The sequence below is a fragment of the Ranitomeya imitator genome, chromosome 3 (genome assembly GCF_032444005.1).
Source record: "Ranitomeya imitator isolate aRanImi1 chromosome 3, aRanImi1.pri, whole genome shotgun sequence".
Classification (NCBI taxonomy): Eukaryota; Metazoa; Chordata; class Amphibia; order Anura; family Dendrobatidae; genus Ranitomeya; species Ranitomeya imitator.
This window is the reverse complement of record NC_091284.1, coordinates 465,279,991-465,352,079: the sequence shown is the minus strand read 5'-3', so window position 1 is coordinate 465,352,079 and position 72,089 is coordinate 465,279,991. Positions and strand designations below refer to the sequence as shown.

The 72,089-nt window shown below is 43.6% G+C and overlaps 1 protein-coding gene across 1 annotated transcript; it reads left to right on the top strand.

The window, feature by feature from the left end:
• The first annotated feature begins 33,604 nt into the window (after positions 1-33,604).
• NCF1 (neutrophil cytosolic factor 1) lies at positions 33,605-66,700 on the top strand. Its single transcript, XM_069757441.1, has 11 exons — positions 33,605-33,754; positions 35,299-35,379; positions 38,652-38,727; positions 47,736-47,901; positions 48,466-48,524; positions 52,163-52,285; positions 53,531-53,638; positions 56,554-56,671; positions 64,315-64,416; positions 65,114-65,250; positions 65,574-66,700. The coding sequence occupies exons 1-11, from the start codon at positions 33,683-33,685 to the stop codon at positions 65,690-65,692; spliced, it is 1,161 nt and encodes a 386-aa protein (XP_069613542.1). The 5' UTR covers positions 33,605-33,682; the 3' UTR covers positions 65,693-66,700.
• The last annotated feature ends 5,389 nt before the right edge of the window (positions 66,701-72,089 follow it).

Below are 72,089 nucleotides of genomic sequence, written 5' to 3'. Positions count from 1 at the left end.
ACCTACCAACCAAGTCTCTGGTACCAAAAATGCCAGGATGACCAGCCAACACGGAACAGTGAACATCAGAAATCACTCTACTAGTCCATCTGTCAGGAACAAACAGCTTCCCCACAGGACAGCGGTCAGGTCTGTCAGCCTCAAATTCTTGAAGAACCCGTCGTAAATCAGGGGAAATGGCAGAAAGGACCACCCCTTCTTTCAGAATACCGACCGGTTCTAAGACCTCAGGAGAATCAGGCAAAAAACTCCTAGAGAGGGCATCAGCCTTAATGTTCTTAGAACCCGGAAGGTACGAGACCACAAAATCAAAATGGGAAAAAAACAAGGACCATCGAGCCTGTCTAGGATTCAGCCGTTTGGCAGACTCGAGGTAAATCAAATTCTTATGATCGGTCAAGACCACAATACGGTGCTTAGCTCCCTCAAGCCAATGTCACCACTCCTCAAACGCCCACTTCATTGCCAATAACTCCCGATTGCCGACATCATAATTGCGTTCAGCAGGTGAAAACTTACGGGAAAAAAAGGCACACGGCTTCATTAAGTAACCAACAGGATCCCTCTGAGATAAAACGGCCCCTGCCCCAATCTCAGAAGCGTCAACCTCAACCTGAAACGGAAGAGAAACATCCGGTTGGCGCAACACCGGAGCAGAAGTAAATCAACGTTTAGGCTCCTGAAAGGCAGAGACAGCCGCAGAGGACCAATTCGCCACATCAGTGCCTTTCTTCGTCAAATCGATCAAGGGTTTAACCACGCTGGAAAAATTAGCAATGAAACGGCGATAAAAATTTGCGAAACCCAAAAATTTCTGAAGGCTCTTCACGGATGTGGGCTGAATCCAATCATGAATGGCCTGAACCTTAACCGGATCCATCTCTATAGACGAGGGAGAAAAAATAAAGCCCAAAAAAGAGACCTTCTGCACCCCAAAGAGACACTAAGACCCTTTCACAAACAGGGCATGGTCACGAAGGATCTGAAATACCATCCTGACCTGTTCCACATGAGACTCCCAATCATCGGAAAAAATCAAAATATCGTCCAAATATACAATCAAGAACTTATCAATATGTCCGGAAAATATCATGCATGAAGGACTGAAAAACAGATGGAGCATTAGTGAGCCCGAATGGCATCACAAGGTATTCAAAATGGCCTTCGGGCGTGTTAAACGCAGTTTTCCATTCATCACCCTGCTTAATACGAACAAGATTATATGCCCCCCAAAGGTCAATCTTAGTAAACCAACTAGCTACCTTAATCCTAGCAAACAAATCGGAAAGCAAAGGTAAAGGGTATTGAAACTTGACCGTGATTTTATTCAAGAGGCGATAATCAATACAGGGTCTCAAGGAACCATCTTTTTTAGCAACAAAAAAGAACCCCGCTCCCAACGGTGAAGAAGATGGCCGAATATGCCCTTTCTCCAAAGACTCCTTAATATAGCTCCGCATGGCGGTATGTTCAGGCACAGACAGGTTGAAAAGTCTACCCTTAGGAAACTTACAGCCTGGAATCAAGTCAATAGCACAATCGCAGTCCCTGTGCGGTGGAAGGAAACTGGACTTGGGCTCATCAAATACATCCTGAAAATCAGACAAAAACTCTGGAATTTCAGAAGAGGAAGAAGAGGAGATTGACATCAAAGGAACATCATTATGAACCCCCTGATAACCCCAACTAGTTACAGACATGGACTTCCAATCCAACACAGGATTATGTACCTGCAACCACGGAAAACCCAGCACGATAGCATCATGCAAATTATGCAACACCAGAAATCGACAATCTTCCTGATGGGCTGGCGCCATGCGCATGGTCACCTGTGTCCAAAACTGGGGCTTATTTTTAGCCAAGGGTGTAGCATCAATGCCCCTTAAAGGAATAGGGTTCTGCAAAGGCTGCAAGGGAAAACCACAACACCTGGCAAACCCAAAGTCCATTAAGTTCAAGGCGGCGCCTGAATCCACAAACGCCATGACAGAAAATGATGACAGTGAGCAGATCAAAGACACAGATAACAGAAATTTAGGTTGTACAGTACTGATGGTAAATGAACTAGCGATCTTCTTAGTCCGCTTAGGGCAGACTGAAATGACATGAGAAGCGTCGCCACAATAATAACACAACCTATTCTGACGTCTGAATCCTTGTTGTTCCGTTCTAGACAGAATCCTATCACACTTCATTGGCTCAGGAACCTGCTCTGTGGACAACGCCACAGTGCACACAGTTCTGCGCTCCCGCAAGCGCCGGTCAATCTGAATGGCCAGAGACATAGAATCACTCAGACCGGAAGGCGTGGGAAAGCCCACCATAACATCTTTAACGGATTCAGAAAGACCCCTTCTGAAAATTGCCGCCAAAGCATCATTATTCCATTTAGTCAACACAGACCATTTGCTGAATTTCTGACAATACAATTCTGCCGCCTCTTGACCCTGAGACAGGGCCAACAAGGTTTTCTCAGCTTGATCCACAGCATTAGGTTCATCATATAATAATCCCAAAGCCTGAAAAAAGGAGTCTACATTAAGCAAAGCCGGATTCCCAGATTCCAGGGAAAACGCCCAATCCTGCGGGTTGCCACGCAGCAGGGAGATTATGATTTTAACCTGCTGAATGGAATCACCAGAGGATCGAGGTCTCAAAGCAAAAAACAGTTTACAGTTGTTTTTGAAACTCAAAAATTTGGACCTGTCACCAAAAAACAAATCAGGAGTAGGAATCTTCGGTTCTAAAACAGGTGTCTGAACGATATAATCAGAAATACCCTGTACCTTAACAGTAAGCTGGTCTACATGAGTAGCTATTTCCTGAACAGTCATGCTAGCACAAGGCTCCTCAGCCAACCAGAGATTAAGAGGGAAGAGAATATAAAGCAGACTGAAGAAAAAAAAATGGCTCAACACCTTTCTTCCCTTCTTCTGAGATGCATTTAACTCATTATTGGCCAGTTGTACTGTTATGATCCGGTGACCTTGGAGCAGCATGAGAACCTACACTGGAGTAAGTGGTAACTATACTGACCGCAAATCCTGATCTTAACACCGCAACTAGAAGTAGCCGTGGGATGTACTTAACAAAACCTAGACACCTCGTCACAGCTGGAGGACTAAATACCCCTAAAGATGGAAATAGGAAAACTATCTTGCCTCAGACCAGAACCCCAAAGTATAGGCAGCCCCCCACAAATATTGGCTGTGAGTAGGAGAGGAAAAGACGCACACAGGCAGAAAACAGGATTTAGCACAAGAGGCCACACTAGCTAAAATAGGAAAGGGTAGGACAGAGTTCTGTGCGGTCAGTATTAAAACCCTTCAAAAATATCCACAGCAAATTATACAAAAATCCCACCATCCAACTAAAGACCTGGGGCGTATATCTGCAACTCCAGAGAAAAATACACTCAGAGCAAGAATGCAATCAAAAAACAAGCACACAGCTTGTGTGCCATGGAAAAAGAAACAGACACTTATCTTTGCTGAATTGGCAGCTAAGCAGGAGATGCCAGACAGGGATCCAACACTTCACAAGAAACATTGACAACTGGCAAGGACTAATGAGTCCAGAAAACCTAAATACCCCAGTCAGAATTGCAATTAGCAGATACACCTGTCCAGGACTGCAGCCCAGGCACAACTGCATTACCACTTGCAACCACCTGAGGGAGACCAGAAGCAGAATTCACAACAGGGAGCAGTACTACTGTCCCTTTAGCTGACACCAGTGATCGGAGGTGAGTTTATACCTCCGATCACAGCTGAACGCTTCCCGCTGTCTTCTGACAGCATGGGAACCGCAGCTCTCTGACCAGCGGGGATGATTTCCCCGCCAATCAGAAGTGGTGTTTTTACCGTGCTGTCATGCATATGATAGCGTGTCAAATACTGTAATGTCGGACCCTCCATTCAAATGAATGGGGTTCGGGTCCGCTCTGCTGGATGACAGGCCACATGGATGCATCATGCAGCCTGCCATCTAGATGTAGCAGAGTCGAGTGTGACGTCACATCCTTGATTTTTCTGCAATCTGTGTATTTGCAGCGCTTTTTCACCATCCATTCAAATCAATGGGTGGAAAAAGCTGAAAAAACGCTGAAAGAAGTGACATGCTCTATGTTCAAAAAATGTAGCAAAGCACAAAATACTGATGAAACAAAAAACAATGTGTATGTATGAGATTTCTGAAATCGCAAAGGCACTGCTAGTACTGTAAAAAGCAGCTGAAAATTAGCATAAAAAAAGAGCAAAAAAAAATGCAGCTAAAACGCCCCGTGTGAACTTACCTTTATTGTTTCAAAAACCCCAAATAAATCAGCAGTTAGTGCCAATAAAAGCTGCAATCAACCATGCAGTAGAGTTTCCATGTAAAGGCATGTTAGAGTTCACAGTATATGGACTTGGGATGATTGCACAGACTATTCACAGCTTCATAACAGGGCCAAATTTTCGTCCAGGTGCATTTGTTACTTTTTTCATGTTGTTAACAAAGCCGTATTAAGGGCTTCTGTTTTTGCAGGACGGGTAGTAGTTTTGAATGACACGATTCTTTTTTATTATATAGTGTACTTAAAGACTAAAAAAAGTCAAAGCAAAGTTAAAAGGGTTGTCCAATCTTAAGATATAAGTAGTGATGAGCGATACCTTCCCATATCGGGAAATATCGGATTGAATCGTACCAATACCCCAAAAATATCGGGTATCGCCAATTCCGATACCGGAAACCAATGCAAGTCAATGGGACACTAATATCGGAATGAAAATAAACTCTTTCTTTCCTTGCACATCCAGTTTGGGAGGGGGGAAGAGTACGGGCAGTGCGTGGGCGGAGACTGTGCGTGTCTGTGTGTGCGGACGGGGTCTGTACGGGCCTCTCTGGGGTCTGTGCGGGCCTGCCGGGGGTCTGTACGGGCCTCTTGGGGGTCTGTGCGGGCCTGTCAGGGCCTGTACAGGCCTCTTGGGGGTCTGTGTGGGCCTGCTGGGTCCTGTACGGGCCTCTCGGGGGTCTGTGTGGGTCTGCCGGGTGTCTGTACGGGCCTGCTGGGGGTCTGTGCGGGCTGCCGGGGTCTGTGCGGGCCTCTCGGGGGTTGTGTGTGGATGCAGGCATCGTCCGATGGGACTACATGTCCCATCGGGCTATGCCTGCTACAATCACAGTGATGGACACATTAGCCAATGATGGGACAGTTGTAGTCCCATCATCCGGCTAATGTGTTAAATGTAAAAACAAACAAACCACACATACATACTACATACAACTTACTACATACATACAACATACATACAACATACTACATACATACAACACACATACATACTACATACATACATACTACATACATACATACTACATACATACATACAACATATTACATACATACTACATACATACTACATACATGCTACATACATGCTACATACATACAACATACACACGACATACATACATATAACATACATACATACATACTACATACATACATACATTCAACATACATACAACATACTACATACATACAACCTATATACAACATACTACATACTACATACATACTACATACATGCACACTACATACATACTACATACAATACATTCATACATTACAAACATATAGACATACAGTACATATAACATAGAGTACATACTCACCATCACTTGTCACTTTGTTCCCCGAAGCCAGTGTCATCTGTAAAAAATATTAAAATAACAAACAAACAATATACTCCCTGATCCGCAGAAATCCACGAGTGTCCCACGACGATCTCCCGTGGAGAACAGCAGCATCAGCTGCTGTGACCGCTCTCTAGGGGCTCCAGGAATACAAAGACGGAAGGGAGGTATCCTTCCGCATTGTATTCCTCTGCCACTGTAAAAAATAGTCCCTAGTCTCACTTTTGGCATTGCTGTGTGAGAAATTTCTCACGCAGCTTTTGCCATAAAGTGAGACCAGTGAACTATAGTAACCTCTCAGTGATGCACTGCAGGAGCCATTGTCTCCTATCAGTGTGTCACTGAGGGTCCTATAGAGCAGTGACATCACCCGATGTCACTGTTCTATAGGGGAGATCGTCGTGGGACACTCGTTATTAATTGGACTACAGCAGACAGGTAGTATACGGTTTGTTATTTTACGTTTTTTGCAGGCGCTGAAGTATCATAAGCATGGTTAAATTAAGAACATTAAAATACTTTTTCTAGGCTGTGTCTTTATTTTTTTTAAACTCTTTCACTACTGTAGGATTAATAAAGGATAGGCGTCTTATTGACGCCTCTTCATTATTAACCCAGCTTAATGTCACCTTACAATAGCAAGGTGACATTAACCTCTTATTACCCCATATCCCACCACTACACGGGAGTGGGAAGAGAGGGGCTAAGTGCCGGAATTGGCGCATCTTACAGATGCGCCATTTCTGGGGCGGCTGGGGGCTGGTATTTGTAGCCGGGGGGGCCAATATCCATGGCCCCTCTCTAGGCTATTGTAAGGTGACATTAAGCTGGGTTAATAATGGGGAGGCATCAATAAGACGCCTATCCATTATTAATCCTACAGAGTGAGAGAGTTAAAAACAAAATAAAGACACAGCCAGAAAAAAGTATTTTATTATTCTTAATTTCACCATACTTACCATACTTCAGCGCCTGCAAAAAACATAAAATAATAAACCGTATACTACCTGTCTGCCGTAGTCCAATTAATAACGAGTGTCCCACGACGATCTCCCCTATAGAACAGTGACATCGGGTGATATTACTGCTCTATAGGACCCTCAGTGACACACTGATAAGAGACAATGGCTCCTGCAGTGCATCACTGAGAGGTTACTATAGTTCACTGGTCTCACTTTATGGCAAAAGCTGCGTGGGAAATTTCTCACACAGCAATGCCAAAAGTGAGACTAGGGACTATTTTTTTTACAGTGGCGGAGGAATACAGTGCGGAAGAATACCTTCCTCCCATTATTGTATTCCTGGAGCCCCTAGAGAGCGGTCGCATCAGCTGATGCTGCTGTTCTCCACGGGAGATCGTCGTGGGACACTCATGGATTTCTGCGGATCAGGGAGTATATTGTTTGTTTGTTATTTTAATATTTTTTACAGATGACACTGGCTTCAGGGAACAAAGTGACAAGTGATGATGAGTATGTACTCTGTGTTATATGTACTGTATGTCTATATGTATGTATTGTATGTAATGTATGAATGTATTGTATGTAGTATGTATTTAGTATATATGTATGTAGTATGTATGTAGTATGTTGTATGTATGTAGTATGTATGTAGTATGTTGTATGTATGTAGTATGTATGTTGTATGTATGTAGTATGTATGTATGTAGTATGTATTGTAGCATGGCTAAAGGGTGTGTAGTCGACGGGAGGTATGTGCCACATAAGTGCCTTGTTGCTGTAATGTAGCCCGGAATATTGCGTTGTTTTATATAACCATATATTTGTGTTTCAGGACCTGTGGTGATGTCAGACCACATGGCTAATCATGTGATAGATTACTGGGTGTGGTTAGTCCTATATAAGACAGGCTAATCCTTTACACAGCAGATATGTGTGGAGGTGAAACCCTCCTGAGTGTGTTCGGCTTCAGGACTGAGCCGGATGAACTGGACCCTTGTTTTCCTTTGCCTGAACTAAAGGCTATTTTGCTTTCTGTTGTTTTGCCACATGGTTTATGAAGCAATAAACCCAGTGAACTTTAAAGGAACACGTCTCCTGAGTGTCAGCCGTCGCAGCTGAGTGAGTGAAATCGCTACAATTGGTGGAGAATGCGGGCAGCGTTCCCAGCGGAGACGTGAGTTTATTTTTGAATGTCCTGGGTCAAGGCTCTTGCAAGCCAGCAAGCATTGCCGGAGAAAATGGAGGACCTGCTGAAACACTTGGTCCAGCAGGAGCAAAGGCAGCAAGAGACCAACAGGCTGTTGATGCAGCAGATACAACAGAGCCAGCAGCAGATACAACAGAACCAGCAGGAGCAACGGCAGCAGATGCAGCAAAGCCAGCAGGAGCAACGGCAGCAGTTACAACAGAGCCAGCAGGAGCATCAGCAGCAGATGCAGCTTCTGGCAACCGCCATCCAGGGCAAGGCGAGCGCCCCAACCCCAGGTTTGGCTGATGACACCCACGTCCGGAAGACGGTAAGACGCGCATTGCAGAAAATGACTCCCGGGGATGATGTTGAGGCCTTCCTGACGGTGTTTGAGAGGGTCGCTGAGAGGGAAAAACTTCCGCCAGAGCAGTGGGCAGAGGTACTTGCGCCATACCTGACGGGAGAACCCCAGAAGGCGTACTATGATTTGACCTTGCAGGATGCCAAAGAGTATCACAAATTGAAAGCCGAGATTCTCGCACGTCTGGGGGTGACACTGACTGTCAGGGCACAGCGAGTTCACTCCTGGGGCTATCACCGGGACAAACCACCTCGTTCCCAAATGTTTGATCTGTTGCACCTGGTCCAGAAATGGCTGCAGCCAGAGACCTCTGTGCCTGCACAGATGGTAGAACGGGTGATGATGGATCGGTTTGTCCATTCCCTCCCGAGGCCTATACAGTCTTGGGTTGCCCAGGGTGATCCCCAGAATGCCGACGAGCTGATCGGACTGGTTGAGAGATACCAAGGGTTGGATGGCTCCTTCGGGAGGCAGCCCATGCCGTACTGGGGGTCCCAGAGGGCAGCTGAGTCCCAAAAAGGGGTGGTGCGTCCAAGGTCACAAAGGGCGGGGGAGGTGGTGCCCAAGGTCCCCACGGGTGATGTTATTTGTTGGAGGTGCCACAAGCCAGGACATATAGCTGCCCGTTGTTCCCAAGCCACTGAGCAGATGGACTGCAGCATGGGACGCCGTTGTTCATACTATGCGTATCCAGTCTGTAGTGTGAACTCTCCATCCAACGAGGGACCTCAAGCGTGTCCCGTAAAGGTGAACGGTCAAGCAGTAACGGCACTGTTAGACTCGGGGAGCCTAGTGACCCTGGTGAGGGCCACTTTTCCTCTTCACCTGCTCCCAGGAAAGAAGGTCGGAGTGCGATGCATACATGGTGATGCAAAGGACTACCCTATGGCCAGGGTGGACATTGAAACGGCATGTGGCACTGAATCCCACATGGTCGGCGTAGTTCAGGACTTGTTGCACCCTATAATTATTGGCCGGGATTTCTGTTTGTTTTGGGATTTGTGGGGAAAGGGTTCTGAGCTCCCTGGCAGGGAACCAGTGAACCCTGGAACGGTATCGCCACACCCAGAGGCAGACAGCTTTCCTTTTTGTGTTCTGGTTGGGGATGAGGAGGAAGTATCCCCTACATCTGACATTCTGGAGTTAGAGGTTACCGGTGAAAATTTTGGGACTGCCCAACATAGGGACCCCACTCTGAGGGAAGCCTTTAATAATGTCACAGTTATTGACGGGGTGGTACAGGAGCCGGGGGCAGACAAAAGATTTCCCCATTTTCTGTTGAGGGGGGAATTGTTGTACCGGGTCACGAAAATAAGGGAGGAGTTGGTAGAGCAGTTGATAGTGCCGGGTCCGTATAGACGGAAAGTGTTGGACATGGCCCATTCACACATCTTGGGTGGACACCTAGGGGTGGAAAAAACGCAGGAAAGGGTTGTGCAGAGGTTCTATTGGCCTGGGTGTCACCGGGAAATAGTGAACTATTGCAGGTCCTGCCCTATATGTCAGCTAACTGCTCCTACTCCTCATTTCCGGAACCCCCTTGTGCCACTCCCCATTATTGAGGTACCGTTCGAGAGAATTGCCATGGACTTGGTCGGTCCCTTAGTTAAATCAGCTCGGGGCCATCAGTATATATTAGTCATCCTGGACTATGCCACACGCTATCCTGAGGCAATTCCCTTGAGGAATTCTTCCTCAAAGAGCATAGCCCGCGAGTTGGTCCATGTCTTTTCCCGGACAGGTCTGCCAAAGGAGATCCTGACTGACCAGGGTACACCTTTCATGAGCAAGGTGATGAGGGAGTTATGCAAAGCCCTGAAGATCTCCCAGTTGAGGACCTCGGTGTACCATCCCCAGTCAGATGGTCTTGTTGAGAGGTTTAACAAGACTCTAAAGAGCATGCTGAGAAAAGCTATAGAGAAAGACGGTAGAGACTGGGATTGTCTCTTACCCTATCTGATGTTTTCCATTCGTGAAGTTCCACAGGCCTCCACAGGGTTCTCACCGTTTGAGCTTCTATATGGCCGACATCCACGAGGACTCCTGGATATAGCCAAGGAAACCTGGGAAGCCGAAGTCACGCCCCACAGAAGCGTCATTGAGCATGTGGCCCTGATGCAGCAGAGGATTGCAAAGGTGATGCCTATCGTGAAAGAACACCTTCTCCAAGCACAAGAAGCTCAAGCCAGGGTCTACAACCGGTCTGCAAGAGTGAGGCAGTTCAATCCGGGAGACCGAGTTCTGGTGTTAGTTCCAACGGTGGAAAGCAAGTTCTTGGCCAAATGGCAAGGGCCATATGAGGTTGTCGAGAAACTTGGTGAGGTAAATTATAAAATTCACCAACCAGGAAGACGGAAACCATTCCAAGTTTACCATGTCAACCTCATCAAGCCATGGCAAGATAGAGAGCCGACAGTAACTCCGTCATTATTAAGCAACCCAGAAGGTGAGGTTGGAGCGGTTACTATAGCAGAGACGCTATCGAAAACCCAGAAACAGCAGTGCCGGGAGTTACTCCAGAAAAACAGGGACCTGTTTTCAGAATTGCCAGGATACACGAAGGTCATAGAGCACGAGGTCCTAACAGAGCCCCATGTGCGGGTGAATGTGAAACCTTATCGTATTCCTGAGGCTCGTCGAGAAGTTATCTCCAAGGAAGTGGAGCGTATGTTGAGGCTTGGAGTCATTGAGGAATCCAAGAGCGGTTGGTCAAGCCCAATTGTCCTGGTCCCAAAACCTGATGGAGAGTGGAGGTTTTGCAACGACTATCGGAAGTTGAATGAGGTCTCCAAGTTTGACGCTTATCCCATGCCCCGTGTTGATGAGCTCATCGAAAGGCTTGGGCACGCCAGATATATATCCACCTTGGATCTGACAAAGGGGTATTGGCAGATCCCCATGGCGCAGGAAGCCAAGGAGAAGACAGCCTTTTCGACACCTGATGGATGCTTCCAGTATGCCCGGATGCCGTTTGACCTACAGGGAGCTCCGGCGACCTTCCAGAGGGCTATGGATAGAGTCCTTGCACCCCATAAGGCCTACGCTGCTGCGTACCTAGATGATATCGTCATCTTTAGCCCGGACTGGGAGAGTCATCTGGAGAAAGTCCAAGCGGTGTTGGATGCTATAAGAGAGGCCGGGTTTACTATAAACCCGAAGAAGTGTGCCTTGGGTAAAGAAGAAGCTAAGTACCTTGGATACATAGTGGGTCACGGAGAAATAAAACCCCAAATCAGTAAAGTGGAGGCAATTCAAACGTGGCCAAAACCAGTTTCCAAAAAGCAAGTTAAAGCCTTCCTGGGAATCGTGGGATATTTCAGGAGGTTCATCCCAAACTTCGCCACGATGGCTGCGCCTCTGACTGACCTGCTAAAAGGGACAAAACCAGTAATGGTTAAGTGGTCCGAAGAAACAGAGTCAGCCTTCCAAGAAATGAAAAACGCTTTGTGTAAGCAACCCGTTCTGATGGCCCCAAACTTCAAGAAAGAGTTTATTCTTCAGACAGATGCCTCAGATGTTGGGGTGGGAGCAGTCCTTTCCCAAGAACTACATGGGGAGGAGCATCCTGTTCTCTATCTGAGTAGGAAGCTGTCCTCATCTGAAAAGAACTACTCAGTCGTTGAGAAGGAGTGCTTGGCCATAAAATGGGCAGTGGACACATTACGGTACTATCTGCTGGGACGTAAATTTAGACTGATATCCGACCATGCCCCACTTAGGTGGATGAGGGAAACGAAGGGTAGAAATGCTAGGGTCACCCGTTGGTTCTTATCCCTGCAGGACTTCAGTTTCCATGTGGAACATCGGGCCGGAAAGCTGCACGGTAATGCGGATGCCCTATCAAGAATCCCTTGTTTAGTGGGAGAAAGTGCCAAGCCCCACGGCTTTAGGCAGAGGGGGGAGGTATGTAGCATGGCTAAAGGGTGTGTAGTCGACGGGAGGTATGTGCCACATAAGTGCCTTGTTGCTGTAATGTAGCCCGGAATATTGCGTTGTTTTATATAACCATATATTTGTGTTTCAGGACCTGTGGTGATGTCAGACCACATGGCTAATCATGTGATAGATTACTGGGTGTGGTTAGTCCTATATAAGACAGGCTAATCCTTTACACAGCAGATATGTGTGGAGGTGAAACCCTCCTGAGTGTGTTCGGCTTCAGGACTGAGCCGGATGAACTGGACCCTTGTTTTCCTTTGCCTGAACTAAAGGCTATTTTGCTTTCTGTTGTTTTGCCACATGGTTTATGAAGCAATAAACCCAGTGAACTTTAAAGGAACACGTCTCCTGAGTGTCAGCCGTCGCAGCTGAGTGAGTGAAATCGCTACAGTATGTAGTATGTCTGCAGTATGTATGTAGTATGTATGTAGTATGTATGTAGTATGTTGTACGTAGTATGTTGTATGCATGTTGTATGTATGTAGTATGTATGTATGTTGTACTGTATGTATGTTGTATGTATGTTGCATGTATGTAGTATGTACGTTGTATGTATGTAGTATGTATGTAGTATGTATGTTTGTGTTTTTTTTTAACATCCCGGATGATGGGACTACTACTGTCCCAGCATTGGCTAATGTGTCAATCACTGTCATTGCAGCAGGCATAGCCCGATGGGACTTGCAGTCCCATCGGACGATGCCTGCATCCACACACAACCCCCGAGAGGCCCGCACAGACCCCGGCAGCCCGCACAGACCCCCAACAGGCCTGAACAGACACCCGGCAGGTCCGCACAGACCCCCGGCAGCCCGCACAGATCCCCGGCAGGCCCGTACAAACCCCCGGCAGGCCCGCCAGGCACCCCACGGTCACGCACAGACCCCGCCCGCACACACAGACACGCAGTCTCCGCCCACGCACCACCCACACTCCATAGCGCATAATGACATCATTTCAGCAGCCAATCACAGCCATGCCATTAGTTAACATGGCTAACATGCCCAACAGGATGTGCCCACACTTCTTAGGATCCTCACCTGACTCATTGCATTATGGGAACTTCCGATTCTGGTATTTGATATTGCAAAAGTATCGGAACTTACTATCGGAACTCCGATACAGCGAATATCGTTCGATACCCGATATTTGCAGTATTGGAATGTTCAACACTAGTTACAAGACTGCCGTCACTCTATGCGCTTGGAGGATTCTGCAGTGCTGGGAAGAATCTGGCAGGGAGTATGCATATCGCATATTTGCAATCACATGACCGCCCTCTCCAGGAACCGGAGAATCTTCACATAGAATGACTGCAGACTTGCAGCTTAAGGCCGGCGTCACACTTAGCGTAGGGAAATATGGTCCGTTTTTTACAGCCGTAATATGCAGAAAAGCTCCTGAACATTGATCTGTATTCAATGCGAGGATGAGATTTTTTTCTCCAAAAATTATCCGTGTGTCATTCGTATGGCGAGATTTGCTTGCCGGCTTGCAAAGTGGACATAGAATGGATCCATGGGCTCAAATATTCCTGAAAACATATATATATGTCAGTGAGACACACATATATATATTTTTATATTTAACCCCTTCACGCCACAGCCTTTTTCATTTTTGCGTTTTCGTTTTTCGCTCCCCTCCTTCCCAGAGCCATAACTTTTTTAATTTTCCATCAATATGATCATGTGAGGGCTTATTTTTTGCGGGACGAGTTGTACTTTTGAACGACCCCATTGGTTTTGCCATGTCTTGTACTAAAAAACGGGAAAAAAAATTCCAAGTGTGGTGAAATTGCAAAAAAAGTGCAATCCCACACTTGTTTTTGTTTGGCTTTTTTACTAGGTTCACTAAATGCTAAAACTGACCTGTGATTATGATTCTCTAGGTAATTATGAGTTCATAGACACCTAGCATGTCTAGGTTTTTTTTTTATCTAAGTGGTGAAAAAAAATCAAAACTGAAAAAAAAAATTGCGCCATTTTCCGATACCAGTAGCGTCTCCATTTTTCGTGATCTGGGGTCAGGTGAGGGATTATTTTTTGCGTACCAAGCTGACGTTTTTAATGATACCACTTTTGTGCAGATATGTTCTTTTGATCACCCATTATTGCATTTTAATGCAATGTGGCGGTGACCAGAAAAACGTAATTCTGGCGTTTCAAATTTTTTTCTCGCTACGCTGTTTAACGATCAGGTTAATGCTTTTTTTTATTGATAGATTGGGCGATTCTGAGCGCGGCAATACCAAATATGTGTAGGTTTGATTTTTTTTATTGTTTTATTTTGGATGGGGCAAAAGGGGGGTGATTTAACCTTTTATATTTTTTTTATTTTTTCATATTTTTTTTAAACATTTTGTTTTACTTTTGCCATGCTTCAATAGCCTCCATGGGAGGCTAGAAGCTGGCACAACTCGATCGGCTCAGCTACATAGCAGCGATCGTCAGATCGCTGCTATGTAGCTGAATTGAAGGCTTGCTATGGGCGCAGACCACAGGGTGGCGCTCACAGCAGGCCGGCAACAGTAAACATAGAGGTCTCAAGGACCTCTATGGTTACTATCCTGATGCATCGCTGCTGGCATAACCTCATATGAACTCTAGCGTGAGAAAATATTCAGAAAGATTCCCACGCTAGAGTTCATATGAGTTTATGCCAGCAGGGGGCGCAGCTCCACAAGTCTAGGTAGCTACGTTCCAATGCTTTCCATTCAGTCTCCAGTTTTTACAGGCAGGGGTAACAGCTGCATTAGCAGGCTCCTGCTTCTAAAATTATTTAACCCCTTCAGATGGATTCACAGCGTGGGACTTGACTGTAATGCTGGAGAGGTATGGGATATTGTTGTTTTTTTATTTTAACTTTGTTTCAGGTGACAAGGGTCTTCAATTGGATTGAGCGTATAATAAAGATATTACAACACCATGTGTATTAATTTCATTAAAAAACTTTTTTGAAAACGTGTGTGTGTTTTTTAACCCTTTATTAATATTGGATTAATAATGGATAGGTGGCTTATTGACACCTCTCCATTATTAACCAGGCTTAATATCACCTTACAATAGCAAGGTGACATTATCCCTTTATTACCCCATATCCCACCACTACAGGGGAGTGGGAAGAGAGTGGCTAAGTGCCAGAATAGGCGCATCTTAGGCCAGCCTCACACTAGCGAGTTTTACGAACGAATGAGAGGTGCAGAAAATACGGATTGCATACGGTACAATGATTCTCTATGGCCCTGCTCCTATCTGCCGTATTTTACTGATCCGTATTATACGGTCTTCTACGGCCATAGAAAATCGCAGCATGCTTCGTTTGCCACCGTATTGCGCAAAAAATATGCCAATGAAAGCCTATGGGGGCGAGAAAAATACGGATTACACACAGACCAACAGTGTGACTTGCGAGAAATACACAGCGGTGTTCTATAGAAAAGCCGGCAATTCAGTGCAGTGTACAGTAAAATCACACTGACAGGTTAGAACAGCATAGCTAAGATAAATGTCTACACATAGTATAGGGGTATATATATATATATATATATATGTCAGTGAGACACATATATGTATATATTAATATTTCATACAGCGCTGGATAGCTTAAAAGCCGGTAATTCAATTGCCGGCTTTTCCTATCTCCTTCTCAAACCCGACATGATATTAGACATGGTTTACATACAGTAAACCATCTCATATCCCTTTTTTTTTTGCATATTCCACACTACTAATGTTAGTAGTGTGTATGTGCAAAATTTGGGCGCTCTAGCTATTAAATTAAAGGGTTAAATCGCGGAAAATATTGGCGTGGGCTCCCGCGCAATTTTCTCCGCCAGAGTGGTAAAGCCAGTGACTGAGGGCAGATATTAATAGCCTAGAGAGGGTCCATTGTTATTGCCCCCAGGGCTAAAAACATCTACCCCCTGCCACCCCAGAAAAGGCACATCTGTAAGATGCGCCTATTCTGGCACTCAGCCACTCTCTTCCCATTCCCGTGTAGCAGTGGGATATGGGGTAATGAAGGGTTAATGTCACCTTTCTATTGTAAGGCGACATTAAGCCAGATTAATAATGGGAGAGGCGTCAATTATGACATCTATCCATTATTAATCCAATAGTATGAAATGGTTAAAAACACACACACACATTATTACAAAGTATTTTAATGAAATAAATACACAGGTTGATGTAATATTTTATTATACTGGTAATCCACCTGAATACGCTTGTCACCTGGAACAAATGCAAACAAAACAAACAACAATATTCCATACCTTCCGACGATCAGTCTCGTCCCACGCTGCAAATCCATCTGAAAGGGTTAACTAATTTTACAAGCAGAAGCCTGCTAATGCAGCCGCCCCTGCCTGTAAAAACCAGGCGAATTAATGGAATGTAGGTGAATGACCTGTAGTTACCTCGAGTTGCGGTGATGCGCCCTCAGCTAGATGTCCTCATATGACCTCGAGCCTGGGAACTTTTCAGAATATTTTCCCAGGCTTGAGTTCATATGAGGACATCCAGCAGAAGGCGCATTGCTGCAACTCGAGGTAACTAAAGGTCATTCACCTACATTCCATTCATTCGCCTGGTTTTTAGAGGCAGGGGCGGCTGCATTAGCCGGCTTCTGCTTATAAAATTAGTTAACCCATTCAGATGGATTTTGTTATGACCTGGTGGTTAGGACAACAATGGACCTGGTGGTTAAGAGCACACAAAATGACCTGATAGTTTCTAATAACATGGGACGAGCTCAGAGACGTGGGAACTCTGCTGACCGCAATCCCTAATCCTATCACACCACACTAGAAATAGCCGTGGAGCGCTCCTGACCAGACCTAGGCGCCTCAGCACAGCCTAAGAAACTAGCTGGCCCTGAAGATAGAAAAATAAGCCTACCTTGCCTCAGAGAAAATTCCCCAAAGGAAAAGGCAGCCCCCCACATATAATGACTGTGAGTAAAGATGAAAATACAAACACAGAGATGAAATAGATTTAGCAAAGTGAGGCCCGACTTACTGAATAGACCGAGGATAGGAAAGATAGCTTTGCAGTCAGCACAAAAACCTACAAAAAACCATGCAGAGGGCGCAAAAAGACCCTCCGCACCGGCTAACGGTACGGAGGTGCTCCCTCTGCGTCCCAGAGCTTCCAGCAAGCAAGAACAAACCAAAATAGCAGGCTGGACAGAAAAAATAGCAAACAAATGAAACACAAGCAGAACTTAGCTTATGCAGGGAAGTCAGGCCACAATAACGATCCAGGAGAGAGCAAGACCAATACTGGAACATTGACTGGAGGCCAGGAGCAAAGCACTAGGTGGAGTTAAATAGAGCAGCACCTAACGACTTAACCTCGTCACCTGTGGACGGAAACTCAGAAGCCGCAGCCCCACTCACATCCACCAGAGGAAGCCCAAGGACAGAACCAGCCGAAGTACCATTCATGACCACAGGAGGGAGCTTGCCAACAGAATTCACAACAGTACCCCCCCCCCTTGAGGAGGGGTCACCGAACCCTCACCAGAGCCCCCAGGCCGACCAGGACGAGCCAAATGAAAGGCACGAACCAGATCGGCAGCATGAACATCGGAGGCAAAAACCCAGGAATTATCTTCCTGACCATACCCTTTCCACTTAACCAGGTACTGGAGTTTCCGTCTCGAAATACGAGAATCCAAAATCTTCTCCACCACATACTCCAACTCCCCCTCAACAAAAACCGGGGCAGGAGGATCAACGGATGGAACCACAGGCGCCACGTATCTCCGCAATAATGACCTGGAAGGGTCAAACGAAACGACACAGGATTAAGAACCTCAGAAATCCTATACGGACCAATGAAACGAGGCTTAAACTTAGGAGAGGAAACCTTCATAGGAATATAACGAGATGACAACCAAACCAAATCCCCAACACGAAGTCGGGGACCCACACAGCGCCGGCGGTTAGCGAAACGTTGAGCCTTTTCCTGGGACAATGTCAAATTGTCCACCACATGAGTCCAAATCTGCTGCAACCTATCCACCACAGTATCCACACCAGGACAGTCCGAAGACTCAACCTGCCCTGAAGAGAAACGAGGATGGAAACCAGAATTGCAGAAAAACGGCGAAACCAAAGTAGCCGAGCTGGCCCGATTATTAAGGGAGAACTCAGCCAAAGGCAAAAAGGACACCCAATCATCCTGATCAGCAGAAACAAAGCATCTCAGATATGTTTCCAAAGTCTGATTGGTTCGTTCAGTCTGGCCATTAGTCTGAGGATGGAAAGCCGAGGAAAAAGACAAATCAATGCCCATCCAAGCACAAAAGGCTCGCCAAAACCTCGAAACAAACTGGGAACCTCTGTCAGAAACGATGTTCTCCGGAATGCCATGTAAACGAACCACATGCTGGAAAAACAATGGCACCAAATCAGAGGAGGAAGGCAATTTAGCCAAGGGTACCAAATGGACCATTTTAGAGAAGCAATCACAAACCACCCAAATGACCAACATCTTTTGAGAGACAGGGAGATCCGAAATAAAATCCATAGAGATATGTGTCCAGGGCCTCTTCGGAACAAGGGCAAAAGCAACCCACTGGCACGAGAACAGCAGGGCTTAGCCCGAGCACAAGTCCCACAGGACTGCACAAAAGAACGCACATCCCGCGACAGAGATGGCCACCAAAAGGATCTAGCCACCAAATCTCTGGTACCAAAGATTCCAGGATGACCAGCCAACACCGAACAATGAACCTCAGAGATAACTCTACTCGTCCATTTATCAGGGACAAACAGTTTCTCCGCTGGGCAACGGTCAGGTCTATTAGCCTGAAATTTTTGCAGCACCCGCCGCAAATCAGGGGAGATGGCAGACAAAATTACCCCCTCTTTGAGAATACCCGCCGGCTCAGGCAAACCCGGAGAGTCGGGCACAAAACTCCTAGAGAGGGCATCAGCCTTCACATTCTTAGAGCCAGGAAGGTGCGAAACCACAAAGTCAAAACGGGAGAAAAACAGCGACCAACGAGCCTGTCTAGGATTCAACCATTTGGCAGACTCGAGATAAGTCAAATTTTTGTGATCAGTCAAGACCACCACGCGATGCTTAGCTCCTTCAAGCCAATGACGCCACTCCTCGAATGCCCACTTCATGGCCAGCAACTCTCGATTGCCAACATCATAATTACGTTCAGCAGGCGAAAACTTCCTGGAAAAGAAGGCACATGGTTTCATCACCGAGCCATCAGAACTTCTTTGCGACAAAACAGCCCCTGCTCCAATCTCGGAAGCATCCACCTCGACCTGAAACGGGAGCGAAACATCTGGCTGGCACAACACAGGGGCAGAAGAAAAACGACGCTTCAACTCCTGAAAAGCTTCCACAGCAGCAGAACACCAAATGACCACATCAGCACCCTTCTTGGTTAAATCGGTCAACGGTTTAGCAATACTGGAAAAATTATTAATGAAGCAACGATAAAAATTAGCAAAGCCCAGGAACTTTTGCAGACTCTTCAGAGATGTCGGCTGAGTCCAATCATAAATGGCCTGGACTTTAACAGGGTCCATCTCGATAGTAGAAGGGGAAAAAATGAAACCCAAAAATGAAACCTTCTGAACTCCAAAGAGACACTTTGACCCCTTCACAAACAAAGAATTCGCACGCAGGACCTGGAACACCATTCTGACCTGCTTCACGTGAGACTCCCAATCATCCGAGAAGACCAAAATATCATCCAAGTATACAATCAGGAATTTATCCAGGTACTCTCGGAAGATGTCATGCATAAAGGACTGAAATACTGCTTGCTTCCAGCTAGCAAGAACAAACCAAAATAGCAGGCTGGACAGAAAAAATAGCAAACAAATGAAACACAAGCAGAACTTAGCTTATGCAGGGAAGTCAGGCCACAATAACGATCCAGGAGAGAGCAAGACCAATACTGGAACATTGACTGGAGGCCAGGAGCAAAGCACTAGGTGGAGTTAAATAGAGCAGCACCTAACGACTTAACCTCGTCACCTGTGGACGGAAACTCAGAAGCCGCAGCCCCACTCACATCCACCAGAGGAAGCCCAAGGACAGAACCAGCCGAAGCACCATTCATGACCACAGGAGGGAGCTTGCCAACAGAATTCACAACACTTCCAGGCTGATCTACAGTCCAAATGTCACAATGCCAAGTTAATTCCAAATGTGTAAACCTGCTAAATCTGTAGGGGGTTGAATACTACTTGTAGGCACTGTATATATATATATATATATATATATATATATATATGTGTCTCACTGACATATATATATATATATAGACAGTATATATGTTTTTACGATTATTTGAGCCCACGGATCCATTGTATGTCCGCATGTCGGTTTTGCAAGCCTGCAAGAAAATCTCACAGTGCGGATGCCATATGGATTACATACGGAGGATGCCATGCGCAAAATACACTGACACACCCTGCCTATGGATGACATACGGATCACTATTTTGGGGACTTTTCTGCGTATTACGGCCGTAAATAACGGACCGTATTTTTATACGCTGAGTGTGAGGCCGGCCTTACAGATGTGCCTCTTGTGGGGTGGCTGGGGGCAGATGTTTTTAGCCAGGGGGGGCCAATAACCATGGACCCTCTCCAGGCTATTAATTTCTGCCCTCAGTCACTGGCTTTACTACTCTGGCGGAGAAAATTGCGCAGGAGCCCACGCCAGTTTTTTCCATGATTGAACCCTCTATTTTAACAGCTAGAGGCACAAAATTTTAAACACAGACACTTCTAACATTAGTAGTGAAGAATATGTTAAAAAAGAAGGGATATGAAATGGTTTACTGTATGTAAACCATGTCTCATATCCTGTCAGGTTTTGGAAGGAGATGGCAAAAGCCGGCAATTGAATTACCGGCTTTTATGCTATCTAGCGCTGTATTAAATATAAATATATATATATATATATATGTGTCTCAATGACATATATATATATCTATACCTATACTATGTGTAGACATTAATTTTATCTGTTCTATTCTAACCTGTCAGTGTGATTTTACTGTACACTGCGCTGAATTGCCGACTTTTCTATAGAACACCGCTGTGTATTTCTCGCAAGTCACACTGTTGGTCCGTGCGTAATCCATATTTTTCTCGCCCCCATAGACTTTCATTGGCAGATTTTTTTGCGCAATACGCTGACAAACGCAGCATACTGTGATTTTCTACGCCCGTAAAATAAAGCTGAGAAATATACGGCAGATAGGAGCTGCCCCATAGAGAAACATTGGTCCGTGTGCAATGTGTAGTTTTTGCGCCTCGCTCTCATACGTCCATAAGACTCTCTGGTGTGACGCCGGCCTAAGACTGGACAACCTCTTTAAGTAATTGAAAAAAAAGAAAATAAATTAATTAGGTTTTGTTTTCTGTAGTTTATTCAGTAAAACTAATGTGGTAACTTGATTTCCAAGATCAGTATGATTGCAGCAAAACCATATTTGAAAGCTTTATGAAAAATTTGGAACTTTGTAAACAAGATTTGATTTGCGTTGCGATTTTCTAAACCTAACTTTTTTTGTCCGTCAAAGGTATCGTTTACAAGGCATGTGGAGGTTTTTATTGGGACCATTTTTGGGGTATATTTGACTTTTTGCTCTCTTTTATTTAACTTTTGAGGGTAGATGGGATGACCAAAAAATGCAATTTATTTAATTTTTATTTGTTTTCACATTATTTACTTTATGGCTAAATAATTTTATATTTTGAAAAGATTTTTTTTGTGTTGTTCCAATACACACAAAAGAATTAAACATGTATAACAAAACATAAGTAATTGCAATAATTTTCTAGGATAAATACGGTACTTTATTTTTTGGAACAATTTCAAGGGTGCCAACTAGAGATAAGCAAGCATACTCGGATAAGTTGTTATCAGAGCATGCTCGAGTGCTTATCGAGCATTTCAGCGTGCTCGAGTTCTATGCTTGAGTCGCCGAGGCTGTTCTACAGCTACAACACTTCCAGGGATTGCCTAACAAACAGGCAATCCCTGCATGTGTTGCATCTATCAAAACAACCACAGCGACTCAAGCATATTTTTCGAGCATGCCGAAAATACTTGATTAGGACATGAGCGTGCTCAGATAACAGCTTATCCGAGGATGTGCGCTCATCACTAGGGTTGAGCGACCTTCACTTTTATAGGATCGGGTCGGGTTTCACGAAACCCGACTTTTGGAAAAGTCGGGTCGAGTGAAATCGGCCGATCCTATAAAAAAGTCGGGGTCGGGGTCGGCCGAAACTCGAAACCCAATGCAGTGCATTGGATTTCCATGGTTCCCAGGGTCTGAAGGAGCGGAAACTCTCCTTCAGGCCCTGGGATCCATATTTAAGTGTAAAATATAGAATTAAAATAAAAAATATCCTTATACTTACCCTCTGACGCGCCCTGGTACTAACCGGGAACCTTCCTTCCTTAGAATCAGCCTTCCAGGACCTTCGGTGACGTCGCGGGTGACGTCGCGGCTTGTGATTGGCCGCGCGGCCGCCCATGTGACCGCTCGCGCGGCCAATCACAAGCCGCGACGTCACCCGCGACGTCACCGAAGGTCCTGGAAGGGCTGATTCTTAGGAAGGAAGGCTGTCGGAAGGAAGCAGGTCGCTTCCGAGGGTGAGTATATTCCTATTAGGTATATACTCACCCTCGGAAGCGCCCTGCTTCCTTCCGACAGCCTTCCTTCCTAAGAATCAGCCCTTCCAGGACCTTCGGTGACGTCGCGGGTGACGTCGCGGCTTGTGATTGGCCGCGCGAGCGGTCACATGGGCGGCCGCGCGGCCAATCACAAGCCGCGACGTCACCGCGACGTCACGGCAAGGTCCTAGAAGCGCGGATTCGAAGGAGGAAGGCTGCCGGTTAGTACCAGGGCGCGTCAGAGGGTAAGTATTGCAATATTTTAAAATTTAAATTCTATATTTTACACTTTAATCTGAATTCCGATACCAATTCCCGATATCTTAAACATATCGGGAATCGGGATCGGAATTCCGATTCCAGATTCAAAAGATCGCCGACTTCATGGCCGACCCCTCACTGGGGTCGGGTCGGGTTTCATGAAACCCGACCTTGCCAAAAGTCGGCGACTTTTGAACAATTTCGACCCGTTTCGCTCAACCCTACTCATCACTAGTGCCAACATTTTCAGCCCTGACTGTATATAACTCCTTCAGACAACTGATGCACAGGCTGCAGGACATTAAATTCAGATGTATGTAATGAGATTCCCATCTCAGAAATTTTAACAACAAATCACGTATAGCAAGAGGTAATTTAGAAGCTATACGTGAAGTCATTTTTGTGTCTACCTGCTGCCTTCCACTCCAAGCTTTATAAGTGATTATGTAATTAGAATTAGGATATGTCAGTTGAGCAAAGTAAATGAGGAAAGAGCCATGAGCCAATAATGGACTGAATAATACCTATACTTCTCGTTTCTAAAACATGTAAAGAGGAAGTGTTAGCAAACAGCAGGAAAAAAAATATGTACTTTGAGTCTTACATTCAGGGTGTATGTTGCCTAATTGGGAAATGCACTCATGGTGTATTTTATTAAGATGATCCATACATAGTAACCTTGGAAAACACCAGATATCTGCAAAAGGTTCCTCTATTATTTTCTCATTATCTGTTAATGAAGAAAAAGGCACAAAGCCTATGTGAACTAGATGCCAACTCACCCTCTTATCTCCAATAAATATAGAAATTAGAGTCGATAGATAATCCAAACTAATAATAACTAATATCGTTTTATTAATTATGATAGGCTAACTGTATATCATTCATTTAAAGCCCAGAGCTAAAGCTTCCTTAGGTCAGTAAACCCCAAATCCAACTAAAGGCCCCATCGGTCAAGTCATCAGACCTCAATACTTATGATATTCATAGTGAAAAAGCTATTGTAGGACACAAGCGACCAGTTGATAAATGGTAAGTATGGTCAAAACACTGTGTAAAGAAGACAGACATACCAGACATACAGAGATACCAAAATTGTTCAAATCCAAATATTTTTTAATATATCCACAATTACATCTGAAATATAGGCGCATGGCTATGCTAAATGGCATACATATTGTGAAGACAATGATCACTAATATATGCGTGGAAACCAACAATATTCTAGATTCATAAAAAGAGCAAGTTAAGGGGATTTCCTAGTGACTGAATTGGAATTCTTCAATAGTGTAACTTTCCCATATTACATTATTTCAAAACAAAGAACTGAAAATCACCAACCCTGACACAACTTTCACTAAAACTATCTTGTGTTAAAGGATTTTTGTTGTTAGGTTTACTAATAGATTATTCATAGCACTTTTATAAAGTCCGAAAATATTACTGAGAAAAACTCAGGACTGCAATTAGTATACAAAATAAGATCGGAATTGGTGATCTTACTGTATTTTAGTGATTTTACTGTTTTCTGTAAAATTAAAGGTTACATTCATCAATAGTAGATTTGGTGCCAATTGATTTTACATGTCCCAGTTCATCAGCTACAACAGTGGTCTGTAGCCACTGGAGTGTAAGTTTGGCTGGAAAAATGCGTTACATCTGCAGAGCTTCTGATTGGCCAAAAGAGCAGAAACCGGCAAAAGTGACCCAATTTTGGGAATTGCACCAACAGTGCATTCATCTAGGAGGGCAATGAGCATTTTTACTCCACGTGGTTTACACATTTCTTTACTACTGTATTTGGCTGTGATAAAATGAAACATTTGTTACAATGATAAGTAGATTTTGCTAAAAAAAATTTCATTTTTACCATGACTTCTAAGAAAAAAAGTACCCTGAAATGTATTATGCTACTTCTCCCAAGCACAGCATATGTGGTCATACACTATTGTTTCAGTAAATGAAAGGGCTAAGAAGAAAAAGCGTATTTTGACTTTTGAAGACCAGATCTTCCTGGAATAGTTCATGAGTGCCATTTGCAGAGCTCCTAAGGTGCCAAGACAACAGAAATCTCCAAAGAGTGGCTCTATTTTGGAAATTACACCCCTTCGGTAATATATCTACGGGTATAGTGACTATATTGACCCCACAGGGAATTAGTACACAACGAATGTTGCAGAGTGAAAACAGGCCATATCAGTGCCCAGGATATTGTGCCAACTTTCGCTTCTGGAGACACTCCCCCATACACTGCTTAATGGCTTGTCCAAGACATAAAGGGGTTTTGCTACTAACAAAATTACATCTTAATCCATACATTTTGAAATAATAATAATTTCCACTATTGGATGTGTTGAATAAAATGTTCCTGTGCTGAGATGATCTTATGAATGTGCCCCTGCTATGTAATGAGCAATGGCTGTCTGACCCTGCAGGAATATCCTCTGATCATACCAGATCTATTGGGCAGGGGATGATGCAAAAGAGACGATGCAGATAGCACAGCACGGGATCGTAGCTAATTCTTTTTATGAGATAAAGCATTTTCCTGTCTGTTTTGAAACAATGTTTTACTTCAAAGAAGGAATCAGCTGTGATCCCATGCTGTCCTGTCTGAATATTCTTTTTTTCTTCCTCCCCTACCAAGGAACATTTTATTTAGACACATCCAATTGTGGAACTTATTATTATTCCAAGATCTATTGATTAAAATGAACCTTTGTTTGTGGGAAAACCCCTTTAATGATTGATGACCTTGTGACAGAGACACTGGCACAGTGTATGAAGCGAGATACGTGTCACTGAGCATACTACAGTCAGTGATGTAGAACCAGATTGTTTTTGCCTCCAGCATGCTAAGAGATGAGAGGGTTAGTCTTAAAGTTATGGTTAAATGGTTTTATGTGGGCACCCATGAGAGGGAGAGACGTGCTCACCATATCCGCTCTTGCAGAGCTGACACCGGCATGTGTACTAGCAGGACCTGCGATGATGTCATGATCATGTGATCATCACATGGTCCTGGTTAAATAACTGGACATGAGAGACAGTTTGGGTAGTGTGTTGGGAGAGGGAACACTCCCACATGGCTTCAACACTCCCACCTGCCAGGTGTCTGCAGGCGGACCCTGCAGAGAAAGGACTTTGTTGCACTGTTTTTTTGTTAATGACAGAAAAAAGACTGGCACATCCAAACTAGCGTGAATAGGTGCATACCAAGAGCAGCTACCTCCATATATAATATACAAAAAAAGGTTTCACTCTATCGTGCCAAAACACGTCAAATATGAAATACATGAAATATGAATAGCAAAATTGCTTTTTGAACATTAGGAAAAAATTTTTGAGACGCTTAGCACAGAATTTGGCCAAATAGTGTGAGCCCATCAACCATCGTCAAGGTGGTCTCATTAAAACTGATGGGTACCTGACCTCCCTGTCCAAATGTGAACAATTACCGAAGGCTAATGTCTGCATGCTTGGGTGAATATGGACACCTCTCTCAGCAAAGCCTACATATGGGTTGGCCGGAACTAAGTGTAAATAGATATAATTAAAAACCAGATGGTGAATGTTGTGAATTCTGTTGTCAAGCTCCCTCCTGTGGTCATGAATGGTACTTCGGCTGGTTCTGTCCATGGGCTTCCTCTGGTAGTTGTGAGTGGGGCTGCGGCTTCTGAGGTTCCTTCCACAGGTGACGAGGTTAATTCGTTAGCTGGCTGCTCTATTTAACTCCACCTAGATCATTGCTCCATGCCACCTGTCAATGTTCCAGTATTGGTCTAGTTCACTCCTGGATCGTTCTTGTGACCTGTCTTCCCAGCAGAAGCTAAGTTCCTGCTTGTTTTTCTTTAGTTTGCTATTTTTTTGTCCAGCTTGCTATTTTGATTGTTGTCTTGCTTGCTGGAAGCTCTGGGACGCAGAGGGAGCGCCTCCGCACCGTGAGTCGGTGTGGAGGGTCTTTTTGCGCCCTCTGCGTGGTCTTTTTGTAGTTTTTTGTGCTGACCGCAAAGCTACCTTTCCTATCCTCTGTCTGTTCAGTAAGTCGGGCCTCACGTTGCTAAATCTATTTCATCTCTGTGTTTGTAATTTTCATCTTTACTTACAGTCATTATATGTGGGGGGCTGCCTTTTCCTTTGGGGAATTTCTCTGAGGCAAGGTAGGCTTTATTTTTCTATCTTTAGGGCTAGCTAGTTCCTTAGGCTGTGTCGAGTTGCATAGGGAGCGTTAGGAGCAATCCACGGCTATTTCTAGTGTGTGTGATAGGTTTAGGGATTGCGGTCAGCAGAGTTCCCACGTCTCAGAGCTCGTCCTATATTATCAGTAACTATCAGGTCATTCCGTGTGCTCTTAACCACCAGGTCCATTATTGTCCTGACCACCAGGTCATAACAGGTGAAGGGAGGAGTGCTCAGTCAATAAGCTAACGTGAAAATGACAGAAAAAAAGACTGGCACATCCAAACTAGTGTGAATAAGTGCATACCAGGAGCAGCTACCTCTGTTGTGAATTCTGTGGCTGAATTCACTCCTGTGGTCACAAGTGGTACTGCAGCTTCTGAGCTTCCTCCCTCAGGTGTTCTGGTGAGCTCGTTGGCTGCTTTGTTATTTAACTCCACCTGATTCTGTCTTCCTTGCTCCTTGTCAATGTTCCAGTGTTGGATCTGAGCTTCTGGATCTTTCCTGTGGCCTGCTGCTCTGCTTAGATAAGTGCTTCTTTGCTTTTGTTGCTATTTTTTCTGTCCAGCTTGTCTATTCGTTTTGCTGGAAGCTCTGAGACGCAAAGGGTGTACCGCCGTGCCGTTAGTTCGGCACGGTGGGTCTTTTTGCCCCCTTTGCGTGGTTTTTTGCTTCAGGGTTTTTTGTAGACTGCAAAGTTCTCTTTGCTATCCTCGTTCTATCTAGAATATCGGGCCTCACTTTGCTGAATCTATTTCATCCCTACGTTTGTCTTTTCATCTTGCTAACAGTCATTATATGTGGGGGGCTGCCTTTTCCTTTGGGGTATTTGTTGTGAATTCTGTGGCTGAATTCACTCCTGTGGTCACAAGTGGTACTGCAGCTTCTGAGCTTCCTCCCTCAGGTGTTCTGGTGAGCTCGTTAACTGCTTCATTACTTAACTCCGCCTGATGCTGCTATCCTTGCTCCTTGTCAATGTTTCAGTGTTGGATCTGAGCTTCTCCTGATTGTTCCTGTGACCTGCTGCTCTGTATAGCTAAGTGCTTTTTGCTTTTTTGTTGCTTTTTTCTGTCCAGCTTGTCTTTTGTTTTGCTGGAAGCTCTGAGACGCAAAGGGTGTACCGCCGTGCCGTTAGTTCGGCACGGTGGGGGTTTTTTTGCCCCCTTTGCGTGGTTTTGCTTTAGGGTTTTTTGTAGACTGCAAAGTTCGCTTTACTGTCCTCGCTCTGTCCTAGAATATCGGGCCCCACTTTGCTGAATCTATTTCATCCCTACGTTTTGTCTTTTCATCTTACTCACAGTCATTATATGTGGGGGGCTGCCTTTTCCTTTGAGGAATTTCTCTGGGGCAAGTCAGGCCTATTTTTCTATCTTCAGGCTAGCTAGTTTCTTAGGCTGTGCCGAGTTGCCTAGGTAGTTGTTAGGCGCAATCCACAGCCGCTTTTAGTTGTGTTTAGGATAGGATCAGGTGTGCAGTCTACAGAGTTTCCACGTCTCAGAGCTCGTTCTTGTATTTTTGGGTATTTGTCAGATCACTGTGTGCGCTCTGATCGCTGAGCACACTGTGTTTCTGGATTGCCTTCATAACACCTGTCATTAGCAAACATAACAGGTATTTCTCTGTTCTTTGTTCGGTGTTGGCTGGTCATCCTGGAATCTTTGGTACCAGAGAGTTAGTGGCTAGATCCTTCTGGTGGCCATCTCTGTCACGGGATGTACGTACTTTTGTGCAGTCCTGTGGGATTTGTGCTAGGGCTAAGCCCTGCTGTTCACATGCCAGTGGGTTGCTTTTGCCCTTGCCGGTCCCAAAGAGGCCTTGGACACATATTTCGATGGATTTCATTTCTGACCTTCCCGTTTCTCAAAAGATGTCAGTCATTTGGGTGGTCTGTGATCGCTTTTCTAAAATGGTCCATCTGGTGCCCTTGGTTAAATTGCCTTCCTCCTCTGATTTGGTGCCTTTGTTCTTCCAGCATGTGGTTCGTTTGCATGGCATTCCTGAGAATATTGTTTCTGACAGAGGTTCCCAGTTTGTTTCAAGGTTTTGGCGAGCCTTTTGTGGTAGGATGGGCATTGACCTATCTTTTTCCTCGGCTTTCCATCCTCAGACTAATGGCCAGACCGAACGAACCAATCAGACCTTGGAAACATATCTGAGATGTTTTGTTTCTGCAGACCAGGATGATTGGGTGTCCTTTTTGCCGTTGGCTGAGTTCGCCCTTAATAATCGGGCCAGCTCAGCTACCTTGGTCTCTCCATTTTTCTGCAATTCTGGGTTCCATCCTCGTTTCTCTTCAGGACAGGTTGAGTCTTCGGACTGTCCTGGTGTGGATTCTGTGGTGGACAGGTTGCAGCAGATCTGGACTCAGGTAGTGGACAATTTGACCTTGTCCCAGGAGAAGGCTCAACTTTTCGCTAATCGCAGACGCCGTGTGGGTCCCCAACTTCGTGTTGGGGATCTGGTTTGGTTATCTTCTCGTCATATTCCTATGAAGGTTTCCTCTCCTAAATTTAAACCTCGTTTTATTGGTCCGTATAGGATTTCTGAGATTCTCAATCCTGTGTCTTTTCGTCTGACCCTCCCAGACTCCTTTTCCATACATAATGTATTCCATAGGTCGTTGTTGCGGAGATACGTGGCACCTATGGTTCCATCTGTTGAGCCTCCTGCCCCGGTTTTGGTGGAGGGGGAATTGGAGTATATTGTGGAGAAAATTTTGGATTCTCGTGTTTCTAGACGGAAACTCCAGTATCTGGTTAAATGGAAGGGTTATGCTCAGGAAGATAATTCCTGGGTTTTTGCCTCTGATGTCCATGCTCCAGATCTTGTTCGTGCCTTTCATGTGGCTCATCCTGGTCGGCCTGGGGGCTCTGGTGAGGGTTCGGTGACCCCTCCTCAAGGGGGGGGTACTGTTGTGAATTCTGTGGCTGAATTCACTCCTGTGGTCACAAGTGGTACTGCAGCTTCTGAGCTTCCTCCCTCAGGTGTTCTGGTGAGCTCGTTGGCTGCTTTGTTATTTAACTTCACCTGATTCTGTCTTCCTTGCTCCTTGTCAATGTTCCAGTGTTGGATCTGAGCTTCTGGATCTTTCCTGTGGCCTGCTGCTCTGCTTAGATAAGTGCTTCTTTGCTTTTGTTGCTATTTTTTCTGTCCAGCTTGTCTATTCGTTTTGCTGGAAGCTCTGAGACGCAAAGGGTGTACCGCCGTGCCGTTAGTTCGGCACGGTGGGTCTTTTTGCCCCCTTTGCGTGGTTTTTTGCTTTAGGGTTTTTTGTAGACTGCAAAGTTCTCTTTGCTATCCTCGCTCTATCTAGAATATCGGGCCTCACTTTGCTGAATCTATTTCATCCCTACGTTTGTCTTTTCATCTTGCTAACAGTCATTATATGTGGGGGGCTGCCTTTTCCTTTGGGGTATTTCTCTGAGGCAAGTCAGGCTTGTTTTTCTGTCTTCAGGCTAGTCAGCTCCTCAGGCTGTGCCGAGTTGCATAGGTAGTGTCAGGCGCAATCCACAGCTGCCTTTAGTTGTGTTTAGGATAGGTTCAGGTATTGCGGTCTACAGAGATTCCACGTCTCAGAGCTCGTTCTATTGTTTTTGGGTTATTGTCAGATCACTGTATGTGCTCTGATTGCTGGCACACTGTGTCACTGGATTGCCTACATAACATACCTCCATATATAATACAAAAAAAGGTTGCACTCTAACGTGCCAAAACACGTCAAATATGAAATACATGAAATATGAATAGCAAAATTGTTTTTTTTTGTTAAGCCAGGAAGGCTCTGCTTTTGTTTTCCTGAACCCTGACTTGGTCTATGCTGATTTTAATAAACCATCAGGTGTTTCTCTGTCAAAGTGTTCCTGTGTCTACCCCTCATAACCTATTTATAGGATAGGTCATTTATATGAGATCAGCGAGGGTCTGTATGAAAGTAAACAATATACAGTGGAGAAAATAAGTATTTGATATGCATCCGATTTTACAAGTTTCCCAACCTACAAAGAATGGAGAGGTCTGTGCTTTTTATCGTAGGTACAATTCAACTGTGAGAGACAGAATCTAAACCCCCCCAAGAAAATTATATTGTAAGATTTGTATATAACTAATTTGCATTTTTGCATAAAATAAGTATTTGATACAATAGAAAAACAGAACTTATTATTTGGTACAGAAACGATTATCGTTTGCAATTACAGATGTCAGACGTTTTCTGTAGTTCTTGACCAAGTGTGCATACACTGCAGCAAGGATTTTGGCCCACTCCTCCATACTGATCTTCCCCAGATCTTTCAGGTTTCTGGGCTGTTTGCTGGGCAACATTGAGTTTCAGCGCTCTCTAAAGATTTTCTATTTAGTTCAGGTCTGGAGGCTGGCTAGTCCACTCCAGAACCTTGAAATGCTTCTTACAGAGCCACTCCTTAGTTGCCCTGGCTCGAGTTTCGGGTCATTGTCATGCTGGAAAACCCAGCCACGACCCATCTTCAATGGTCTTACTGAGGGAAGGAGGTTGTTGGCCAAAATGTTGCAATACATGACCCCATCCATCCTCTCTTCAATATGGTGCAGTCATCCTCCCGCCTTTGCAGAAAAGCACCCCGAAAATGTAATGATTACCCCACCATGCTTCACGGCTGAGGTGTTCTTGAGATTGAACTCATCCTTCTTTCTCCAAACACGGCGAATGGAGTTGATACCAAAAAGTTCTGAACACATGACCTTCTCCCATTACTCCTTTGGATCTTCCAGATGGTCATTGGTGAGCTTCAAACGGGCCTGGACATGTTCTGGCGTGAGCAGGGGGACGTTGCATGATTACATTATTTTAATCCATGATGGTATAGTTTGTTACTAACGGTAATATTTGAGACTATGGTTCCAGCTCACTTCAGGTGATTGACCAGGTGTTCCTGTGTAGTTCTGGGCTGATTCCTGACCTTTCTCAGAATTATCCTTACCCACGAGGTGAGATCTTGCATGGAGCCCCAGTCTGAGGAAGATTGACAGTCATCTTGTGTTTCTTCCATTTTCTAATAATTGAGTCAACAGTCATTTCTTTCCCACCAAGCTGCTTGCCTATTGTCCTGTAGCCCATCCCAGCCTTGTGCATGTCTGCAATTTTGTCCCTGGTGTCCTTAGACAGCTCTTTGGTCTTGGCCATGGTGTAGAGGTTGGAGTGTGATTGATTGTGTAGACAGGTGTCTTTTATATACTGTAGTGTTATAATAGTGTAGTAATTCACTCAAAAAATATATAGCACACTAAAAACTGCCACTGACTCTGCCGTTTCCTGTAAAGACTAGAAATTCTGACCCCGCAGTCCGTAGTGGTTCCTGCATGAGCTCAGATAGCACTAACCAGAGACTAGACAATGGCAACTTGGACGTATGCTGCCTGTAAGGCAGTTGAGTGCTTCACGTACCTCCTAAAGAACCGGAGGGCAGAGCAGAGTGCAAATTACCTACAGCAGAATGGCAGGACAACAAAAATGGACCATCACCAGCAGGAAATACCAGCAGGCTGAAAGTATATAGAGCCGCACTCGAACCGTGATTGGGCAGACTCAAGAAGAAAAATTATTTTTGAATGGCAGTCATATTTTCGCCAATCAGCTGGGTTCACTAAGAGAGGAGAGCCCTGATCCCAAACTCCACCCCAATGATATAAACAGATTGTCCACTACTCGGACAACCCCTTCTCAATCACTATGTTTCCCCCAAATAAAATAAAACAGCTATGCTGCTCCAGCAGTGTCAGCACTGGCTCTCCTTGGACACTCTTGATATTGTTATATGATGTAATCCCTGTGGCCAATGTCCACTTTACTCTCTCCGTCTTCAGCCAAATCTGAGATCTGGAGGAAGCAGCTTCATCTCTGACTTCCTCCAAATGTCAGAGGAGGGAAGAGTGAAGCCGCTGCTGATTGGCTGCAGAGATTGGGCGACATAATGTCAAAGAAAGCCAGTGCCAACACCTGTGAAGCGTTATCCACAACAGAGGTGAGTATAGGTGTTATTATTTTACTTGGATGAAACTTAGTAATTAAGCAGAGGTTGTCCAACTAGTGGACAACCCCTTTAATATTCCACAACAGAACATATGGTGGGTTAAGTGTCAATGGTTTAACTTGACAAACATGCCTTTTCTGAGCTCAGTACTTTATTGTTCTGCGTCTCTTGAAATAGTCCTGAAAGTCACCAAAATGGTCCCTTTCATATACAGGTTTCATCCCTTTTGGCCTTTTTTTTATACCAGGAACTTACTTTGTAAAGAAATAATGCAACTTAATACCAACCAATTGGTGCTGATCCCAGCTGCATGTTGTCTCCACCCTCCTGTATATAGAGGAACTGTTGCAGTTTTCACTGTCTTCCTTTCATAGGGAAGTTTGTGACTCTCACATCTTTGAAGGAACTCAGCATCACTCTACTGAACGGATTGTGAGATGGCAGAGCCTTACATTAGGCATGTTCAGCTTCTTGGCTTTGAGAAAAGATTCTCTCCCAGTCAGCACTATGTAAGTAAAGATATTTCATGACTAAATTCATAATGTGCCATGATCGTGTTATAGTTCAATATTATTAATTCAATATATTTTTGTTAATTTGCAAAAAAAATCGTGTTAATTTTTGGGGGGTCTGAAAAAAAGACCATCACTTATTTCCTTCACAGAACAAAATGATAACTAATAGTGTGATAGCAGCATCTATGCGAATGAATGAGGCTGTTTGGTTCGGGTCCGGACACCAGCGTCGACATTTCGGTTCGTAATCGGATCGTGAATGTCAGAGGTGTGATTGTGGGTTTAACTTGAAGATAACCCTTCCACGTCAAGTCTGCAACAATAAAAATATACCGTGTTATATTTTAATGCCAATTTTTTTTTTTTTAAAGATACCAAGCTGGCACGTTGCCACAACGCCTTTAAACTCAAACAATTATATTTTGATATAGTTTGTAGATAAAAGCCTAACTCTTAGACACACAACACTTACTAAAAATAAAAGCTCAAGATGTGCAGTGTACAGGTCACTTTTGCCATTATTTCAATACACTATATCTTGAAAAAGAAGATAACTTAAACCTGTTTTAAGGGGCAAAGTAAAAAAAAAAAAAAAGAAAACACCTTGAAGTGTATGGCTCAAACCTTGTAATTTTGCTGCTTTTTTTTTGCTGCTTTTTTATGCAAATGTTTATGCAAATAGCATACATGATGCTATTGGCATCAAAAACGGCTTTTCTTCAAAACAGTTTTTAAATCTACCTATTGGGTTTTTGCTGAAAATTCCACAAAAGTTTCTATCTAAAAAAAGACTTATAATAAAATAAAATAACACCATAATTGTAGAAGTGCTTGGTTTTAAGGTAAAAATGTAGATGTAACAAGATCAATATGTAAGGGATTATTATAGTGCAAGAAAATATACATGTATATTCCTGGCATATATGTAATTTCTGAATTATTTTAAGTGGTAAATGACTGCTAATTCCTTAAAGGGAACCTGTCACATGAAAAAAACGCAATTAATCTGCAGATATGGTTTTAATCTGCAGGTTGATAATGTTCTGAACTTGCCCTGCTTCAGCACTTTGAGCCCCGCTGTCGGAAGGAAATTAACTTTATCCCCACTGCTGCAGCATTCAGTCATGGGGGCAGCTCCAGTCCCGTCACCGCTGAGTATAGAGAGCGGCGTCTATAACCGCGCCCCGTCACTGACTGACAATCAGCCCTAATGCTGAACTGCGGTCAGTCAGTGCTGGGGGCGCTGTTACAGCCATCGCACTCAATGCACAGACCAATGACTGAACCCGCTCTGGTGCCACCCCCATGTCCGGGAGGAATAAAGTTCATTTCATTCCAGCAGCGGGGCTCAATGTGCGGCCGATGGGCAGGTTTAGAACGCTATTAACCTGCAGATTAACCCAATATTTGCAGGTCAATAGTGTTTTTTCATGTAACGGCTCCCTTAAACAAGTTAATAAATTTATTAGCTGTAATGTTCTGCAAAGTATTACAATAAATATAATCATGTGGTACTGTTGTGTCATTTCTTTTATTAGGTTTACATGTTTATGGTTAAATGGCAGGATCTTACGGAGAAGCTTGTGTATAGAAAATATACAGAAATATATGAATTTCATGTAAGTTTTTTTCATTTTTTTTCTAAATGATTGAATGTTTATAGACTCGTCCAGCTTTCACATTTACAATGCATTTATTAGCTATACAACTGAAAAGCTGAAGGTTAAATGCAGAACTAGACATTTTGATTTATATTATGTTCTACTTATGACGTATGTGCTATTATCCAAAAGTAAATATGATGGTAGCCGGGATAGATAAAGTAACATGAATGATGTTAGTAATCAGAGACTGGATCATTAGTGCTAAAGAAAAAAAGTTCTAATAACTAGAGTACAATTTCAAAGCCTAGTTTATATTTTTACCTATTTTGATACATTACATGTGTTTAAATATTTTTGTAATCCAATTTGTGTGTTATGATCAACACTAAATTGGCGAAGTTAGGCTAAGTTCACATTAGCATTTCTGTGCGTAGCGTATCATCTGCATGCGCAAACGCATGCCAAAACGCATGCAAAAGCAAGCTTACGCCTGCGCATCATCTTGCGCATAACAAACAAAAATGCTGTGTGTACATGCGTTTAAATGGGTTTTGCCATGCGTTTGCATTTTTTATGCGCATGATGGAAGCGGTGACATAATTTTCTGGACATGCGCAGTCTAAAGTACGCATGCGTATCAAACGCATTCGTACTCATGTTCTTGCATACCAATGCGTTCCCATAGACAGTAATGTGTTTTTTTGACGCAATCATCTGCAATCATATGCATGCGGACAATTGCGCAATATTTGATGCCTCAAAAAATGCAACATGTTGCGTTTGCCGTACACCACCGCACAACGATGCAACTGTATGCATCCGCATGCCAAAACATGTCCCTGCATACTCAATGTTAAAGATATGTACGCATGACACATGCGGATCTATGTGGATCATACGCTGTGCACAGAAACGCTAATGTGAACCCGGCCTTAGTGAAGACAGTAAAATATAGGCATATATTAAATATATCAGATCAAATATCTAAAAATTGGCATGTGCATATGTATTCATCCCTTTTGCTATGAAGCCTCTAAAAATGTCCAATTGCAAGCAACTACCTTCATAAGTCACATGCTTAGTGAAAGGAAGTCCACCTGTGTGCAATCTAAGCGTCACACAGTCTGTCCGTATATACACACCTTTTCTGAAAGGTCACAGAGGCTGAAAAACCATTAAGCACGAAGCACCACCCACCAAACATCATGAAGACCAAACAAACAAAGTCATGTCCAGCAAACAGGTCAAGTCCAGCAGTGCCATGGTGCAACCTCTGCACCATGGCACTGGTGGAGAAAGCTGAGAACTATGCTTGCTATTTCAAGCAGTTTTGTAGACAATGTAATGCTCCATTCAGACAGAGGTGTACAGAGTTACTTCTCGGTATCTAGAGCCTCATTCTTGAAATCTCTGGGGTTCCTAGTAATCAAATCAACTAACGATTAGTAACTTATACTATATAATAATCGCAAGTTGGGACTTCCGGCCGTTGTCCCCGAATCCCATAAGGCACTGCGGCAATGTCACTTGCGCAGGTGCAAGTGACCTACAGAGTGTCCGATGGTTGCTGGGCGGTGCTGCGGGTGTCTCCGGTGCCCAGCGGTGCTGCGTGGGTGTTCGGCGCTGCCTGGGGCTCTGCCGTCATTTTGCAACAGACCACAACCCCGGCACTTCCACGGTTAAATGTGCGGTGGTCTCCGGGAATATGGTTGCCACCGGAGGCGGCACATGCGCAGATGATGATCGCAGAACCAAGCTCTCGAGAGATGAGATTTCAGCTCTGAGATCTCATCTCTCGAGATCTTGGTCCCGAGATCACCATCTGCGCATGCACCGCCCTGGCGGCGGCCATATTCTGGGAGATCACCGCACATGGAACCGTGGAAGTGCTGGGGCTCTGGCCTGCCGCAAAATGTTAGCAGAGCCCCTCAGGCAGCGCAGGACACCCACGCAGCACTGCTGGGCACCGGAGACACCCGCAGCAACAGCCAGCCACCGCCGGGCACCCAGAGATACCCGGCAGCAACACAAGACCCCTGCAGCAGCGCGCCGCACATCGGAGCCCCCTTATCCCTGCCTGCGGCCTGCAGCATCACCCCACTCCTGCCTCCACAAGCAGTGGCCCAGAGACCACGCTTCACCGCAGCCACCACCCCCAATAAGCAATAAGACGCATGGATTATAAGAAGCACCACCATTTTATTAAAAAATATTTTTTTCTTATTTTTGCTCCTCAAAATTTGGGGTGCGTTTTATAATCCGGAGCGTCTTATAATCCGAAAAATACGGTATGTTGGAAAACGCAAACAGTGTGAGACATGTCCGCTGCTTCTGTCAGCTCCACTAAGCATACACAGATGTTAATTTCAGCGCACACCAGATGTGATAGCATCGGACCTATTTCTAGTTCCCTATAAATAGGAGATAACTTTCAGTTCCTATTTCTCACCAGTATAGATCAAAGCAGCCTTAGGCCGGCGTCACACTAGCGTATTGCATCCGATGCGATATGCTAATGACCCTCGGCTCCTGTTCTGCTGCGAGCAGGAGCCGAGTGTCATGCGTCTGTGCACTGAGCCTCTCGTACAGAGCGGATCAGAGCACAGCGGAGGCGGAGAAACTCATTTCTCCATCTCCTCGATTGCCTGGTCAGCGTTTAGTGCACAGCACTCGGATGATATCCGAGTGATGTGCGCTGTCTCACTTGCACCCATAGGCTTATATGGGTGCGAGTGAGCCGAGAGTCAGCCGAGTGTCCGTGACAATCACAGCATGCTGCGATTGTCTCGGACCGAGGAAAATGGCCAACAAAAAATGGGCTGCTGGGAGCCGCCCCATAGTGTAACATTGGTCCGAGTGCAATGCGATTTTTTTATCGCATTGCACTCGTCTGTTTAACTGTTTAAGTCGACTGTGTGACGCCGGCCTTAACCTGCCTGTATTAAAGTACCACAAATAGAGAGAGTCCTGTTGGGAATACATTCTGGACCACTCCTACTTATGTTAGCACCTTCATATTCCGCTCCACTTTACAGACATTATCATTACTGTCCCTATTGGGGTTCACAATCAAAATTTCCTATCAGTATGTTTTTTGAGTAAACACAAACAACTTTTGTCTTTTGTGGGATTTAAACCCACGACCCCAGTGCTGTAATGCAACAGTGCTAACCACTGAGCCACCATGTTGCCCATTACAAGCTATGTAAATATTGCTCATCTGAAAAATCGTACATAAGCTATAATTTTCCAAAATTTATATAGCAGGTTTTTTTTTTAATTTCTAGAAAGCACTGAAGGAAATGTTTCCTATTGAGTCTGGAGAAATCAACAAAGAACACAGAACAATTCCTCACTTACCAGGTATATATGTCATATTGAAAAAGCGAGCAGCATATGTGACTTGTGCAAAATGTGATCAATTTTCCTGAAATTGTGAATACCAGTGAATGAAAAGAATGGGAGTTATGCATTAAATCAATTGCCTCTAGTTTATTGCTTGATACCATTGGCAAACAAAAAAAGCATGTGCGTGACAAATGTGCGTTCCTCATTACCAAATCTATATATCATAACAACATAACAAGAAAAACAAATGAAGAAAAGAGTGGGATTGCTATTTTTTCATCTCATGACATATTACACCAGCCACATGATCGCAAACGCTTCCTCTAAGGCTGCCGTCACACTATCAGTATTTGGTCAGTATTTTACATCAGTATTTGTAAGCCGAAACCAGGAGTGGGTGATAAATACAGAAGTGGTGCATATGTTTCTATTATACTTTTCCTCTAATTATTCCACTCCGGGTTTTGGCTTACAAATACTGAGGTAAAATACTGACCAAATACTGATAGTGTGACGGCAGCCTTATGCAGACAGATAAATTTATACAGTTAGAACCAGGAAAATGTTGCAACACAGTTCATCGTTACTATTTATAACACCAATAGAGAATAATCTGCCACAGATAATATTAACCCCTTAACCCCTGGAGGTATTTTCGTTTTTGCGTTTTTGTTTTTTACTCCCCTTCTTCCCAGAGCCAAAACTTTTTTTTACTGGAAAACGGGGAAAAAATTCCAAGTGCGGTGATATTGCAAAAAAGTGCAATACCACAGTTGTTTTTTTTTTTTACCATGTTCACTAAATGCTAAAACTGACCTCCCATTATGATTCTCCAGGTCATCACGAGTTCATAGACAACAGACATGTCTAGGTTCTTTTTTATTGAAGTGGTGAAAAAAATTCCAAAGTTTGTTAAAATAAAAACAAATGTGCCATTTTCCGATATCCATAGCGTCTCCATTTTTCGTTATCTTGGGTTGTGTGAGGCCTTATGCTTTGCGTGCCGAGCTTACGTTTTTAATGATACCATTTTGGTGTAGATACGATCTTTTCATCGCACGTTATTGCATATTAATGCAATGTTGTGGCGACCAAAAAATTTCTTTAATTTTTTAATATTTTTAAAAGCATTTTTTTTTTACATTTGGCATGCTTCAATAGTCTCCATGGGAGACTGGAAGCTGCCATAACCCAATCGGCTCTGCTACTTACAGGCGATGATCAGATTGCCTGTATGTAGCAGAATTTCTCACTTGCTATGAGCGCCGACCACCAGCAGTGACAACCATAGAGGTCTACTGGAGACCTCTGTTCTCATGCCAACCCACTGGTTGTCGTGTGACACGGGCGCCGATAGGCAGGATTTCTGGCGTGCTACTGTCAGAGTTTGACGGCGTCATTTAACTATTTAACAGCCGACGTGATTCCACCAGTGGCTGATAGAGGCACATGGCAAATAGAAAAAACAGCGCCAGGTGATTTCCATAAAAATTCAAATTTTATCTTTTCATTTAATCCATAGCTGTAAAAAGCTAAAAACATATGTGTCACTAAATGTCAGGAGGCAAACATCCCCCGCATGCCTGACACGTTTCGGACTTCATGTCCTTACTCATAGTCACATGTCAGCTGTTCAAAACAACTGACATGTACCGTAAAAGTTGTAGGCTCGGCAGCGGAGCTCACATCAAAGGGAGAGAGTCTGACATTTGCATACTATTATTCCTGATGTCGGAAAGGGGATAAAATTGGCTTGTAATTTAAAGAGGGCATTATTTAATTGTCATCTCTCCTAAAACATCTCTTTCGGTAATAATTTGTACTCCTTACACAATTTAAGATCATTGTGTTTTCTGCTGTTCCTCTATTATCCCGTTGAGAAGTCTGTGAATAACTTGAATACTGGGTGTTACAATCCTCTTTTTAAGGGCTTGTTTTCACTTGCGAGGAATACGTCCGTGTCTCGCATGTGGAAACGAAGCTCTGGCGCCGGCACTGTGGAGCGGAGCGTGCGGCTGCATGTGTTGCCCTCATATGAGCAGAGGCGCCCTCTGCTGGTTGTCCTCATATGAACTCGAGCCTGGGAGCTTTCTAGGAAAGTTCCCACGATCTAGGGACAACCAGCAGAGGGCGCTTCACCGCAAATGAAGGTAAATATAGGTCATTGTCCTACTTTACCTTCATTCCCCGGAGTTTTGCAGCCACGAACAACGTTGCATTAGCAAAGCTCGTGCCTGCAAAATATTTTAACCCCTTCAGATGGATTTACCTCGTTGGACATTACAGATCTTCGGAAGGTATGGATATTGTTGGTTTATTTTATTTTTTTGTTACAGAACGAGGGTCTTCAGTGACTGGATGGGGCGTTGAATAAAATATTACAACAACCTTTGTGTTTATTAAATTAAAATAATTTTTCATATGTGTTTGTGTTTTTTTAACCCTTTACTACTATTGGATTAATAATGGATAGGTGTCATAATTGACGCCTCTCCATTATTAATTTGGCTTAATGTCACCTTACAATAGCAAGGTGGTATTAACCCTTCATTACCCCATATCCCACCGCTACACGGGAATGTGAAGAGAGTGGCCAAGTGCCAGAATAGGCGCATCTTCCAGATGTGCCTTTTCTGGGGTGGCTGGGGGCAGGTGTTTTTAGCCAGGGGGGGGGCAATAACCGTGGACCCTCTCCAGGCTATTCATATCTGCCCTCAGTCACTGGCTTTACTACTCTGGCGGAGAAAATTGCGCGGGAGCCCACGCCAATTTTTTCTGCCATTTAACCCTTTAATTTAGTAGATAGAACGGCCAAATTTTGCATATACACACTACTAACATTAGTAGTGTGGAATATGCAAAAAAAAGGTGATATGACATGGTTTACTGTATGTAAACCATGCCTCATATCATGTCGGGTTTAGGAAGGAGAAAGAAAAAGCAGGTAATTGAATTACCGGCTTTAAAGCTATCTAGCGCTGTATGAAGTAATAATATATATACATATATGTGTCTAATGACATATATATATATATATATATATATATATATATATATATATATATATATATATATATATAGACAGTATATATATATTTTTTTGTTTTAACACATGGATCCCTTGTATAGCCGTATGTTGGGTTTTGCAAGCCTGCGAGAAAAACACGCAGTACGGATGCCATACGGATTACATACGGAGGATGCCATACGCAAAATACGCTGATACACCCTGCCTACGGAGGAGCCAAGGACCACTATTTTGGGGACTTTTCAGCGTATTACGGCCGTAATATACGGACCGTATTGTCTTACGCCGAGTGTGACTCCAGCCTTAGGCCAAGTGCATATTTTGAGTATTTGGTGAGTTTTTTAACTCAGTATTTATAAGTCAAAACCAAGAGAGGGTGATAAGTAAAGAACTGGTGACGTGTTTCTCTTATACTTTTCCTCTGATTATTCCACTCCTGGTTTGGGCTTACAAATACTAAGGTAAAATACTGACAAAATATTGAATGTGTGACTGTGGACTTAGATGGACAATGTCAGAGAGTGTAGGGAAACACGCCCAAGTGATAACACCCGTCTGTCAATTTATTCATACATTATAAGTGGTGGTAACAAAGAAATGGAACAGCACTAAGTTTAACAATAAGATATTTCAGTATTGCTATAATATTTTGACTAAAATTACAGAACTAACTAGCAAGGTGGCAAACTTGACTTTTTTTTTTCTGGATGACTTATCAAAAAATCATGGACAGACATTTTCTAAAGGCACTTTGGAAAATCATAATAAATCAGTATGAATATAAGTGATGTAAGTCTACAGTCTATAATTGTGATATGAAGACATTGGCTGGTATTTACTGTAAAGTGTAAAATGATGATGATGATAATTACAGTGAAAATAATCTGCATAACATTTTTCAGCTTCAAAAAAATCATTGATGCCTTAAATTTCTTTTACTGACAGTGCAAAAAGTGCCATATTTTATGAACTGTCCTGGAATTTCTTGATAGTTGAAAACCTTGTTGGCTAGTCAAGATTTTTGGGGATTTAACATTTATACTTACTGTGGGATCAATTGTTGAAAATGTTATTGATCATTAGTATCGGATACAGGTGCTAAACGTTAAATCTTATGTCAAGTGAATGGGGCTGACTGCAATTCTCTTCACAGCCAAGCATTCAAGAACACCTCAAAGAAACCTCTCATGTTGTACATGTAACAAGGTGGCATGGGGTGGTAGTCATAGGTGAGTTCACTAAGTGAAAGTCAGTGAGCACCCCGGCCCCTTGCACATGAATAGACAGTTATAGTACCAGCACCTAGTCACAATGGGTAACCTCAGATATACAGCATCTCTCCAAGCTGGAACGGATACACCACACATCACCCTCTTTAGGGCCCAACAGTGGCAACTTGCTTAATATAGGTGAGGTAGAGAAGAAAGGTAATAATCCCTGAGCTGTCCCTATTCACAGCAACAGCTGCAGCAGGCAATGGCTCCCAGTCGGCTTCCAGGAGTAAGGCTGCCGTCACACTAGCAATATTTGGTCAGTATTTTACATCAGTATTTGTAAGCCAAAACCAGCAGTGGGTGATAAATGCAGAAATTGTGCATATGTTTCTGTTATACGTTTCCTCTATTTGTTCCACTCCTGGTTTTGGGTTACAAATACTGATGTAAAATACTGACCAAATACTGCTAGTGTGACGGCAGCCTAAAAAGTCTCTTGTTAGGAACACACACAGTCCTTGTGTCCGCTGCCCGACAGCCCACTGGCAGCTTTGTTCCTTCCAGGGGTACGGTATGCTCCCAGCAGGGGAGCACGTCCTGCTACGGGCAAGCTTGCCTGGGCACTGAACTGCAGGCAGGGACTTTCTGCTGACCCAGCCCCCTTAATTAACCTCTTACTGTCCCTAATCTGCAAACATTACAATACATTATGGTGGCACATTGAGACAATACAAACAAAGCACAAAAATAACAGTAATACCTCAATGTATAACCCACTGCTAAAGTACCGCATGGGTGACCACATACATGGAAGGAGAGAGGGAGCAACTGAGGGTCCCCACCACCTCCTTACACCCATGCAGTCTTATCTGTGGACAGCATAGTATGGGGAAGGAAAAGATTCAGTATCACCTGTATTGCATTCATTGAAATCCCTGATGTTTCCATACATATGAGTCCAGTGGAGGACAGTCCTACGGAGTGACTGACAACCATCTTTGCATGCAGAGCAGACATGGAAGACTGTCAATCACTGAGTAGGACCACCCACTGGACTGATATGCATACAAACACCAGGGATGTCAATGAATAAAATGCAAGTTTTACTGAAAACTTTCCCACAAATATATATATATATATATCAATCTGATCAGCTTTTTCTGCTCCAGAACATCCTCCCTGCAGATTAGATACCATTTTCAACATGACAGATTGTCTTTCAAAGGGTATGCAGTATTATATCAGAGCTCCCCCTAACCATTAAAGAGATGCCATCACTTATTAGGATGGGAAAATGCTATTAATTTGTGTAAGGCCGGCGTCACACACAGCGTAAAACAATACGGTCCGTATATTACGGCCGTAATACGCTGAAAAGTCCCGAAAAAAGTGGTCCGTAGCTCCTCCGTAGGCAGGGTGTGTCAGCGTTTTTTGCGCATGGCATCCTCCGTATGTAATCCGTATGGCATCCGTACTGCGTGGTTTTCTCGCAGGCTAGCAAAACCAACATACCGCTATAGAAGTGATCCATGTGTCCCAAAAAGAAAAGAAAATATATATATACTGTCTATATATATATATATATATATATATATATATATATATATATATATATGTCAGTAGACACATATATTAGAGAGAAAAGCCGGTAATTCAGTGCGGTGTACAGTAAAATCACACTGACAGCTTACAGTAGAATAGGTAGAATAAATGTGTACACATAGAATAGGTATATATATATATATGTGTCAGTGAGACACATATATGTATATATATTAATATTTATTCCAGCGCTATACAGCTTGAAAGCCGGTAATTCAATTACCGGCTTTTTCCTTCTCCTTCCTAAAACCCGACATGATTTGAGACATGGTTTACATACAGTAAACCATGTCTTCTCTCCATTTTTTTTGCAGATTCCACACTACTAATGTCAGTAGTGTGTATCTGCAAAATTTGGCCGTTCTAGCTCTTAAAATAAAGGGTTAAATGGCGGAAAAAATTGGCGTGGGCTCCCGCGCAATTTTCTCCACCAGAGTAGTAAAGCCAGTGACTGAGGGCAGATATTAATAGCCTGGAGAGGGTCCACGGTTATTGGCCCCCCCCTGGCTAAAAACATCTGCCCCCAGCCACCCCAGAAAAGGCACATCTGGAAGATGCGCCTATTCTGGCACTTGGCCACTCTCTTCCCATTCCCGTGTAGCGGTGGGATATGGGGTAATGAAGGGTTAATGCCACCTTGCTATTGTAAGGTGACATTAAGCCTAATTAATAATGGAGAGGCGTCAATTATGACACCTATCCATTATTAATCCAATACTAGTAAAGGGTTAAATAAAACACAAACACATTTTTTAAAATTATTTTAATGAAATAAAAACAATGGTTGTTGCAGTATTTTATTCAACGCCCAATCCAGTCACTGAAGACCCTCGTTCTGTGAGTAAAAAAACATAATAAACCAACAATATACTTACCCTCCGCAGATCTGTAACGTCCAACGATGTAAATCCTTCTGAAGGGGTTAAAAAATTTTGCAGCAAGGAGCTTTGCTAATGCAGGCTGCTCCTTGCTGCAAAACCCCGGGGAATGAGTCTAAATATAGATCAATGAGCTATATTTAGCTTCATTTGCGGTGAGGCGCCCTCTGCTGGCTGTTTATAGATCGTGGGAACTTGCCTAGAAAGCCTGGGAGCTTTCTAGGTAATTTCCCACGATCTATGAACATCCAGCAGAGGGCGCCTCACCGCAAATGAAGCTAAATATAGATCATTGATCTATTTTTAGCCTCATTCCCTGGGGTTTTGCAGCGAGGAGCAGCCTGCATTAGCACAGCTCCTTGCTGCAAAATGTTTTAACCCCTTCAGAAGGATTTACATCGTTGGACGTTACAGATCTGCGGAGGGTAAGTATATTGTTGGTTTATTATGTTTTTTTACTCACAGAACCAGGGTCTTCAGTGACTGGATTGGGCGTTGAATAAAATACTGCAACAACCATTGTTTTTATTTCATTAAAATAATTTTAAAAAATGTGTTTGTGTTTTATTTAACCCTTTACTAGTATTGGATTAATAATGGATAGGTGTCATAATTGACGCCTCTCCATTATTAATTAGGCTTAATGTCACCTTACAATAGCAAGGTGGCATTAACCCTTCATTACCCCATATCCCACCGCTACACGGGAATGGGAAGAGAGTGGCCAAGTGCCAGAATAGGCGCATCTTCCAGATGTGCCTTTTCTGGGGTGGCTGGGGGCAGATATTTTTAGCCAGGGGGGGGCCAATAACCATGGACCCTCTCCAGGCTATTAATATCTGCCCTCAGTCACTGGCTTTACTACTCTGGCGGAGAAAATTGCGCGGGAGCCCACGCCAATTTTTTCCGCCATTTAACCCTTTATTTTAAGAGCTAGAACGGCCAAATTTTGCAGATACACACTACTGACATTAGTAGTGTGGAATCTGCAAAAAAAATGGAGAGAAGACATGGTTTACTGTATGTAAACCATGTCTCAAATCATGTCGGGTTTTAGGAAGGAGAAGGAAAAAGCCGGTAATTGAATTACCGGCTTTCAAGCTGTCTAGCGCTGGAATAAATATTAATATATATACATATATGTGTCTCACTGACATATATATATATATATATATATATATATACCTATTCTATGTGTACACATTTATTCTACCTATTCTACTGTAAGCTGTCAGTGTGATTTTACTGTACACCGCACTGAATTACCGGCTTTTCTCTCTAACAGCGCTGCGTATTTCTCGCAAGTCACACTGCTTGTCCGTGTGTAATCCGTATTTTTCACGCTTCCATAGACTTTCATTGGCGTATTTCTTGCGCAGTACGGTGACAAACGCAGCATGCTGCGATTTTGTACGGCCGTAGAAAGCCGTATAATACTGATCAGTAAAATACGGCAAATAGGAGCAGGGGCATAGAGAATAATTGTGCCGTATTTTTTGCGAGTTTTACGGACGTAGATTCTGCGCTCTTACGTCCGTAAAACTCGCATGTGTGACGGCGGCCTAACACTTTCACACATTCTGGTTCCTCCATTTACCTTACCCTGTATTACAATTCTAGACACATTTACATAGTAAGTGCAAAAACGAGAACTGAAACATTTATCTAATCCATCTGTCATATTTTTAGTTCTATAACTCCGCTTGACAGATGAAAAGGAGTTTCCAGAGTGTTAAAGTAAGCACGTAATAGACAAAAATATAACAGATTGTAAGGGTATGTGCACATGATCAGTAATCACTGCTGGTTTGACCTGCGTATTTGTGCAGCGTCCAACCCGCAGCAACCAAACATTACAGCATAGTGGATGGGATTCCAAGGAATCCCATGCCCACTATGCGTGCACAGACGCCCACGGCTCACCAACAGAGACGAACATGCGACGTGTCTTTCCAGACCGCAGCATGTCAATTTCTCTTGACTTCTGGATCATGGGCACATACCCTTGCTTTTCTTGTGCCCAGTAAATCTCTAAGGCCCCATTTACACGGACCGCATTTTACCTCAGTATTTGTACGCCAAAACCAGAAGTGGAACAGGCAGAGAAAAAGTATAATAGAAACATATGCACAACTTCTGCATTTTTTGCAAACTCCAATTTGGGTTTATAAATACTGAGGTAAAAAACTCACCAAATGCTCAAGGTGTGCACGTGGCCTAGTTCTTAGTGTGACTAACTCATGTTGGGGAGTATTAACGGGACCATTGCATCTAACATTTTTTTTAAATGTTTATTGTCAGCACCAAAATGGTTTGATGGCCTGAGGTCCACAGAGAACCGACAGATGACGCTGGCTGATTATTGTTCATCTCTACTCAATCTACCACCTAAAATATCTCGTTGCCCTCATGTTCTCACCTTTTTCAAGGTCAGACCTGATGATGTGAATCCCACAGCAAGCACCAAGTAAGTATCATTTAAATACTAAGGAACCACAAGAATTCACATTATTCATTGCTTTGTGACAGCATTTGCCAAAAAATGGTCTCTTACTTGTTTGATAACTTCCAAAACCAATATTTATTTGCTGTTTAGAGCAATAATTTGCCTTTTCTATAAAAAGTTGTTATTTTATTTACTATATGAATTAAAGTATTATAAAGCGATGTTCACACACCACATTTTTGCCGTTTTTTTCTGCTAAAAGGAATCTGTATTTTACAGATCCAGCAATAGCTGTGAGATTTCAGAAATCTTATGCCCATTTTTATTTTACTGACTGAATTTCAGAACTGCAGCATTTATAATTCTGCAGCATGAGAAATCTTTCAGCGTTTTTTGCTGCATTTTTGGTGACTAAAACTAATTTATGTACGGTAGACAAATCACACTTGTAATCCGCACCAGAAAAAAAACTCTGGGCTTGAACATAGCCTAATATTTAGTGTAAAGAGAGACAGCTATATATTTCATATATGTATCAATTTTATGTATATTTTCAGTATATGTTTATATTTGCTTTATTGTCAGTGGTCGAAAGCCTGAAACCTTTTTGTTGAAGACAGATGACACCAAGAAAAATGTGTCTGGTAGGAAATAAGATATTTCTTAAACGTTACATAAAATGAGACACACAACATATCTTTCACTGCATGGTTTTAAACCATATTTTATACATAAACTGCCTTTTTTTGTCTGGTGTTGCATAAATCCTGTGGGTTGTGCTAAATATTTGGTTGGTGTTTTTCTCTACCAGTACGGCCGGTTTCACACGTCAGTGGCTCCGGTACGTGAGGTGACAGTTTCCTCACGTACGTGAGACACTGACTCACGTAGACACATTGAAATCAATGTGTCTCTGCACATGTCAACGTGTTTTCACGGACCGTGTGTCCGTGTGCAAAACACGGAGACATGTCAGTGTTCGTGGGAGCGCACGGATTACATGGACCCATTAAAGTCAATGGGTCCATGTAAAACACGTACCGCACACGGACGCTGTCCGTGTGCAGTTCGTGTGCCGTGCAGGAGACAGCGCTACAGTAAGCGCTGTCCCCCCCACGTGGTGCTGAAGCTGCCATTCATATCTTCTCTCCAGCAGCGTTCGCTGGAAAGAAGATATGAAAAATCCTTTTTTTTTTTTTTTTTCCGTGTTTTAAATAAAGATCCCTGTCCCCACTCCCCTCCCACCCCATGTGCGTCCACCCGATGGCCAGGGATCTTTATTTAAAACACGAAAAAACAAAAAAAAAGGATTTTTCATATCTTCTTTCCAGCGAACGCTGCTGGAGAGAAGATATGAATGGCGGCTTCAGCTGTTGTGAATTCCGCTCTTGGGCTCCCTCCAGTGGTTGTAAGTGGCACTTTTGTGAGTTCTGCTCTTGGGCTCCCTCTTGTGGTTTCTAGTGGTGTGGCTGCTCCTTGGAGTTAGCTGTCTTCAGCTGCTTCCACTGATCGTCTCTGCTCTGCTATTTATGTCTGCTCTGTCCTTCTGCTGGTGCCACTTGTATATGGTTCCTGGTTGGATTCACATCTCTTTGGATTTCCCTGTTATCCTGACCAGTTCAGCTAAGCTAAGTTTTTGCTTGCTCTTTTCTGTTCACAGATTGTGGACTTATCCGTTCTGTGTTTTCTATATTTATCCAGTGTTATCAGTATGAATTAATTCTGTCTTGCTGGAAGCTCTGGGAAGCAGATTTACCCTCCACACCTTTAGTCAGGTGTGGAGATTTTTTAGTAAACTCTGCGTGGATTTTTGTAGAGTTTTGATACTGACCGCACAGTATCCTTTCCTGTCCTATCTATGAAGCTAGACTGGCCTCCTATGCTAAAATCTGATTTCATTTCTGCGTATGTTATTTTCCCCTCCTCTCACCGTCAATATTTGTGGGGGGCTATCTTTCCTTTGGGGATTTTCTCTGAGGCAAGATAGGTTGCCTGTTTCCATCTTTAGGGGAAGTTAGATCTTAGGCTGTGCCGAGGGGTCTAGGGAGCGTCAGGTACCCCCCACGGCTATTTTTAGTTGCGCTGCTAGGTTCAGGGTTTGCGGTCAGTACAGATACCACCTCCTTCAGAGCTTGTCTCATGTTGTTCCTAAACCACCAGATCATAACATTCAGCACCAGATGCAGGGGACAGCGCTTATCTCTAGTGCTGTCTCCTGCACGCTCCATGTGGTACCCAGTCGGCACACGTGTGCCACACGGATGGCCTACGTGAGCTCACGGACACACGGACACGGATAACTCCGGTACCGATTTTTTTCGGTACCGGAATTATCTGGACGTGTGAGACTGGCCTACAACTGTACACCTCCAGCGTTCCTGACCTTTTCATCTCCTGACACATTTTGAAAGTTACTACATTCCCATGATGACCTTTTGGTGAGTTTTTGATGTTGCAGTTTTTCTGTACCATTTCTCACCTATTCAGTTAACCCCTTAACGTCCAATTCCAAATATATCGACATTGGACATCTCCTCTTGTTTGGTGCGGGCTTCAGCGATGAGCCCACACCTTTTCAGGCACATGACAGCTGTTCTGATCAGCTGTCATGTGCTCCTAACAGCCGGAATCCACCGGCGGCTGCTAACATGTTAAATGCCGCTGTCAATCTCTCAGAGCAGCATTTAAGGCCGGAGTCACACTACAGCGAGATACGGCTGAGTCTCGCTGGTTAAAAGCAAGCTCTTGTACTGGCACTCTGGAGCGGAGCGTGCAGCTCCATGTATTGCTGTGCGGCTGCACGTTCCGCTCTGGAGTGCCGGTGCCAGAGCTTGGTTTTAACTAGCGAGACTCGGCCGTATCTTGCTGTGTGTGATCCCAGCCTAACATATACGCACAGGAAGCGCGTCATTAATCCCAACCTTCAGCGCCCATGTCACATGACCGCTGGTCGTCGATGGGTTGGCATGACAACCCGGGGTCTCCAGGAGACCGCTATGGTTGTCATTGCCGGATCGCTATGACCTCCGCCCAGCGATCAGCTCTTATAGAAAGTGAGCATTTCTGCTGCACACAGCACAAGCAATTGAATGATCGCAGCTTCTAATCTCCCATGGAGACTATTGAAGCAAGTAAAAAAAATGTTTTTAAAAATATAAAAATATAAAAGTTCAAATCACCCCCCATTCGTCCCATTTAAAATAAAACAATTAAAAAAAAAAACAACAAATACACATATTTGCAATCACCGCGTTCAGAATCGCCCGATCTATCAATATATAAAAATAATTAATCTGATTGGTAAAAGGCGTAATGAGTACAAAAATCAAAATGTCAGAATTACGTTTTTTTGCTCACTCCAACATTGCAATAAAGTGGAATAACAGGTGATCAAAAGATCGTATCAAAACCAAAATGAAATCAATAAAATCATCAGATTGGCACCAAAAATAAGCCCTCACCCAGCCCCATATCCCAGAAAATGGCAACATTTTTTTTTTACAAACTTTGGAATTTTTTTTTCACTACTTAAATAAAAAAGAACCTAGACATGTTTGGTATCTACGAACTCGTAATGACCTGGAGAATTAGAATGACAAATCAGTTTCTGCATTTTGTGAACATGGTAAAAAAAAAGAACAATTGTGGATTTGCACTTTTTTTTGCAATTTCACAGCACTTTGAATTTGTATTCCTGTTTTCCAGTACATGATATGATAAAATCAATGGTGCTGTGAAAAAGCACAACCCATCTCACAAAAAAACAAGCCCTCACATGGCCATATTGACAGAAAAAATGTAAAAAGTTATGGCTCTGGGAAGAAGGGGAGCAAATGAATGGAAATGCAAAAATGGAAATACCCCTGGTTCTTAAGAGGTTAAACAGGGTACTTGCTTTTTTTTAAAGTTCGTAGGATAAAAAACCCCACCAGAAACTCATTGTGGGAATCATACAATGATGAAAGCTTTGCCTGCAATAACTGTATAGGAACTCCTTTGCAAGCGAGGTTTCCACATTTTGAAGTTGCATCGTCAACAGTACCGCCCAATTTCCTGTCTGAGTTTTCAGCTTTTATACATTAACTTTTGTCAGAACAGAAAACAAGAAGTTCAGCAACACTGAACATAGAAGTTACAATATTTATTTAAAAAAATTACATAAATGCATGTAAAAAGATATTTAAAAATTACATTCCATATGACATTATTTCACAGAAAATATAAAAAATGTGTATAGGTTTTTTTTTTATATTTAATAAAACAATTTAAATTATTGCCATAGACATAACTGGACCTATTATTCTGCAAACATATCGAGCCATTGCAGACTATGAAAAGAATTCCAAGAGTGAGCTGTCTGTGAATGCTGGTGATGTCGTCGATGTGGTGGAGAAAAAGGAGAATGGTAATTTTATAATGGAATATATTAATAATTGGGGAGGGACGGTTCCCCTTATAATAGACAATACAATTTTGCACAAGAACAAGATAAAAAGTGACAAATCTCACATAATAAAGACACCTAATCATATTATTAGATTATGTCAATGACAAATTCCAATGAGCTTGGGGAGAAATTGAGTAACATGATCTCTGTTCCCATAACACACAGATCCACATGAGTTCCTGACCTTGTGCAAAATACAATATATCGCTCTAAATGTATTACATATATGTATATATTACTCAATAATAGTGTTGAGCGATACCGTCCGATACTTGAAAGTATCGGTATCGGATAGTATCGGCCGATACCCGAAAAATATCGAATATCACCGATACCGATATCCGATACCAATACAAGTCAATGGGACATCAAGTATCGGAAGGTATTCTCATGGTTCCCAGGGTCTGAAGGAGAGGAAACTCTCCTTCAGGCCCTGGGATCCATAGAAATGTGTAAAATAAAGAATTAAAATAAAAAATATTGATATGCTCACCTCTCCGGCGGCCCCTGGACATCACGCTGCTAACCGGGAGGCTTCTTTGTTTAAAATGCGCGCCTTTAGGACCTGCGAATGACGTCCCGGCTTCTGATTGGTCGCGTGCCGCCCATGTGACCGGCACGCGACCAATCAGAAGCCGCAACGTCATTCGCAGGTCCTCAATTCCTAGAATTAGGAGTTTTTGTGAATGAGAATGACGTCGCGGCTTCTGATTGGTCGCGTGCCGGTCACATGGGCGGCACGCGACCAATCAGAAGCCGGGACGTCATTCGCAGGTCCTAAAGGCGCGCATTTTAAACAAAGAAGCCTCCCGGTTAGCAGCGTGATGTCCAGGGGCCGCCGGAGAGGTGAGCATATCAATATTTTTTATTTTAATTCTTTATTTTACACATTTCTATTGATCCGATACCGATACCCAATATCACAAAAATATCGGATCTCGGTATCGGAATTCCGATACCGCAAGTATCGGCCGATACCCGATACTTGCGGTATCGGAATGCTCAACACTACTCATTAAGCGTTTAGTAATTTTGTGACAGAATAAGGATATTTATGTTGTAAAGGAAAGTATATAACCAATATAGTTTATAAATGGTGTCATAGGCTTATGTAAATCCAGCAGAATAGAACACAATACTGTATGCACCATCATGATTTTACCAAATTGATAACATTTTTGGTTAATATTTCCTCAATTACAGGTTGGTGGTTTTGTCAAATGAATAACAAGCGAGGATGGGTTCCAGCTGCTTATCTTGAACCACTTGATAGCCCTGATGAGTCTGAAGAACAAGATCCGAACTATGAAGGTGATACAGCATTTTATGGACAATGGTTTAAAATAGAAAAAAACTAAGTACATTGTAAGACTTTCATCCCCGTGGCCTTTTTTCCTCCCCTGCTTCCAAGAACCAACTTTTTTATATTTCCGTCAAGATAGCCGTATAAGGGCTTGTTTTTTGTGGGATGAGTTGTACTTTTGAATGACACCATTGATTTTACCATGTAGTATACTTGAACTTGCACTTGAAATACAAAAAAGAGCACCAGTTTATAGAGAGGAGAAAGAGCATGTTTGTCGCTGATGCATAACCTCCCTCCTGAACAGCTGCATCACATAGGATACACTGAGACTCTCTGCAGTATGAAGATCTATGAAATAGGATATACTGAGACTCAGAATGAAGTAGCATCACACTAGATACACGGAGACTTTGTAGGATGAAAACATATCTGATTGGATACACTGAGACTGCAGCATGAGACTGTATCACAGGATACACTGAGACTCTGCCACATGCATCACATAAGATACACTGAAACTGCTGTGCACATCACACAGGATACACTGAGTCTATGCTGTATACATCACATTGAATACTTTGAGAATTTACTGTATACATCACATAGGATACACTGAAATTCTAATGTAAACATCACACAGGATACAAGGACACTCTGCTGTATACTGTATATCACATAGGATACACTGAGACTTTGCTGTATATGTCCCATAGGATACACTGAGACTCTCCTCTATACCTCACAAAGGATGCACCAAATCTCTACTGTACACATCACATAGGATACCCAGGAACTCTGCTATATACCTCTCATAGGATACACTGCGGCTCTACTGTTTACATCACATAGGATACTTTGGAACGTTGCTTTATACATCATATATGATACTCTGAGACTCAACTGTATACATCGCAAAGGATACACTGGGATTTTCTAAATACATCACATAGAGTACACTGAAATTCTGATGTATATTTCATATAGGACACAGTGAGACTTGGCTGAATGCATCACATAGAATACACTGAAACTATGCAGTAAACATTACATAGTATATATGCTGACACTGCTGTATACATCACATAAGATACACTGAGACTCTACTGTATACATCACATAGGATACACTGGGATTTGCTATATACATCACATAGGATACACTGGGATTTGCTATATACATCACATAGGATACACTGAAATTCTGATGTATACTTCATATAAGATACAGTGAGACTATGCATTAGATATCAGGAGGTAGAATCTCTATGTCACTGATCTATCACTGGCTGCCACTAGATAGAAGCAAAAGCAATATGATGAGACTACACTGCAAATGCGGGGGCAGCATGGGAAATGTAGTCTGCATTAGGAGAACCATATCATAGGGGAAGAAGTAATCAAGATGTCAAACAATCCAGAAATTAAACTTCAGCTAAAACAAGAATGCACAACAAATACACAAAACAAATATAATATCTACTATATAATTGTCTAAGGGGTACTTCCGTCTCTGTCTGTTTTTCTGTCTGTCTGTCTGTCCCGGAAATCCCGCACCGCTGATTGGTCGCGGCCACCAGGCCGTGACCAATCAGCGACAGGCACAGTCCGGCCGAGAATTAGTCCCTCCCTACTTCCATCCAGTCAGTACCCGGCGCCCGCTCCATACTCCCCTCCAGTCAGCGCTGACTCAGGGTTAATGGCAGCGTTAACAGACCGTGTTATGCCGCGGGTAACGCACTCCGTTAATGCTGCTATTAACCCTGTGTAACCAACTTTTTACTATTGATGCTACGCAGCATCAATAATAAAAAGATCTAATGTTAAAAATAATTTAAAAAAACAAAAAACCTGCTATTCTCACCTTTCGTCGTCTGCCGATGCGCGTGCGGCTGCCGCCAGCTTCTGTTCCCAGAGATGCATTGCGAAATTACCCAGAAGACTTAGCGGTCTCACGAGACCGCTAAGTCATCTGGGTAATTTCGCAATGCATCTCTGGGAAAGGAAGCTGGCGGCAGCAGCGCGCGTATCGTGACAGCTTCGCTGGACACCGGCGGGTGAGTATATAACTATTTTTTATTTTAATTATTTTTTTTAACAGGGATATGGTGCCCACACTGCTATATAGTACGTGGGCTGTGTTATTTACTGTGTGGGCTGTTTTTTATTACGTGAGCTGTGTTATATACTACATGGCTGTGTTATAGACTGCGTGTCTGCTATATACTACATGGCTCCTATATACGACGTGGCCTGTGCTATATACTATGTGGCTGCTATATACATACATATATACATATGCTAGAATACCCGATGCGTTAGAATCGGGCCACCATCTAGTTCACTAATAATAGCCTATACTGCACTATATAACAAAAATGGGAATCACTCTATAAGTTTAAGTATTTAGGATCTCTAGCTTTAAAAATTTATTCTAAACTTGTTTTTCTGTAAATCTGAAAATGTAGCGTATTAGGATGTCATAGTTAATGGGTCATTCCTGTGAGAGACGATAGTATAACTCAGTGATGGCAAGGAGATGAATCCCTTCAGGCACTATTACTTGGCGGTATACAATCAAAATTTTGCTCTTTCACCTGGATCTTGACATGATTTTAGTGAGAAGCCTGTCAGAGGTAGGGCTTTCACTCTGGGAGCCCATTAGCACTCGGCAATGAGATCGCAGTGCACTGATGGGTATTAGCCTATTAGGCATCACATCCGTAGTGATGGGCGAGCATGCTTGGATAAGGTGTTATCCGAGCATGCTGGCTCATCACTAAACGCATGTACTGTAACACTAACAGGTGATAATGCTAGTGGTTGCTTGTCATCATTATTCTCATCTGTAGAAGATGCTAATCTATGTACTATACCAGGACTTTTCAGAACTTTCATGTTTGTTGGACCATGTGTGCATACAGGTGAACTGCATGTCTCGACAAGAGCTTATTCAGGAGATTTAGAAGATGAATTATCCATGCAAGAAGGAGAAACTGTTGAAGTCATCCACAAGCTTCTTGATGGTTGGTGGGTTGTAAGGTATGTATAAACCTCTGGTAAAAATTAATATTGTTAAGTTATTAGCAATGATCTAGAAATTAGTAACCCTAAATAATTTTACTTTTAGAGTTTTACCATGCATTTTATTTGTTTACATTTTTCGTCCAAATTATTTTTTAACCCCTTAGTGACAGAGCCAATTTTGCACTTAATGACCGAGCCAATTTTTACAATTCTGACCACTGTCACTTTATGAGGTTATAACTCTGGAACGCTTTAACGGATCCCGCTGATTCTGAGATTGTTTTTTTGTGAAATATTGCACTGCATGTTAGTGGTAACATTTCTTCGATGTTACTTGCGATTATTTATGAAAAAAACGGAAATATGGCGAAAATTTTTAAAATTTTGCAATTTTCAAACTTTATATTTTTATGTCCTTAAATCAGAGATATGTCACGAAAAATAGTTAATAAATAACATTTCCCACATGTCTACTTTACATCAGCACAATTTTGGAAACAAAATTTTTTTTTGCTAGGGAGTTATAAGGGTTAAAAGTTGACCAGCAATTTCTCATTTTTACAACACCATGTTTTTTTAGGGACCACATCACATTTGAAAGAGAACCTGTCACCCCGTTTTTTCAAGAAGAGCTAAAAATAGCGTTAAATAGGGGCAGAGCTGAGCTTTACATTAGTGTATTTTGGAGCCTTTATTCCCCACCTATTCTGCTGAAATACCTTTGTAAAGTCGCCATTTTGGGCTGTCACTCACGCTGGTCAGGTCATATGGGCGTGGTGACAGCGCTGTTTCTCCCCCAGATCTCCGTTGGTGGCGTAGTGGTGTGCGCATGTCCAAGTGGCGAATCCACTGCGCAGCTTCAAGGAAAATAGCGCGATCTGTGCTATTCAGCCATTTATCGGTGGGCGCGGCCATCTTTGTGAGGCCGCGCGTGCTCAGATGGTTCTTCTCGGCTTCCCGGGGCTTCAGGAAAATGGCCGCGGGATGCCGCGCGTGCGCAGATGGCGATCTCGACGGCCATTTTCCTGAAGCCGAGTTCGCATCTCGGCTGCAGGAAAATGGCCGCCGCGATCTCCACGGCAGAGCTCAGAAGGGAGGGAACACCATTTGACTTTTTGAGCGCAAAATTGGCTGTCGTGTTTGGAGACCCCCTGATGTACCTAAACAGTGGAAACCCCCCAATTCTAACTCCAACCCTAACCCCAACACACCCCTAACCCTAATCCCAACCCGATCCATAATCCTAATCACAACCCTAACGATAATCACAACCCTTACCCCAAAACAACCCTAATGTCAACCCTAACCATAACCCTAATCAAAACCCTAAATCCAACACACCCCTAATCCTAATCTCAACCCTAATTTCAAACCTAACCCTAATCCCAATACACCCCTAATCCCAACCCTAACCTTAACCCTAATCCCAAACCTATCCCTAATCCCAAGCGTAACCCTTATGCAACCCTAATCCAAACCCTAACCCTAATCCCAACTTTAACCCTAACTTTAGCCGCAACCCTAGCCCTAACTTTAGACGCAACCCTAGCCCTAACTTTAGCCCCAACACTAGCCCTAACCCTAACCCTAAATTTAGCCCCAACCCTAACCATAACTTTAGCTCCAACCCTAACCCTAGCCCTAACTTTAGCCCCAACCTAACCCTAGCCCTAAGGCTACTTTCACACTTGCGTCGTTTGGCATCCGTCGCAATCCGTCATTTTGGACAAAAAAACGGATCCTGCAAATGTGCCCGCAGGATGCGTTTTTTGCCCTTAGACTTGTATTGCCGACGGATCGCGACGTGCACTGGATCAGTTGTGTTTTGGCGGACCGTCGGCACAAAAAATCATTCAATGTAACTTTTTTTGTACGTCGCGTCCGCCATTTCCGACCGTGCATGCGTGGCCGTAACTCCGCCCCCTCCTCCCCAGGACATAGATTGGGCAGCGGATGCGTTGAAAAACTGCATCCGCTGCCCACGTTGTGCACAATTTTCACAACGTGCGTCGGTATGTCGGGCCGACGCATTGCGACGGCCCCGTACCGACGCAAGTGTGAAAGAAGCCTAACCCTATATTTAGCCCTAACCCTAGCCCTAACCCTAAATTTAGCCCTAACCCTAGCCCTAACCCTAACCCTAGCCCTAACCCTAGCCCTAGCCCTAACCCTAACCCTAACCCTAGCCCTAGCCCTAACCCTAATTTTAGCCCCAACTGCTTTCTCCTGCCGGCCGGCAGATGGCGACAGATGGCGGGCACACTGCGCATGCGCCCGCCATTTTGTTTCCCAAAGAAGATGCCGGCGGGAAGGAGAGGACGCAGGAGGACCCAGGGACACCGGTAAGTATAATAGGGTCCCTGAATCCCCCTATTTCTCTGTCCTCTGATGTGCGATCACATCAGAGGACAGAGAATTACACACCACTTTTTTTTTTTTTGCGATCGCCGGTAAACAGTTAATTACCGGCGATCGCAAAACAGGGGTCGGTATAACCGACCCCGATCATGTTCTTTGGGGTCTCGGGTACCCCCGGCAGCCGAGACCCCAAAGATCCTCCCGATGCCGGCCGGCGGGCGCACTGCGCATGCGCCTGCTATTTTTTTGCCGGAAAAGGATGGCAGCGCCCATCGGGAGCCACGAGGAGCACGGGGGGAGACAGGTGAGTATTGGGGGGCTATCTGGGACCCCATTTCTCTGTCCTCTGATGTGCGATCACATCGGAGGACAGAAATTAAAATGGAAATCGCGTTTTTTGGGTTTTTTGCGATCGCCGGTAAACGGTTAATTACCGGCGATCGCAAAAGCGGGGTCGGTAAAAAACCGCCCGAATCATGTTCTCTGGGGTCTCGGCTACCCCCGGCAGCCGAGACCCCGGAGAAAATCCGACTCTGGGGGGCGCTATTTACTTTTTCCACAGCTGTGGTTTAAGTACCCTTAACTGCCGCCGTTAAAAGGCGTATCGGCGGTCGTTAAGGGGTTAAAGGGTTTTACATTGCATCGTCCCAACAGGAGCAGGGCAATAAGGTTTATAATTTGTTTTTACTAGTTGCATCTTCCCTATCCCACTCCATGCTCAGTGGTCACTTGACTTTAGATTGGAGGTACACAAGTTGTAGGTTTCATGGGAATGTAGGGGAGTAGACAAATACGTTGTGGCAGGAAGGAGTTAATGTGAATAGTGTTATATGATAATGTGTTATGTTATATGTTTGATAAAGAGTTTTGCATTTAATCCTTATGGCCAGTTTGTGTCTTGGTTCTCCTGGAGGCCTAAAGGCCGTTCCAGGGGATTAGGGGGGTCTGTCCACTAGGGGAACCATTAAAAAGGATAGGGATATAGTTTGCATCACACAGGAGAGTATACAGTTAACAGCTTGGGATTAGCCCAAGGGGAGCCCTTCCTGTTTTAGTGAGTGTGGAATTTACGAGAGAGTCAAGTTCAGAGTCAAGTGTGTGAGTGGAGTGCAAAAGAAGTGCTAGATAGTGACAGTGTTCTACAGGTTCCAAGAAAGCAGATGCAGCAGATCTTGTCAGTGCAAGTCTCCAAACAATATGAGGACACATCTTAAGCTTCGTGAGAACATCGGAACAGTCTTGCCCTAGGGCCCAGAAGAGGTATTGAGTGCCATATATCTGTCCCCCCTTTGAGAAACATGTCGGCTGGGTCTCAGTGAGAGGGGAGGATGGTGGGCCTCAGCAAAGCTGTTAGGCCGAATAGAAGGTCCTTAGTACCAACTGGAGCTATTGAGGTGTGGAAGGTCGGGCACAACAGAGTCAAGGACTGATAGTACACTGGACAAAGGGAACAAAGGGAATATCATCCTGAGGGGATTCTGTCTCACTCTGGGTGCCGCAACCACATGTAACTGAATTGTACAGTAAAGCTGAATCTGTTGAGTTGGACCTAAGGTTTCCTATCATATCTGTAGCTGTAACTGGTCACATGGACAGGGAGGTAAGAAGAGCTCCCGAGCAACAAGTGAGTAAAGAAAGCACCCCACAGCACATTACACTCAACTCTGATTCCTATTTGGAAGAGCAGTTTCAGGCAAAGAGAACTCAGTTCTGGCCCATAGCAACCGACCCTGTGTCCCCCTTCAAATGGTGCTGAGTGCAGTGTCAAGTCCTAGAAAATTAAGATAAAGGAAGAAATAAGAAAACAGAAAACTTAGTACTTTAAAGGCGAACAAGATTTCAGACAGCGACTTGAGCTCCAAAATGGTGGATCGCAGCACGATTCCTGAGATGGAGGACAGCAATGTGAGTTCCAAGATGCTGACTACTGATGGCCCAAGGTGGGAAGATCTGCCTTTTGTGGGAGCAGTCAGCATCCAATGGCATGAAAACAGTGTGCCCGGCCCACCATAGAGATGACCTCCAAGAGGTGATCCAGATCTAAGATCCAACCCAGAGGAGGTGGAGTGGAGCAGAAGCAGGCGTGGTTCAGCAGGAGAGAAGACGAGGGAAGGGGGTGTATCTAAAGTCCCAGGGAGTAACAGCAGAGGTGTCAGCCGCATTATTGGTGCAATTACTGGAAGGGTGGAGGCTATGGAGCCGGAAGTGCACCGAAACTGACTCACTGCCGCCATTTTGCTTACAGCATTAGCGCAGTGAAGACACAAGACTGGACTTTCCTGTAATGAACTGAATGTCAGTCATTTCAATACCACAGAAAAGATGATTACATCTTCTGATGAAGAGACCATCTTCTTTACTACCCCAGGAGTCGCAGCCATAATGATCCCTAGCAAGACCGAGGAACTTGAGTCACCATTATTTGTGGTGATTCAGTGGAAGTCAATGCTGCCGCTGTGGTAGACCTGATCCAGCATGAGGTCCGGTTAGTTTACTGGAGGTTGATGCCAGAGGAGGACCCAATGCTGGTCTTGGAAGATGCATCATTTCCAAGTCAGTGTTTGCCTGCTGGGCCGTCCGACCTATTCCTAGAAATCGAGGGAGAAGAGGAGGAGGAAGCCCCACCCCCTGAGATGGGCTAAGCCCAAACTCTTCTATTGGGATAGAGGGCAGTGGGAACCCTCAATTCCTGGGAGACCGACTTTCCCTGGGTTCCAGTGGCTGCAGGAGCTCCCAGATGTCATGGAGAAGCGCATGCGGGCTGATGCTTTAACCCAGGAATGGCTGCCAGGCCCAAAAAGAGCAATGCACAGGGGGCCAGGTCATGGACTTTAATTATATAAAATGGTCTGGATTCATTAAGGAGCAGGGGACTGGAGATGAAGTATATGTCAACTGGGCAATGGTTAAGAGGGAGGCTTTGTTCTACTGTCTTCACAGCCTGTAAGTGTGAGAGAAGATATAGCTCTGAAAAGTGTGGTGCAGGAAAGGCTGGTACGCCGTGGTGTTACATGGCCAGCCTTAAGTGAGATCTTAAAGTTGGAGGATGAAGTAGATTTTGAGAGGTCCCACCACCACAAGTGCCAGCACCCACAGTCTCAGCCCATGTACAGAGGACCAAAACATCCCAGGGCCCCAAAGAAGGAGAGTGCTGCTACCCAAACCCCTGTTTGGGCCGAAGGTAACCAACACCTTGGCGCCGAAGTGTCCCCAGTGGCCGGTACCTGTACCAGCATCTGCCTTACTGGCAACGTATTTGCTCAAATATTTATCTCTGGGACAGGTCTATTGGAGAACGACCAAGGAAGGCAGAGACATTCAGACCAACCATGAAGGTGGGACCGACCTCCATCCCTTAACACCTGGGAAGCCTGGAAAAAGAAGATGAAGTAGTGGACACTTCCAGGTGTTCCCAGGTATTTCCCTTCTTCTCCTGTATTTTTCTGCATAGCTGTGTTATAGAGGCCATTCCCTGAGTCAGTGTTATCCGTACTCAGCAAGTGTTCCATATTTTTCAGTAGTCAGTTGCTATATGGGGGCCTGTTACCCCACCTATAATGGACATGGACACTCCATTCAGGTCACACAGTATACCTGACCAACAGTTCCTAACAAAAGAGAACGTCGTGCATAGGAGAAGAAAAAAGGGGTTTGGACTGTTTCGTGTGAAGTGTTTTATGTGTGTTTATGATTATACTTTTTGATGGTCGGGAACGGCCATATTTTGTCGTGTGGGCATCCCCCTTCAGGAACACTGGGTATAGGAAAGAATCCGGCCCACTAAGCTAAGCTAATAAGTTCGTCTTGACAGCCACTTTGAACATATTTGCAGGTAAAAAGATGAAAAGGGACAATCCTTTTAACTATTAAACAGTAAAAAAGCATCATATGCCTACTTTATAATTCCAACCTCAACCTTCATTTCTTGCACAGCAATAGCATATTCCTTCAATATGACATAATTTTATGATTGGACTGATCTCTGTCACCTCTACAAGCTCTCTGACTTCCGCTTGATGTTTGATTTGTCCGTAAGCGTGGACATTGACGCACTAGAGCTCCGGCAATGCAAGTGCTGACACCACTGGAATGGCAAGGGAAGTGATTATAAGTGTTTTTATTTTATCAGCGCCAAACATTCAGATCAACAAGGGGTTGTCCTAGTAGTGGACAACCCTTTTAAGAATGAAGTGAATTTGATGCTTGTTTAGTGTCATTGTGCTCACAAGCACAACAAGCCCCATTTAGGGTGAACTGGAGGGATGCTGTACAGGAAAATCTTAGAAGATGATACAGCTCCAATCTAGCACTATGTCCAACTTTATTTGCAAAATTAGTGTGAGTCCTAGAGGTTTGAGCAACACATATCATGAAGTAATGGCATGCCCTGAAAATATTTAATTGCTTTCTAAAAGAAAACCTTCTTAAATTAGGAATTAAAGGGGTTTTCCAAACACAAAAAAAATGATATGGTCGTCCCTGTTATGAGACCCTAATCCCTATTGTTACAATTCTTCTTTTATTTAGTACCACTTAATCCTCCAACCCCTACCAGCCATCCTTGTGGCATGTAATGTTTATATTATGAACTGTCCCATTATGCCTATAAGCAACATTTCATAAAATGCATTGCTCTACCTTCTGTACCAGACTTGCATACACCCCACACACTCCCACCCTCTGTCTGCTCACTCCACCTACAAATCACCATCCTGAGTATCATAAAAAAAGTTTATTCAACATTATTATAACTTGCTATGGGTATCTTGTCTTACAATATGACAGCCATTGTGGATTGGGAAGAACACTTGTATTGTGCTAAGAAGGATGATTTTATAGTTTCTAAAGCCGGATGTAAAGAAGGCATGAGTCATATACTTTATACAGCTGTGTTCTAGCTTTATGGGTTTTGTCTTTCCACCTTGTATACTTACCCAGTAACTCACAACTTGTGAGAATCACGCCACCCAGGACATTGCTAATCAGAACTTGTAAACAGGTCTGTGCATGGCTGGCAAGTGATGTTATTTTTAAAGCACAGACTGGAAATCTCTGTAATCTGTGCTTTGAATTGACAGTAGCAAGAAGTCAAGAGCAGGAGGCCACATGACCACATGGGAGAACTCAGGGACAGGACAAAATTTTAAAAGCAAGAAAATTATGAAGTTTCTTCATTTCTCACAGACTTTACAATGTTTTAACAATCTGTATACCCAGAAAACCCATCTATCAGTACCTACTGTACGACTCATATAATTAAAATTTCCTCTTAGTTCAGTAAATATTCTTTTTCTTTCCAGGAGTGGCAGCATAACTGGCTACTTTCCTGCAATGTACCTTCAAAAGTCTGGAGATGCTCCTGCTGCAAATGGAAAACAGACCAAGAGCTTGCCACCTCGGAGGTAAAAACTAAACAGACAAAATTGAAATGGCAATAAAAATATATTTTCTCAAAAGTTGGCCAACAACATCTCCTGTTAAAATATATTCTATTTCTTTCAAACATCATGTGCTGGTCTTATGCGCCTCATCCCCCTTCTATGAGTCTGGCTATTACTGTTTATTATGATAGGATTCCCAGCAAAATTGTGAGGTTTAAAAACGTCCTTTTTTATTCTATTTTAGATCTATAACAAAAGCATAATTAATTTGTTGTAATTGCATATAATTCAGTTTTATCACAGGTAATAATGTTTTCTCCATCATCAAATATTACTGCACATAACAAAATCACACTTTTTTTTGTAAATGCTATGGTGGTATATGTGTGCAGCTCCTTTAAGTGCAGCTTGTTAAGTGCATATTAGAAATGTACCAGCAGTGAATAAAAGGTAAGAACTTAAATTAAACTGCACCTTCCCTTTTATTAATATTCCTAAATAACACTCTGTCAGTATGCTTACCCTTACTCCTTTTCGCTATCCCCAATCGCCAACCCTCTCCAAACAAATATTTATCTCTCCTTCCCATTTACCCCCTCATCTGATAGCTTATGTGTTCAATGTCCAGAGGACAATAATAATGTGTGTTTTTTCTATAGATGTATGCCTATTTTATAATTTTAAAAAATATATTGAAAAAGTTTCATTTCTCTTGCAGGAGAACAATTTCAAATGCTAATAGTATCCACGCACAAAAGCGTAAAGAAATCAGCCAAGATACTTACAGAAGGAATAGCAAGAAATATTTCAAACAACGTAAACCATCTACTGATGCTTTGAAATCTATGATGATTGGTAAGCACATGTAGAATTATGACTGCTGAAGTCTTGCATTAAACATATTATTTAATATTAAGAAAAAATCTAACCACAGCCTAACACAATACAAGCTGTAGATTAGGCAGTCTGGTTAGCTAATTTCAGCAGAGTGAAACGGGGAATGTACAAGCAAAGAACAAAATAGCGGTGAGCCTATTACCATACATGGCTGGGAACCAACAGATACCGTAGGAGAAACCAAATTAAATTATCTTAATTTAAGCCTCACCCCATAAAAGTGTTTTTCTGCATTTTTAATGTTGCCAATAACTTTATGTATTGTCTTCTTTTATTTATAGACGAACAACATGAAGTGGAAAATAAAGCCCAACCGGCAATTCCACCAAGACCCAGTAAAGAACTCATCCTCGACAAATGTTCAGAACATACAAAAAGCAAAATCCAAACAGAAAATTAACAGAACTGTTGGATGAATTATTGGACGATACTCAGAAATAAAGGAAGAACATAAAGAGATACAGACTGTAGATTTTTCCAACCTTTAAATTGAGGCTGGTGGGAAATCTGATGAGAACTCTGCTTTTCTTTTCTTTTTATCTTTTCTTATTTAAGATTTTTAATATTGAACTTCTTGCTCCAAACTCTATTTACCTTAAAAGGAATTTGTCAGCAGGTTCATGCTGCCATAGATATAAAATAATGATAGAATAAAGATAGGCTCCTTGATTCCAATAAAATATGTTTTGATGAATTGGCTGTTTGCGTTCTGAGTTGACCCAATGTCAGACATGCCAGATCACCAGTGAGGCCAAATCAGGAGGTTACACCCATCATTTACAAGCGCTTGGAGAAAAAAGGAAATCGCACACGTTCTGTGAGCAAAGTCACTTTTCTCTGATGTAATGCAGCAAGAGGCAGTATTTTATACCATTTACAAGAAATGTAACTCTCAATGTAATTCATATAGCCCCCCTTGTTACCAGGGTCATGCTGACCTTTATTTCCCACGTACCCAGAACATGCTGTTTGCTGACTATTGAAAACATGTAAGATAAGAAGTATAAAATCCTTGAAGAGGAGACTAACAGACTACAGTGTAATAAGAATACATTCTAGCAATTAAAGGCAAAAGGCAATTAAAGGCAAAGCATTAACCCTTCTATATCATGGGGTTATGGTTTTAAAAAGTATTCGGGTTTGGAAAAACATTCCCATATAGCTCATATCTGTGTGACACTTCTATTCAACTCAGACACTTATGAACTTTTAAAACTGTTTTTTCTGAAAAATAACACTACTTCAGAGTAAAGAGTTCATGGTAACACTGGAATAAAGGTTACGCAGTATAACTCCACCAATGGAGCTTGGAATGAAATAAATCTGTGTATATAAATATAGCTATTGAGTATATGGTAATTAACTGTCTGTACGTCATGGTCCAATAAACATTTTTATTTTATAGAAATCAATGTCAGTCTTCGTTTTGCTATCAAAAGAAAAAAAAATATGAACTTAACTCATGCATGAAAAAACAGTCTTTAAAAAGATAGCAGATTCATAAAAATGTGTTGCATCTAACTGAATCCATATACAAGAAAAAATTACATTCATCAAATGGTATGTAACTGTTACATTAAGGGTATGTTCTGTTCCCACACAGGGAATATGCATAATAATGTGTGGAGCACACAGGGGCGGACATATAGCCAATGCAGCTGCACCGGGGCCCAGAGCTGGAGGTGGCTCTCGCAGGGCAGTAATAATGAGGGCAATGTGCAGAGTGCCGGGCAGAGAGAGATCCTGCATCTCTGCTTCCTACAGGAAAAATGGCAGCGGTGGCAGGGGAGCTGCAGGAATCAGTCCTCAGCTTCCCAACCAGGGCTTTCTTTGTGACACAGGTACATGGCTTGATGACATCAGTGCACCACACACCTGTGTTATCTAGAAAGTTACCAGTGATGACAAAAGAAGGACAATGAGGGATCTAGGGAAGAGGATAATGAGAGAGGTGGGTGAGAGGATAACGAGGGGGCGGGGATTGGGATGTGAGTAAGGGGAACAGGAGGAGGATGTTAAATGTGGATGTAAAATGCAGTAGGTGATGGAGGAGGGTGATAAGTTCCGGATAGTGTCCACCCCATCCTACAATTCATATGACACTATCGGGGACTTGAAATTTACTGGGGTTTGGGCAGGGTCGGACTTGGGCACCGAGACACCGGAGAATCCTCCGATGGGCCCCGTCCCCCAGCTCCTGCCTCCTTCATTTGTGCCTGCCCTGCATGCTCATAGCCTGCGCCCAGCAGTGCGCACTTTATTGTATAGTCGGCAGGGTCGGACTGGGGCACCGAGACACCGGAGAATCCTCCGGTGGGCCCCACCCCCCAGCTCCTGCCTCCTTCATTTGTGCCTGCCATGCATGCTCATTGCCTTCGCCCAGCAGTGCGCACTTTATTGTATAGTCTGCACCGGCTGGCAGACTGCACAGGTGATGGGAAGTGCAGGCGCAGCTCCTTCACATCACCTGCTGCCGCTGCCATTACTCTGCCAGGAGAGCTGTGTGTGGGTGCCGACCCTCACTTCAGCCAGCACAGTCAGAGGAACAGCTGACTGTGAGGCTGAGGCTGAGAGGAGACACACACACCACAGCTGTCCTGCAGTCACCTGTTTCCTGTGCTGCGTATCTCTGCTCCTCTTCCACAAAGCCCTGGGCAGCAGTGTAAACGCTGATTGGCTGCAATTCAGCCAATCAGCGTTAGTTTTTTTTGTGTGAGCTCACAGCACAGCTCAGGCAAGGAGCTGTGCTGTGATTGGTCAGCAGTCCTACCCAAGCAGCACACGGCATGGCCATGTATTGTGCAGTGGAGCAGAGGGAGTCTGATTGCTGCAGTCACTGTGACTGTAAGTAAATAACTATATGATGCCTGCACCCTGAGTAGATCTCCAGCCACAGAGGCAGTTAGGGGAGGGGGCCCCATGCATCCTAAAGGTGACATAGGGGAGGGGGCCCACAGTGATATTCTAATTTTCTTGTGGGTCCCCTCCCCCATTGTGTCAACCACCTCTATTTTACTGTGGCTCCCCTTTCCTCTCTGAGTAGACCCACAGGAAAATAGAGGTGACACAGTGAGGGAGGGGGCCCACAGGAAAATAGAGCTGAAACAGTGGGGGAGGGGACACACAGGAAAATAGAGGTGACACAGTGAGGGAGGGGACACACAGGAAAATAGAGCTGAAACAGTGGGGGAGGGGACACACAGGAAAATAGAGGTGACACAGTGAGGGAGGGGACACACAGGAAAATAGAGCTGAAACAGTGGGGGAGGGGACACACAGGAAAATAGAGGTGAAACAGTGGGGTAGGGGGCCCACAGAAAAATAGAGATGAAACAGTGGGGGAGGGGACACACAGGAAAATAGAGATGAAACAGTGGGGGAGGGGACACACAGGAAAATAGAGCTGAAACAGTGGGGGAGGGGACACACAGGAAAATAGAGGTGAAACAGTGGGGTAGGGGGCCCACAGAAAAATAGAGATGAAACAGTGGGGGAGGGGACACACAGGAAAATAGAGATGAAACAGTGGGGGAGGGGACACACAGGAAAATAGAGGTGACACAGTGAGGCTATGTGCACACGTTCAGGTTTTTTTTGCGTTTTTACCGCAATAAAATCGCGATAAAAACGTGAAAAAACGCTAACATATGGTTCCCAATCGTTTGTATTGATTCCGCAAAAATTGTGCTAATGTAGCGTTTTTTTCCGCAAAAAAAACGAATTGCGGAAAAAAAAGCAACATGTTCATTATTTTTGCGGAATCGCTGATTTCCCGCATCCATAGACTTGCATTGAAACGCTAGAAATCCGCAATCATATAAAAATTTGCGGATTTCTAGCGTTTATTTCCGGGAAAACTACAGGAAGTGACATCCCATAAGCTATCCCATCATGCCATTCATGCGCATCCCATAATCCAGGAAGAGGAAACTCCCACACCATTCCCGTCTTCCTGTATTATGGCTGCCGACATGGAGGGGTATGATCGGATGAGGCTGGATGTGGTGCAGATGATAAGTGTGGTAAGTGTGTGTGTATATGTGTATATATGTGTGTGTCTGTGTATATATGTGTGTGCGCGTGTGTTCGGACAGCGGCCGATGAGACTAGTCTCATCGGCCGATGTCTGTTCCCTCCAAGTCGTTGCAGCAGGCTCAGCTCGATGGGAGCAGTATTTCCCATCCAACTGTCCCTGCTGTTATGTACTTTATTTGTATTGTAGCCCCCTCCCCCTAATGTCCCAACAATTTCCCCCATCAAATGTCCCCTAAAATTACGGTCATTGGTGAACAGTGGTTACGGGCGCATTCCCCCTAATAAACAAAATTATTTACCCCTATTCACCCCTAAACTTAATTCTCATTGGTGGCCAGTGTATAATAATTCTCATTGGTGGCCAGTGTATTATCATTGGTGGCCAGTGTATAATAATTATCATTGGTGGCCAGTGTATTATCATTGGTGGCCAGTGTATTATCATTGGTGGCCAGTGGAAATTATATATAAATTATTATTTATTTTCATTGGTGGACAGTGGAAAAAATAATAATAAAATGTACAACTTCATTGGTGGCCAGTGGTTACCTTATAATTACCTGTCCCCGGCGATCGCCACCTAAAATAAAAAAACAAACCCATACTCACCTAAACGCCCAATTCCATGATTCCCTCGTCAGAAAAAATTAAAAAAACAAACCACAACGTATACCTACCCTCCGCAGCATCCAATTAAACGATTGTCCCACGATGATCTTGAGTTTAGAGCAGCCACATAACATGCGGCTGCTCTAAACCGCGGCCGCCGATACAATGAACGGGATCGTAAAGCGATCCCGTTCACTGTATACCGAGTTCTCCCGAACGCAGCTCGCGCTGTTCGGGGGAACTCGTTCAGTAGTCACTGCAGCTGCGCGGACTCCCCGGCTGACCGGAGGTGAACTCTGGAGTGTGGGAAAATTTTCCCATGCTATCAGTTCATCTCCGTTCAGCCGGTGAGGCTGCGCAGAGATGATATATGTCATCAGCAGTAATGTTTACAACGGGACAGGTGCACTTGCACCTGTTCCATTGTAAACCAATTTTTTTTTTAACCCTTGGATTACCACAATAATAAAATATGGTCTAAAACTAGGTGTCTTTATTTCATTAATATACTACGTGGCTGGGCACTATGTGACGTGGCTGGGCAATATACTAAATGGCTGGGCAATATACTACGTGGCTGGGATATATGTTACGTGGCTGGGCAATATACTAAATGGCTGGGCAATATACTACGTGGCTGGGATATATGTTACGTGGCTGGGCAATATACTAAATGGCTGGGCAATATACTACGTGGCTGGGCAATATATTCCGTGGCTGGGCAATATACTACATGGCTGGGCACTATGTTACGTGGCTGGGCAATATACTACGTGGCTGGGATATATGTTACGTGGCTGGGGAATATACTACATGGCTGGGCACAATGTTACGTGGCTGGGCAATATACTACATGGCTGGGCACTATGTTACGTGGCTGGGCACTATGTTACGTGGCTGGGCAATATACTACATGGCTGGGCACTATGTTACGTGGCTGGGCAATATACTAAATGGCTGGGCAATATACTACGTGGCTGGGCAATATACTACGTGGCTGGGCAATATATTCCGTGGCTGGGCAATATACTACATGGCTGGGCACTATGTTACGTGGCTGGGCAATATACTACGTGGCTGGGATATATGTTACGTGGCTGGGGAATATACTACATGGCTGGGCACAATGTTACGTGGCTGGGCAATATACTACATGGCTGGGCACTATGTTACGTGGCTGGGCAATATACTACATGGCTGGGCACTATGTTACGTGGCTGGGGAATATACTACATGGCTGGGGAATATACTACTGTATATACAATATGCTAATGTAGATAACCGTGTATTTATTTTAGCCCACAATTAATTTTAGTTTTTCCCTTGTTATCTTTTATTTTGTAGATTGAACAACACCCTGAGGTCTGGGACCGGTCAAGCGAAAAGTACAAGGGGGCAAAACGTGATGCCTGGCCCAAAATAGTAACCGCTCTCTTTCCAGAGTGGCCGAATCTCCCAACACAGCAGCAAACACAGATTTGTAAGTATCAATTTCTTTCCTTTTTTTATAAAATGTAAGAAGAATTGATTTGGAATGTTTTATTTTAAAAATCTTAATTTTCAGTGGGCGATGTGAAGACGAGATGGCGGTCTGTCACAGACAGATATCTGAAATCGCTCAAGACTCCTAGTGGCAGCTCGCCGCCAAGGAAGAGGGTGCCCTATGGAGACCAGCTGCAGTTCATATTGGGAAGCCGGAGTTTGAGGTGGTAGATAATATTAAAAATTAGTGTTGCTTGACGTCATGATTTGTATTTTTGTAACCTTTGGTTTTTCTTTTGGTCTGCAGAACAGAAAGCAACGTCTGTGCCCAAACACCTCCGGACCTTAACGATGGTGACACCACGGTGGACAGTATTGGAGAGGAAGTAGAAGACAGCATAATGGACAGCCAAGAATCTCCGGGGAACATGTCTTTGTCCGGAAGGTCACCCGAAATAACTGATTCCCTTGGAGAACGTGACGTTGCAGCACATACCACTACTTCAACTTCCTCGGACGCTGGTGCAAACTCTGGTGGAGGTGTGTCGAGGCACATGGGGAGCGGGGCTGCTTCTGTCCGTCCCGTGGCATTGAAAAGGACGGTCCAAAAGAAGACCAAACAAGTTCAAATTATTGAACAATTAACGACTAAAACGCTCAATCTTCTTGAT

What these genes read in the sequence shown, in the direction of transcription:
- NCF1 (XM_069757441.1), top strand. Translation starts at nt 33,683, where the DNA reads ATGGCAGAGCCTTACATTAGGCATGTTCAGCTTCTTGGCTTTGAGAAA. An exon ending in GATGGTTGGTGGGTTGTAAG is followed by an intron (nt 56,672 to 64,314) that starts GTATGTATAAAC and finishes TTTTCTTTCCAG; the next exon opens with GAGTGGCAGCATAACTGGCT. An exon ending in AAGAGCTTGCCACCTCGGAG is followed by an intron (nt 64,417 to 65,113) that starts GTAAAAACTAAA and finishes TTTCTCTTGCAG; the next exon opens with GAGAACAATTTCAAATGCTA.